This window comes from Papaver somniferum, chromosome 5, assembly GCF_003573695.1.
Source record: "Papaver somniferum cultivar HN1 chromosome 5, ASM357369v1, whole genome shotgun sequence".
Classification (NCBI taxonomy): Eukaryota; Viridiplantae; Streptophyta; class Magnoliopsida; order Ranunculales; family Papaveraceae; genus Papaver; species Papaver somniferum.
This window is the reverse complement of record NC_039362.1, coordinates 88,968,103-89,040,191: the sequence shown is the minus strand read 5'-3', so window position 1 is coordinate 89,040,191 and position 72,089 is coordinate 88,968,103. Positions and strand designations below refer to the sequence as shown.

The window sequence follows — 72,089 nt, the reverse complement described above, 5'->3', positions numbered from 1 at the left end:
TTTATTTATTTCTTCGATCAAAATTAAATTCGATCTTAATTTAGTTAGTTGGTGAAGATGAAGGGGTTTGGGAAAAGTGATTTACTAATAATTATAAAATAAGATGTGTTAGAGCATTGCTCGGTCGAACTCGCATGCGTTGTTATCTCAAGCATGTTTGTCAATGTTAGTGATCAAAACTATAAGTCTTGATTTCTAGCCTATATAGCTAAAGGTCTCGGACTAGGATAAAAAGTGTAGTTGAGCTCATAACTCCATGGCAATCATCATACATGACGAAGGACTACTCAAGGAACTGGTGGATCTTCATCGACTAAAAGGTATGTGGAGACTTGAACTTATCTGTCACTCAAAAGTCTATCTACTCTATCTCTTATTCTTGAGACAAAATTCGTTTTGATATATAGACTTTCATTATACATATTTGCTATTTCGAGCCGAGTGTAACTCGCCTATCTATTTCTCGAAATATGTGTTGGTAAGATTTCGCTTTAGCCAAATTCATCTTTACCTAGTGACGAATGTCATGTTATGTTTCAATCTCTTTGGAAATTGCTCTGACGAAAAATGGTATGTGAATAACGGCTATATAACGTCCTCTAAGAATGTTTCAATTATTGAAATGAGAGTTTAGATTACATAACCATTGGTAGGATATAAGCATTGTTGTGGAAACACATATATGTATAAGTCCTTATTCCTTGAACCAAAGTTTGCGAACTTTGTTGATCAAGAGAAACGGAATGTGGCGTGATCCAAGTCCGCGAACTGGCGGAATTTCTCGACCCGAGAATTTCTGTTGGAGTTTGTGAACTCCTTCCGTGAGCTTAAGTACGCGAACCCACTCCACGAACTTGAGCAGGTTATATCTAATATCAGTTGTTCTTGATCTCTTGTTTATATAAACTAAGGAATGCTATTGCAAACCGTGGCTATAAAGTTCATGAACCGATTCGAGTGAATCAAACCATTTTTGCTTCGATTGTGTCTTGTGTAGTTACATAAGATCTAAGAAATTGAACAACTCTCTAACTAGTTCATTTGAGTCATTTGAACTAGTTTTGGTGAAGAAGAATATGGTGGATATGAAAGTAATCATATGGCTAACCATTTGGTTAACTATTGTTGAACCAACAAATGTTAATGTTTGGGAACGGCTACATAAACCCAAAATTGGACATTTCATTTGTGTGTAACAAGCTAAGTTTTCGATCCAACGGTTGAGAAATATTAGCTTGAATCTAATCAGGTTTTTATCTAACGGTGAATATTGAATGCTTTGTTACCAAGCTGACATTGATTGCAAACCCTGATTTGAAAGACTATATAAAGGAGAACTCTAGCAACTGGTATACCTAATACCCACACTTTACGTGTGATACTAGTTGCATAGCTAGAGTCGATTGTCCTTTAACCTTTGGTTTCTTATTCTAAAACCCGGTTAACAACTTAAAGAATTCATTGGGATTGTGAAGCCAGACCGTTACTACTTTTCTTGTAGTTGTGTGATCTGACTTGCATCTTCTATCGCTACGAGTACAATTGTAATAATTGGCTCGAGATTTATATCTCCGATAGGAAAGATAGAAAAGTAATCACAAACACTTCGTCTCATCGTTTGTGATTCCACAATATCTTTTTTCGCTGCGTCGATTAGGATTATTGTGAGGTGATTGATAATACTAGGATGTTCTTCGGGAATATAAGTCCGGTTTATCAATTGGTTCCTGTTCACCTTGATTTATCAAAATACGGAACAAAACTCGTAGGTATATTCGTGGGAGACGGATTTATCTATTACCGTAGACTTTTCTGTGTGATACATATTTGTTTATTAAAGTCTTCGAATTTGGGTCGTAGCAACTCTTAGTTGTGGGTGAGATCAGCTAAGGGAATCAAGTATGTAGCATCCTGCTGGGATCAGAGACGTAGGAGCATAACTGTACCTTGGATCAGTGTGAGATTGATTGGGGTTCAACTACAGTCCAGACCGAAGTTAGTTTGGAGTAGGATAGTGTCTGTAGCGGCTTAATACTGTGTGTGTTTAATCTGGACTAGGTCCCGGGGTTTTTCTGCATTTGCGGTTTCCTCGTTAACAAAATTTTGGTGTCTGTGTTATTTCTTTTTCGCATTATATTTTGTTATGTAATTGAAATATCACAAGTTGTGCGTTGTTCAATCAATTAGAATATCTGACCTTTTGGTTATTGATTTAAATTGATTGACACTTGGATATTGATCTTTGGTACCATCCAAGTTATCTCTCTAGTATTTGATAAAGACTCGCAAATTTCTATTTGCTTGAGTATATATCAAATCGAGAGATTGAGATATAAACTCTTTGATATACTTTTTATCTAGATTGAGTCTGACTGTCTAGTTGATTCTCTAGAAAGTATATTGGAGTTTGTCCATACAGATTTCTAAGCGAAATATTGGGTGTGATTGTTGTACCCCCACTTTTTCAATTGGCATCAGAGAAGGAAAATACGTTTAAGACCTTACAAGTCTGTGTTTGTAGCGATCTGACTCTACGGACAAAGGTGTTATCACAATTAACGTACCACCAGTCTTCGATGGCTCTAATTACTTATGGTGGAAAATTGTTATGCGAGCTTTTCTTCAAGCACGTAATTTTCAATTATGGGTATATGTTGTTAATGGCTATAATGCTCCTGTCGTGGAAGTTGGAGATGTAAACGTTCCCAAGCCTATTGGTAAATACACCCCTGCCCAGATAAATGTTGCAAAGAAAAATTCCGACGGTTTGAATGCCATTACCCCAAATCTTCAGTACCATGTTTCTACTTGCACTAAGTCAAAAGATGTCTGGGATATCTTAGAAACTACATTTGACAATAGATATGTTTCTAAGAAGTATGCCGTCGATGGAGGAAATAACCTCAACGCCCTCTCCAAAAATACCTCTCTTGGAAAGGTAAAAATTCTTGATCCAAGTTCTGTTCGAACCCTTGCATTCAATGTTTTTTCCAACACAAGTGAGTTCTCTAACTTGTCTTGGGCTGATGAATGTTGTTCAAATGGAGATTGGTTTGATAAAACATTGATAACAGAAAGGATCAAGGATTTTGTAAAAAGAAGCATTAGATGTGACAAACATATTATGTCAGATCTTGCTGCTAATGATTCTGTGAAAAGAAAATCTTTAAGTGTCAACGTTTTGAATACGTCTGATGGATGTGATGAACCCGCAGTTCTTACATCAGAAACATCCACATACTCAAGGTCTAATTCAGAAATTGAGTCTGACACATAGATTTTTGATTTCTTGAATACAGAGGTTCTTCAAGAAAATCTTCAATTAAAAGCTTCATTGAAGAAACTAGAATCATTAATCCAGGTGAAAGATCTTGAGATAGACTGTCTTAATGATAAACTCACCAGAACTATTGCTTTAAAGGAAAAAGAGACTAATACTCTCAAGGATGATCTACAAAGATTATCTGGAAGTTCTGACAAAATCTCAACAATGTTATTTGGTCAGAAATCCTTTGGAAACACAAATGGTTTAGGATTTAAAAGCAAGACTGCAAGTATTGTCAACCCCATTGTTTCTATTCATGAAAAAAAATAAAGGTTGATGGTTGTGATAAACAAAAGGCATTTCAACAAGACAAAGGATCCTTGATTTGTTCGTTTTGTGGAAATGCGAATCATGTTCAAAGCACGTGTTGGAGGTTCAAGAGGAACAACAAAAGAATTTCCAGACTGCAAAAGAACATGCAAAAGATGAATCTGGATAATCAACATGGGTCTCATAAAACCAATGCTTCCAGAATCAGAAGAGGTGGGAAACCTGTTTATACAACAAACCTTGGTAACAAGGGGAGCGTCTGGCTCACAACGTCTCTGTCTAATTCCAGAGACGTTCGCATCCTCATCTTTAACTTGAGAAAATGGGGTTTTGCGTCTTTGTGACTCAAGTAGTGTATTTATTTTTGTTAAAAAAAATTTCTCCTAACAATATAGATATTGAATCTTTAAACTGTGGAAGACTTATTCCTCTAGGGTTTAGACATTTCACAAGTCTATTTAATACTTTTGTAGACTTCTTTCTTTTCCTAAAAAGATACAGTTTCATGGCTCCTGTAACTAGAGGCGCCACAAGAAGAGATGCAGTTGAAGCAATTAATGTGTATCTGTGTAAAGGAATCTCTTCCTCAAGGGTAAAGAAAGTGAAGACTACAAAGGGTGGAGAAGGTTCTTCCTCTAACTGCCTCGTATCTTTTTATCAGCTTGATAATAACTTCAGAGGATTGGTGAAATATTTCATCAACAAAAGAAACAATTTAAAATCTCAAATTGTTTCGTCTTTAGAAGAGATAGCTCACTATGAACAAATGTTGTCTCTTTCAAAGAACACCTTACGTGAACTAAAAAGAGAACTGAATGAGTTAACTGATATTTCTGAAGATTTGGAGGAATTGAACGATCGCATAATCAATGGGTTTTTCAATAATGAGAAGGAATTCTCAGTAGAGGCTCTGAGAAAGATCTACAACGACTAGTAATTCTTCGGATGGGAATTCTATTTTCTTGTTTTTATTAGAAGAATAACTAGAGTTTGGAATACCCATTATTGTGGTTACACATAGCTATGTCCAACGTTTTCATCTTCATGTTTTTAGATTTATTAATTTAAATTATAAATTTGTTTGGAAGATGATTTTTGCAGTATTAATCTTTATGGTTTTATATATTGCAATATTGTTATGGGATATGTGTGTTTGCCTCCGTGAACTATGACTATCCCATACCTTGTCAAAAGTAAAGTCTTTCGTATTTCGATATGCATGTATTGATAAAAGAATGAAAAGACTTTTGACAAATACAAAAGTTAAGCCTATTATTTCAATTATTGATGGAAGATAGGTTAAAATCTTTTGTTTTCCAGGATTATGTCTATTGAATATCGTTATGCGAATAATGATGGAAAATAGAATGAATCCTTGTGTTTTACACAGTAATTGATCTTCCCTAATCCATATTTTATGTATTACTGCGAGGCTCCGTAAAGTGTCTTATGTTGAGCATTGAACGACCAAGTTGATTATTTTCATGATTAGCTATGTTTTTGTTCCGTAAGGTACTTTATGTCGAGCATATTCAACTAAATTAATCATCTTGTTTGGTTATTTAGTTGTTGCTCCGTAAGTTTTCTTATGTCGAGCACGACCAATTAAATTGATTACTTTTGTGATTAGTTTGATTGTGTATTTCGATTAGATTAATTATGGATTTTCTTGTGATTAATCTAATTGTATATTTTGAGTCTCCATAAGTTCACTTATGTTGAGCATTTGTTGATTAAATTAATCATGGGTTCTCTTGTGGTTAGTTTAATTGAATATTTTGGATTCAAATTCATACTTGTATGTGATTTGTTATGTCCAAATAAATCCTTCTTTTCCTTCGAAATTAAGGTCACTCTTGTTGTTCTCTCGGGAATGACATTTATGGGGGAGAGTTCTTTTGAACTTGCGCTTAATTGCCAAATCTTTGTGGGGAGTGTTGTTGTGGAATATTATAGGGGTTATCTTGTATCTTTACAAACTCCTTGATGAATGCATTTAGCTTCGGCTTTATGATTGCATCTAAATAAGATGATATATTGTTGCTTTCTTTTGGTAAAGAAATGTCTATTTCGGAAATTTCATTAGGATCCCGTTCTTGTACCTTTGCCAATTTTATTAACAAAAAAGGGGAGAATTAATATGTAGTTCACACTACAAATACATATGGTTTTCGGATCATTATGTAAGGGGGAGTGGTTTCCATGTGAGATGGAGTATTGACTAAGGGGGAGTATTGTTGTTGAAGTTGTGATACAATTGGACTTTGACGTTGTGTAATGATACTATGACACTGTATAACAATGATTGAGAACTATTGTTTTCTTGTTGTTATAGCTACGGATTTTCAACAACGATGATACTAAACTTATAACCTTTAGGATCATTGGAGTACTTGGAAGTGGCGAAGATTTCGAGTATTGTTGAAGATTAGGCATGTGGAATAGGAGCTACAAAAGTTAATTTATTTATTTTTTGTATTCCATATGTATTAATAGTTTTGTCACTAAATCAACAAAGGGGGAGATTTCGAACTCACATGCGTTGTTATCTCAAGCATGTTTGTCAATGTTAGTGATCAAAACTATAAGTCTTGATTTCTAGACTAGGATAGAAAGTGTAGCTAAAGGTCTCGGACTAGGATAGAAAGTGTAGTTGAGCTCAAGACTCCATGGAAATCATCATACAAGACGAAGGACTACTCAAGGAACTGGTGGATCTTCATCGATTAAAAGGTATGTGGAGACCTGAACTTATCTGTCACTCAAAACTCTATCTACTCTATCTCCTATTCTTGAGACAAAAGTTATTTTGATATATAGACTTTCATTATACACATTTGCTATTTCGAGTCGAGTGTAACTCTCCTATCTATTTCTCGAAATATGTGTTGGTAAGCTTTCGCTTTAGCCAAATTCATCTTTACCTAGTGACGAATGTCATGTTATGTTTCAATCACTTTGGAAATTTCTCTGGCGAAAAATGGTATGTGAATAACGGCTATATAACGTCCTCTAAGAATGTTTCAATGATTTAAATGAGAGTTTAGATTACATAACCATTGGTAGGATAGAAGCATTGTTGTGGAAACACATATAAGTATAAGTTCTTATTCCTTGAACCAAATTTTTCGAACTTTGTTGATCAAGAGAAACGGAATGTGGCGTGAGCCAAGTCCGCGAACTGGCAGAAGTTCTCGACCCGAGAATTTCTACTGGAGTTTGTGAACTCCTTCCGTGAGCTTAAGTCCGGGAACCCAGTCCGCGAACTTGAGCAGGTTATATCTAAAATCGGTTGTTCTTGAACTCATGTTTATATAAACTAAGGAATGCTTTTGCAAACCGTGACTATAAAGTTCATGAATCGATTCGAGTGAATCAAACCATTTTTGCTTCGATTGTGTCTTGTGTAGTTACATAAGACCTAAGCAATTGAACAACTCTCTAACTAGTTCATTTGAGTCATTTGAACTAGTTATGATGAAGAAGAATATGGTGGATATCAAAGTAATCATATGGCTAACCATTTGGTTAACTATTGCTGAAACAAAAAATGTTAATGTTTGGGAACGGCTACATAAACCCAAAATTGGAAATTCATTTGTGTGTAACAAGCTAAGTTTTCAATTCAACAGCTGAGAAATATTAGCTTGAATCTAATCAGGTTTTCATCCAACGGTGAATATTAAATGCTTTGTTACCAAGCTAACATTGATTGCAAACCCTGATTTCAAAGACTATATAAAGGAGAACTCTAGCAACTGGGAAACCTAATACCCACACCTTATGTGTGATACTAGTTGCATAGGTAGAGTCGATTCTCCTTTAACCTTTGGTTTCTTCTTCTAAAACCAGGTTAACGACTTAAAGACTTCATTGGAATTGTGAAGCCAGACCGATACTACTTTTCTTGTAGTTGTGTGATCTGATCTTGCATCTTCTATCGTTATGAGTACAATTGTAATAATTGGCTCGAGATTTTTATCTCCGATAGGCAAGATAGAAAAGTAATCACAAACACTTCGTCTCATCGTTTATGATTCCACAATATCTTTTTTCGCTGCGTCGATTAGGATTCTTGTGAGGTGATTGATAATACTAGGTTGTTCTTCGGGAATATAAGTCTGGTTTATCAATTGGTTCTTGTTCACCTTGATTTATTAAAAGGCGGAACAAAACTCGTGGGAGACTGATTTATCTATTACCGTAAACTTTTCTGTGTGATACAGATTTGTTTGTTAAAGTCTTCTACTTTGGGTCGTAGCAACTCTTAGTTGTGGGTGAGATCATCTAAGGGAATCAAATACGTAGCATCCTGTTGGGATCAGAGACGTAGGAGCATAATTATACCTTGGATCAGTGTGAGATTGATTGGGGTTCAACTACAGTCCAGATCAAAGTTAGTTTGGAGTAGGCTAATATCTGTAGCGGCTTAATACAGTGTGTGTTCTATCTGGACTAGGTCCCCGAGTTTTTCTTCATTTGTTGTTTCCTCGTTAACAAAATTCTGGTGTCTGTGTTATTTCTTTTCCGCATTATATTTTGTTATATAATTGAAATATCACAAGTTGTGCGTTTTTCAATCAACTAGAATATCCGACCTTTTGGTTGTTGATTCAAATTTATTGACACTTGGATATTGGTTTTTGGTACCATCCAAGTTATCTCTCTAGTATTTGATAAAGACTCGCAGATTTCTATTTGCTTGAGTATATATCAAATCGATAGATTGAGATATAAACTCTTTGATATACTTTTTATCTAGATTGAGTCTGACTGTCTAGTTGATTCTCTAGAAAGTATATTGGAGTTTGTCCATTCAGATTGCTAAGCGAACTATTGGGTGTGGTTGTTGTACCCCCACTTTTTCAAGATGGAGGGCTTATCAGAAATTATTTCCCATTTAATAGCTGGCACCACTTGTCACTTGTTAAAGAAAAAGCAATAAAACATATCTTGCACGTCCATTTTGCATCCAACGGCTGGCTATTTGCTGGCTTATATATCCTTCCCTCACTGTCGTGCGGGATAACACCACCCTAACTATAGTCAATGAAAAGGTTTATTGTATAAATCTTTGTCTTGTTTAATGATAAGTATCAACTTTTATGGAATAAAAATTTAAAATGAAAAGAACAACTATTATGAAACTGGGTGGAGTATCTATTTCATTATTTTTGGTTGCCTTAGTTGCAACCTCTCCTGGCCTGCTCATGGAGATCTTCAATCTTTATGTTTTAAGTTTTTTTAGTCTTTAAATCTCAACAAAAGTTATGAGTTTATTGTTCTTTGTATTGTTTATTTTTTATCGGTAAAGAATCTAGTGCCAGCGAGTTTCGAACTCAGGTCACTGGTATCATCACCCGATGACTTTACCATTGTATTACAGTGACACCTGCTTGTTATTTGTATTGTTAATTAGTAGTGCTACCTTCTTCTCTACTTCATTTAGTTTTTAGTCTCCTTTCTACTTCATACACTTGATTAATCAATGTTAACATAAGTTGGATTGTGAAAGTTCACATGTCAGGAAACATTAAACACGTTTTTTTACTGTAAAAATACTTTATTATTCATATTTATTCCTTTGATACTCATGGCTAGGTCCTGATTAATATTTTAAGAATTATTTTCTTTACTATACTTAGTATGGAAATTTGATGTACTTTCTTTTCTTAGAAGATTGCATGTAACTAGTTAATTTATTTAGTAAATTAAGTGCAATGACTTGCAACTAGATAGATATGGTTGTCATACTAATAGGGTATCTCAATATTATTGTGAAATATATTTTTTGAAACAATATATTTTTGTTTATTACAAACGAGTTATACATGTTATTAATATAATCATATAACATCAAAATATGAGCTAAATTCGGAAATGACATTTAGAAAAAAAATATTTAGTTTTCGGATTTGGAATATCTTGTTCAGAAACAAGCCTTGGACAATACGAGTGAAAAAGAGTGAGGTTGTCAGTATCAAGATCTGATTCAATTTGGAAAAACGTACGATTAACTAGCTTAAAGACTTCTGCAGAATCGAAAAGCACTAGTAGTACCATTGTTGCGAAACCAAGTTTGTTATTTGGTTTTCATTGTTTATTACATGTTATGAGCTAACACCTATTTGTCTTCTAAATAAGTTCTTGCTTACCCCATAGTTAGTCTCTTTTGATATAAGTCCACTCGAGAATCCTTAAGATTCGGGCTATAACAAAATCAGGTGATTCAGAATCTTTTGATAAAACTATTGATTTGTCAATATTAACAGATTCTGTTATGCGCGAGAAATCATATAGTAATACCAAGTGCAAGTTGTTACCTTTGAAGATTAAGAAGATCGAAGACTTTGAAGATTTGAAGATTTTGATATTTTGATCAGGGTGTGGTTATCTGCTTGCATTGATTGCCTGGAAAAAAAATAAGTAGTTTATCTTTGATAAATAAAAGCTTGTGGATCTAAAATTTGTTTGTTTAGACAAACAAAAACCTTGTAATCGAGTGGAATATTTCGGTAATTGTAAACATTATTGATCTTATCAAGAATTTTTAGATCAGTGATGATCTTGATGATTCAAGTATTTCATATATAAACGGAAGATCCTTCATTTTGAACCTAATCATTTAATCTTTGATTGTGATTGATAATGAGTGAGCTACCAAACAGGTTTTCCTTTACTATTTAGAAGACGTCCTAAAGGAGTTAGGTTGCAGTAGTATTCACGATGGATTCTGCAGAGAGTTATGTCACCTCTTCTGAGAACTAGTCTTTCTGAAGCATTTAAGGAAGATCGGACTGAACTCAAGTGGTTTGAATCTCCATGCGTAAGAAGAAAAGAATCCAAAAAAAAAGGTATTAATAAGTTTTTCAGAAAGGATTCCATCCAAAGTAGCTTTTCGTCATCAAATTCTTACTCTAGTGTAAAGAAAGGATTCCATCCAAAGTAGCTTTTCGTCATCAAATTCTTACTCTAGTGTAATCAAGCATTTGTCGTCCATGAAAAGTTCTGATAAATTGAATAACAGTTGGGTTCACGATGGATTCTGCAGAGAGTTATGTCACCTCTTCTGAGAACTAGTCTTTCTGATGCATTTAAGGAAGATCGGACTGAACTCAAGTGGTTTGAATCTCCATGCGTAAGAAGAAAAGAATCCAAAAAGAAAGGTATTAATAAGTTTTTCAGAAAGGATTCCATCCAAAGTAGCTTTTCGTCATCAAATTCTTACTCTAGTGTAATCAAGCATTTGTCGTCCATGAAAAGTTCTGATAAATTGAATAACAGTTGGAAGGAATCGACATGGAAAAAGTAATTCGATCGTGGTGTGGGAAAGATTATAGATGTTGATACTAGTGATGAATGGACAATTGATCTTTCAAAGTTATATGTTAGCCTTAGACTTGATTCACGTGCGATGGCCGGATCGGTTGTAGACGTGGGGATATTGCAAAAATTACATCGTCTCAATTAGTTCTACAAAATTAAAAAGTTGAGTAACTAAGAGGAGTTTATTCGATCTCAACTACACGAGGTTGCGGGTAGACATTTGTGCAGAGGCTTAATTTTGGGAGTATTCAATACTGGACTAGGTCATGTAAGTGTTATTCTAAATAATTTTCGTTGTAAACAAAATCTTATGTTGTGTTATTTACTTTATATTCCACATTATAATTATCATAGTTATTATTAAAGTAACTACACTTGTACGTTAATCATCTTTTTGGTAGATCTTGTAATATGTTCTTAACTTGTACTTAGACTGTTTACAGGATCACCTTGATGGTTTAATATTTATAAGATTTAAAAGATTATATATAATGTTTCCATCTATATTAAAAAAAAATATGGTGTACTTGGTACCCCTTGTCTTTTAAATATTAGAGACGTATTTTGAATAATTAGAATAACTTAGCCTTTTTAGTATACCTAGGATACCTCGTATCTTGATCAAATAGATGAGTCTAAAATTTGTATACCCTAATTAATTGAGATACACCACAATTTAGTGAGGTTGTTTTTCTTTTCTTCGAAAAATATATTATGAAGTATATGTGGATGTAATAACTGAGGCCTCGACGAACAAGTTTACGTTCAACTTTTTTGTCGTCATATCTTTCTTCCCCAATGCTTCATTTGACAATGATTGATTTTTTTTCTTTCAAAAACGGCAATATAGTACAAAGGTTATTATACTAAGTTTTGGGCCATGATCAATATTAATTGCTTCTCCCTTCATCTATTACAACCTAATAGATAAAAAAAATACTTAGACCGAGTGGTGAGAGCAAAAACATTTTCATTTAATTCGTTTTAAAACCTAACTACTTACTAAAAGGTAGAAATTATTAACCAGAGGTACAGAAATTCGTTAAAATATAAAAACGTTTAATTATAATTAATTAGAAGCATGTGTGTGTAAATTTAACCAATACATGTTGTACGATTTGTTACGTTAGTTGTACTCCATATGTTGTTGGTTTATCTAGTCATAAGTATGATATTTCAGAGATTAACTAGTATAATTCGGAAATAAATAATTAAAATACAATATAAAAAATTGTTCTCCACTATTTTTCTAAGCGAGTTTTTCACTCGTATCTCTAGGTTATTCAACTCTTGGTATGATAACCTGTCCAGAGCCTTTCCCTTGAGTCGTTTCATTTTCGTTTCGAGTTTATCAAGCTTCTTCTTATTTTTTATAATTTTGGTCAAGAGATGCGAACCTTATTAATATTATACTAATTTTTTTATAGAGCAAAGCTCAGGGATATTAGTTATTCCCAATAAATATACATATATAGTTGAAATCGTCCAAAAACATTAACCATTAATTCTCATTTCTTACCAATATACCCTTCCTAGTCGAGTTAGGTACAGTTCTCTGGGGTTAGGTTGAACAAATGTGTATAAAATCTTGCATGAAGAAGTTTTCTAGATACTTATGTGCATGAAGTTGTTGTGGAAGTTGATGGTTGTTGGTGTTACATTAGAGAAATTATTTTCTTGTTGTTCAGCTCTTAATTATGCTTGGAATAATCAAGATCAAGATATTATACTATCTTATTACGATAGTAATTAAACAATGTTGAAGGAAGTTACATAATTGTTAACGCGTGAAAATCTCAGGTACAAAATTTTAAGAGTTGAAGAACAACAAGAAAATAATTTCTCTAATCTAACAACAACAACCATCAACTGCAACAACAACTTCATGCACTCAAGTCTCTACAAAACTTCTTCATACAAGATTTCATACAAGTTTGCTCAACCTAACCCCAAAGAACTGTACCTAACTCGACTAGGAAGGGTATATTGGTAAGAAACGGGAATTGATAACTCGGCGGGTCAGACTGAGTCCAACACGCACATGGTTGATGCTTTTAACGATTTCAACTATATTTGTACCTTTATTGGGAATAACTAATATCCATGAGCTTTGCTCTTTTTTATAACTATTTAACACACTTATATTTTGAGAAAATAAAATAATAAAGCAAAGATGATAACTGATTTGATTTTGTAACCTGGTTATCATGCTCTTGTATGAGCATTCCAAAATCTCCTGGTAACGTTTAAATAATTTGTCGCATATTGTTGACATACGATGAACTAGTTTATTTTGTAAATTAGAAGTCACTGAATATTGAGATAATTTTATAGATCAATAATTTATTAATAAAGAAATCACAGGTCCAATATATATTTTATTGGGCAAAGCCAAGATGAAAAACATGGAGAAATATATAGACGACGTACATGATAATCAAAATTGAGAAAGGGTAGGAAATTATGTACACATAGACGAAGGGTAGTTAATGTAATGATCCGACCCTCCACTGATATTATCTCTACTTAGCCACTGCGGTTATCCATCAATATGGGGTTGTTAACATGCATCACTACGGTAATCTAGTAGCAACTTCCGTGGAGGTCACCCAGTCTTGGATTACTCCCACCCCAGAACGCTTAACTGCAGAGTTTTCTGCCAACTGTGCTGAAAAGACCTCGGTGTTAGGAAAGGACAAGTCATTACTTATATTCCATTCATCGAACCATACTTTCCGAATTGGGGTATTACAGTTATACTTAGGGAAATGCCTTGGGAAGAGAATGAGCCCAATTCGGGCGTTACAAAGAACAACAAATTCTTGAGCTATTTTCAACAATGTCTTTATTCTACTTAAAAACATATATTGATCGTTTAATGTATTGTCAATTAACTTAATCTCCATATTTCTTTTGTTTAATCCCATTCTTATGTTTGATATGGTGGTGATTACTTATTTGTTCTTCTTCTTTTTTAAGGTATTAATTATAAATTGTTCCTTTTTTGAAATAAGACTTTTCAAAAGAAAAATTAAGAACTGAAGACTAGATTTGATTAGTCACATAACTACTTGAAGCGATAATTAAGAACAAGGATGATTCTCGTTTCATGCATGAAATAAGTAGAAATAAGAATTATTTTTGATGCATGCTTAATAACTAACAGTTAGAAAAAATTATCATCATCAATTGATAAATTTGTTAAATCTTATTGTTTTAAATTTTTGATTCAAAACCAATTAGTTTTACTGAGGGCCATATAACCAATGGTACCCGACAAAGGACCAACAACTTAGTTATGTACTCAATATTTCAAATATTTATGGACGGTACCTGCACACATCAAGTCAAACGGTTTGTTAGAGCATTGCTCTGTTGAACCCACCAAGCGTTGGTATATCAAGTTTGTTAACAAATTTGTTGTTTGTGATTGAAACTAAAAAAATCTAGTTGTTTAACTTTTTGATTCAAAACCAATTAGCTTTGATGAGGGCCATATAACAGATGGTACCCGTCAAAGGACCAACGTCTTATTTTGGTACTCAAAACTTTTTGCTTTCATGCTCAAAGACATCGTCCTTCCTTTCTTATTTAATATCTACAGACTTGACTTGTTCCATTTGTATCTTTTGTTCTTTCAAGTTAATATTCGTTGAAAAAGTAATACACGAAGTGAAGTTTGTTTGCAATGACTTTAATGTGATTTGTTTACTACACTATATGGCCAAAGTATTATTAAGGAATGATATACTAGTTGTTTCTAAAACTTGAGTATATGGAGTTACAAGGTATATCTAATCAATGGACTTCGTGTTATCGATATTACACTAATTGGTTATTCGTTATTATTTTGTTTTGAACTCCCAGATGAATCCATAGCTTAGAATTATATTTGAAAGCAATTTCAGTTACTTATTTTTGTTGTTGAAAAGGTGATTCATGATAAACTCTACGACCGATCCCAGGTAAGGATTTAACCCAGGACCGATCCCTAATCAGGATCTAATCTAGGACTATTATCTTCGGGTTTCTGCAGACATCGAGGTGTACATGGGTAAGACGGGGAATGTTCATAAGTATCGAGATAATAATTTTTTTCTAAACTATAATATCTTAATGTTCAAATATATTCCTTTGATACTCAAGGAAAGATCCTAAAACTGAATCTTTTTAGGTATGAATTTATATGCTTACCATATCCCCGAGGTTTGCATATCTCTAGTTACTATATTAGTAAAGTACATTGATGTGTGCTATCTAGGAGCTTCTCAAATGGTCATTGTATGTGTTTACTATGTGTCAACACTAATCAAAAGGTCCATCCCCAACGGGGTTGTATTTGACATCTTCTTTTGATTAGTATATATTTTATTTTCAATAACTTAAGATTTTATTTGATTTTATTGGAGCTAAATAAAATAGTTACTTAATATATTAAAGTCAATTTAATTAAGTAAAATATGACTAGGATGGGTTGACAGTCTCAAGGCGAATGTCTAGTTTTACACATTCACCTTGAGGATGTCAACCCAAAATTATGACATATCATCTATACATTGGTAAAAAAAAGTCAGGGTTGGAGAAGGATTTTAGAGAAAATGGATGTATATCCTACGTGGATTTACTATTTAGGCATTTATCCTCATAGACATTCCATTGGAGAAGCTCTAATATTAGTTTTCATCTATGAGAGACATCAGTTAATGGTTAAAATATAATTAATATTTATTAATATCGGAAATAAACATTCATTGCATGTCTTATGAATTTTTGAAATTGGTAACATCTTATCTTCCAATCAAGCATTGTTCATAACACTATAAACAGTAGTGGAGCTTGTATTTTTATAAACTTATCCCTTGATACACATCTTGATTAACATGTTGTAACTCAACTTGTTAAGATATTTCTAATCATGTGAGTGTTTCCTTCATTTAAAGTCTTCTAGAAGCTTTTAGTAGTACCGTCAGTGGGAACTAAGTCGTATTTTTATTTTAGTTTTTGATTGATTAAGAGCTAACGGTATAGTTATCCTTGATAGATCAAACTTGTTTATTTTATTGTCATTCTCTTATAATTTAAGGTCATTCAAGTTTGTTTGAGGATTTGACTATTTTAGATCTCGTAATTTAAAATCTCAGATATAACTTCTTAGAGCACTGCTCGGTTGAACCCACCAAGCGTTGGTATGTCAAGTATGGTTGTAATATCATGTTTTAAAACTTAAAGTCGCTTGCAACTTTGTTAGGTTAGACTAGGAACATAAACATGTTGATACTTGCTCTTGTTACCCACGAAGAACCTGAAGTCATATCGGCAACAACGAAGACATCATCCTTCGGTTCGAGGTTACTAACAAAATACTTGACTTGTTTTATTTTTATCATTTGTCCTTTCATGTCAGTGTTTATTGAAAACATAGAATACAGAGGAAAGTTTGATTACAATGACTTCAATATTGGTGACTTGGTCATTATACTATGATTAAAGTATCAAGGAATGATATACTAGTTGTTTCTACAACTTAAGTATATGGAGTTATGAAGTGTAGTTTATTTATGGACTTCTTATTATCGAAATTACACTAATTGGTGATTTATTACTATTTAGTGTGTTGGAATTCCGGATGAATACCTTGTAATTGTATCCATTTACATACTTTAAGGAGTAGATTTGGAAAACTTATTTCGTAGTTGAAAAGGTGATTCAAGGATCAATTATATAACTGGACCCAAACACGATCTATTCTAGTACCGATATTCCTAATTAGGATCTAATCCAGGACTGATCCTAATTGTCTAACCGGACTTTGAATTTTCGATAAGTCTATTATATTAGAGTTTTTGCAGACATCGAGATGTGCATGGGTTAGATTGGAATGTTTACATACTATCAACATAATGATTTAAACATGTGCTAAACTCGAGTACATTAGTGTTCAAGTATTTTCCTATGATAGTCATGGCAAGATCCTGAAACCGATTTTTCAATATATTTTAAATATCAAAGATATATGCTTAATTGCTAAATCCATAGGTTTGCATATCTCTAGTTACTATATTAGTAAAGTACATGAATGTGTGCTAGCTAATATTAGTTGTCAACTATGAGTGATTTTGGTTTATCGGTTGGAATACAGTTTGGTATTTTTAAAATTCAGACTCAAACATTCATTGCATATCTTTAGGATTTTCGGATTTGGAAATACTAGTGGAGCTTGTATTCTTATAAACTCATCCCTTAACACATAGATTAAGTGATTGTGTGTGAAGCCAACTTGTTAACATATATAAATAGTCTAATTAGGTGAATTCGCTTAAAGTTTTATCGTTGGCGGGAAACTAAATCATATTATGATTTTAGTTTTTTAACTAATTTATTTGATTAAGAACTGACGATATAGTTATCCTTAATTGATAAAACTTATTTATTTTATGGCCATTCTCTTCTGATATAAGGTCACTCGATTTTGTTTGAGGATATATTACAAATCTAGTGGTTCAATATCTGTATATACAACTGTTAGTTATTCAATGTTAATAGACTCCGTTCTGTGTATGCTGATCAATAGTGAAATTAGGTTGTTTGTGCTGTTATTACTTTGAAGATTGTAGACTTTTCTTTTTCGAGTTTTTGATCTTTATGATTATTCTTGCACACTTGATTCACTGGGATCCAAACAAGTTGTTTATCTCGATAGACTTAAGACTTGTGTAAAGAGCAAACAAACTGTTTAGTTGCTTCTTTTTGCTAAGTTGCTTGGATAGAGCTCGTTCCCTGAGATTGATTATTTTGATAATCTTTGTCTTGGTTTAATCTTTGACCAAATGAGTTTTTTTACTGATTAAATGAAAGATCATTTCCTCTACTTTGTCTCTGATCGAAATATTGATTTGGGAAATTGACAAGTGAGTTGGTTACTGAAACAAATATAGTTCTTTGTTATTTCGGGGTTACGATCCAAAGGAGTTGAGTTGCTTCACGACAGGTGAAACAACTCAAGATAGTAGACTATGTCTTGGGATTCACATGTGTAAACTAGATTGGTTGTAGGCGCAGGGATACCGAAAAAACCGAGTAATGAAGGAGTGTTTACTTGATCTCAACTATACAAAGTTGAGGTAGTCAATTAGTATAACGACTTGATTCTGAGAGTATCTAAAACTAATCTAGATCCCGAGATTTTTCTGTCAGGCGGTTTAATTTTCTTGTTAACAAAATCTTGTGTGTTGTATGATTTACTTTACTTTCGCATTATATCTTTTTTTATAGCACTACTAGGTCGAACTCGCATGCGTTGCTATCCCAAGCATGTCAGTCAACGTTAGTGATCAAAACTATAATTCTTGATTTCTAGTCTATTTATCGCTAAGTCTCGGACTAGGATAGAAAGTGTAGTTGAGCTCAAGACTCCATGGAGATCATCATACAAAGACAAAGAACTACTCAAGGAACTGGTGAAGCTTCATCGACTAAAAGGTATGTGGAGACTTGAACTTATCTATCACTCAAAAGTATATTTACTCTATCTCCTATCTTGAGACAAAACTAGTTTTGCTATATAGACTTTGATTATACACATTTGATATTTCGAGCCGAGTTTATCTCGCTTATCTATTTCTCGAATATGTGTTGGTAAGCTTTCGCTTTGGCCAAGTTCATCTTTACTAGTGACGAAAGTAATGATACGTTTCAATTACTTGAAAATGGCTTTAACGAAAAATGGTTTGTGAATAACAATCATATAACGTCCTCTAAGAATGTTTCAATAATTGAAATGAGAGTTTAGATTATATAACCGTGGTTGGATATAAACATTGTGAGGTAACTCATACATGTATAAGTCCTTATTCCTTGAACCAAACTATGTGTACTTTGCTGCTCAGGAAAACCGGAACAAGAGTCCGCGTACCAAGTCCGCGTACTGTCGGAAGTTCTCATACCGGAAATTTCTGCCGGAGTTTGTGATTTGAAAACAAACTTATTCCGGGTACTTAAGTTCGCGTACCAGTACGCGTACTTAAGTTGGTTATTTTCTAAAAGCGGTCATTCGTGAACTTAAACTTATATAAACTAAGGAATGCATATTTGCAAACCGTGACTATAAAGTTCATTAATTTATTCGAGTGAATCAAATCGTTTTTGCTTCGATTGTGTCGTGTATACTTATATAAGATCTAAGCAATTGAACAACTCTCTAACTAGTTTATTTGAGTCATTTGAACTAATTATGGTAAAGAAGAATATGGTTGATATGAAAGTGCTCATATGGCTAACCATTTGGTTAACTACTGTTGAACCAACTAGATGTACATGTTTGGGTACGGCTACACAAACCTAAAAATGTGCATTTCATTTGTGTGTAACAAGCTAAGTTTCGATCTAACGGTTGAAAGATATTAGCTTGAATCTAATCAGGTTTTCATCTAACGGTGAATATTGAATGCTTTGTTACTAAGCTAACATTGATTGCAAACCCTGATTTGAAAGACTACATAAGGGAGAACTCTAACAATTGGGAAACCTAATCCCCACACCTCCTGTGTGATACTAGTTGTCTTAGCTAGAGTCGATTCTCCTTTAACCTTAGGTTTCTTCTCGAGACCCTGTAGGTTAACGACTAGAAGACTTCATTGGGATTGTGAAGCCATACCAATACTACTTTCTTGTAGTTGTGTGATCTGATCTTGCTGTTTCTATCCTATTTGAGTACAATTGTAAGATTTTCTTGAGATTGATATCTCCGATAGTCAAGATATAAAAGTAGTCAAAAAAACCTCCGTCTCATCGTTTGTGATTCCACAATATCTTCTTTCGCTAGTCGATTAAGATTATTGTGAGGTGATTGATAATTCTAGGATGTTCTTCGGGAATATAAGTCCGGGTTATCAATTGGTTCCAGTTCACCTTGATTTATCAAAAGACGGAACAAAAACTCGTAGGTATTTCTATGGGAGACAGATTTGTCTATTACCATAGACTTTTCTGTGTGATACAGATTTGTTTATTAAAGTGTTCGACTTTGGGTCGTAGCAACTCTTAGTTGTGGGTGAGATCAGCTAAGGGAATCAAGTGCGTAGTATCCTGTTGGGATCAGAGGTAAGGAGCGCAACTGTACCTAGGATCAGTGTGAGATCACGCGGGAATGGCATCTTCTGCTCCTCTAAAGAATCAGGCGGGGCAGGAATAGGAAGAGCAACTTTGGGTAGGGTAGGTGACGCAGCTCCCCGCTCGACTCCTGGAGAGGGGTTGGTGAAAGACGGGCCTCAGAGCCCGCCAAGGGCAGAGAAAGAAGCGAAGGCAACTTGATTGGGTTCAACTATAGTCCAGACCGAAGTTAGTTTCTAGTATGCTAGTGTCTGTAACGACTTAATACAGTGTATGTTAAATCTGGACTAGGTCCCGGGGTTTTTCTGCATTTTCGGTTTCCTCGTTAACAAAACTTCTGGTGTCTGTGTTATTTCTTTTCCGCATCATATTTTGTTGTATAATTGAAATATCACAGGTTGTGCGTTGTATCGATCAATTGTGAAATCCAACCTTTGGTTGTTGATTGGAAATTGATTGATCCTTGGATATTGCTCTTTGGTACCATCCAAGTATATATCTCTTATATTCAATCAGGATCGCAAATTTCTATTTGCTGATTGCAGATTGAATTAGAGATTGAGATATTTAACTCTTTGACATATCTTTCTTAAGATTGAGTCTAACTATCTAGTTGATTCTCTTGAAAGTATATTGGAGTTAGTCCATACAGATTGCTAATCAAAATATTGGGTGTGGTTGTTAGACTCCCGCTTTTTCAATTGGTATCAGAGCAAGTGATAGACATATTTTTGTGTCTGAATTGTCCTTGATGTCTGTATTGCTAGAACTCGATTTTTGTACTAAGATTGTGTTTTTATGTATTTTTAGGTATTTTTGAAAATAAATATTTTCGGAAAAATTGGCTTGAAAAAGTGTTAAAGGCACCCCAGAGGACATTTGCTAAACGGACCCCATTTTGGATAAGGGGCAGCGAAATTACTAAGGGGCACCCAACTGATATTCGCAGCTGTTGGATAAGGGCTGACCTTCTTCTTCATTTCAAATTCTTAAATTTGGCAGGAAACTGGAAGTTAAAACTGCAAAATTAGGGTTGGGATTTTGGAGGAGTTTTAGGGAGACTAAAGGGCCGGATTTCATTGGGAAGGCATGTTTCAATGAAACAAGAATGTTATATGCTTTAGAATTGGGTATATTTGGCTGGATATTCCGTTCGAAGTGAAACACAGAGAGTTAACCAAGTCACCTGCGATTTCTTCTGGCATTGATTCGGACGAGATTCCATTGGATTTTTCTCTTAATTTATATGTATACCATCCTGTTACATCACAACAGGAATGGTAAGTGTTGTGAATTCGATCAGAGGGGAAGATTTCATGTAATCTCGACTAAAAAGGCACATTCTCGGGAAACTTCTGAGATATTTTGAGAAGCTCTGTGTGTGTTTTCAGCGTGCTAAAAATCTTATGGAGTGTGTATGATGTTGTTGGGAGTGTACAAAGTACATGAAGACGCGTGTAGGAGCTGCAAAAGGAAATTATTCCCGTGACAGGAAGAAGAGAATAAACGGAGTTAATGAAGATTATATGGAGTTATTACGACGATTTTTAGGCCCTATAGAGTATATAAAGAGTGTTCGGTGGTCATAGAATGGATATAGAGAGTTTTGGGGATACGACAGAGGGCCAGAGGCCAGAGAAAGGAAAGTTGTAGAAGTCATTGCTGCACTTTCCGGTGAAGAAGAAGAAGAAGAATATATCACAATTTGAATAAGCCTGTCATCTTTTCTTTGTAACAGTTACTCAATTGTGACAGTAGGTTCTGTAATGGCCATAAAGCGTTACGAATCTGTGTTCTATTACAATTCTTCAATAAAAACACCAATTTGAGCAATAAATTATCTTTGTGAGTGTGTTTTCACCATGAGAAGCTATAACCCAACACTGGGACGACGGAGGAAGACAAATTTCATACATGGGTAAAATTATTTAATTCCTTTTAAGACTTCTGCATTAATTTTAATTAAAATATGATTTGAATTAATTGGTTGTCATTTAATTTGATGAGGTACGCTTAGCTTAAATGTTTTGATACATCATGCTTAGGATTTACAAATAATCTTTTGAGAATCTATCTTGGGAAAATCAGAGTCCATGTTAATTTTATTGAGCTTTAATTGTTGAGAATAAATAAATTAAACTCTATGTTATGAATTTGACGAAATCCTGGTCCCAGTAACTCTCCTCATCCTGTGATAATATTTTCTATATATTTTTCTTTTATTTTAGTTTATTAATTCTTAAAATCAATCTCATCAAGTCCAAGTGAACGAAAACCTTATTTACCACTATAAAAAATTCGATCAATTTTTGGCGCCGCCGACGTGGACTTGTGTATAGATTTGTTTTTAGGTTTTATTTTTATTATTTTTGTTCTTTTTACGCGTTTTGGTATTTCTTGTTTGCTTTCAGATTTGGAGCTGAGCTAAAGAAAAAGAGAGAAAGTGCTGAAAAGAAAAGCGAAGCCAAAGAAGGAAAGAAAAGAGGAATCCAAAAGGAGTGAAGAAGAAATTTTTTTGTATATAGTTATTTTTTTTATTATTATTTCTAGAAACTGTAAATAGGTTTTACTTTTTGTAATTTTTTTATTTTTGGACACTTTTCGAACTTTATTTTTTTTGGGACATTGGACAATTTTTTTAAAACCCTAAGGAAGGGTTAATTTAAATAAAACTGCTGCAGGGAAGGACAACAGTTGCGATACTGTCTCGGCCTCTCAGGTTCGTACACTGACATAGGAGTTGGTGGCCTGAGTCGACTTCAACGGTTCATCGTCCGTATGGTACGGGAGGTAAGACTCTATCCACCCACGAATCCTCTATCAGTGGGTTTTATTTTGTATTGAGAATGTCAAACTGGTATTACAATAGCCAATACATCGGTTATCCAACTGAATAATATGGACAACACTCTTTTTATGACCATAATGTGAATAGTGGTTGGGAACGCCAAAATTTTGAAGGTTATGGTCCATACCATGATGCGCCCAATTACTATTCACATGCATACTGGTCATACGAGCAAAATTCTTATACTTCTCCTCTAGATGAGGCATGTAAGATACTTGAGTCAACACGTAAGTGATGCGTTTTCAAAGTTGTTGTAGATAGTGATAATAGGATTCGTTTCAGACTTGTGAAGGAAATGAAATTTTTAGATTTAATAAAAATATATATACAAAAATATTAACAATGGGCGAGAGGTACTGGGACTAAGGATTTGGCCGAATTCACTACACAGGGTTCATTCATATATTCTTTGACAATTTAAAACTCAATAAAATTAACATGGACTCTGATTTTGCCAAGATAGATTCTCAAAACATTGATTGTAAGTCCTAAGCATGATGTATCAAAACACCTAAGCTAAGCATACATCATCAAATTAAATAACAACCAATTAATTCAAATCATATTTCAATTTTAGATTAATGCAAAAGTCATAAAAAAGAATAAAATAAATTACCCCAAGGATGAAATTCAGCCTCCTCCGTCGTCCCAGTGTTGGGTTTAGCTCATCATGATAAAAACACGCTCAAAATATTTATTTATTGCTCAAATGGTGTTTACAATGAAAAGAAGAAGAGAAAATAGTGTGAAACTGTAATCTGCGACGCACAAAAAGCGTCACAGAATGAACGATAAAACACAAGTGCTGCTGCTGTTTAGACTGCACTGCGACCCACGGTTGTGCGTCTTAGACACTGTTGATAAACGACTGTGCTTGCGAGTCTGTTCTTCGTGTTCTTGGTGTTCTTCATCATCAGTAGCAGCAGAAACAGAGTTTCATCAACTCTTGATTTCTGCTTCTCTGGACCTCCTCTCGACCCCAAACTCTCGACACCCATTCTCTGTGATACCAGAAATCTATTTATACTCCTCAGCCTCATTTAATCACGCCATAACTCAAGATAATTCTCTCTTTACTCGGCTTAAAGAGAAAATATTTTTTGGATATTTTCTTCCTTTAATTAGCTCTCCACGCGCTGAAATGATGTATAAACACTCCAAACATGATCTTACACGCTGTAGAATTGATTCAACACTCTCCAAACACATGAGTACACGTCTAAATTTGATGTGATCGTGTGATATTCATTTCTTGAACGTGCTTCCTGATTTCTTGATTACGATGATTCCAGCCAATTATGATCGATCCTAACACCCAAAATGTCTTCCTCTATCCATATCACAAATACCCATTGAAAATCAGAGGTTTAATCGAACTCTAACCCCTCCAAAAATCGATCGACCCAACTGCCAGTGAGAAGAAATATTTTCCCGCCTTTTTCCAAAATTTGAATTATGAGAAGAAAAGTGTCCTCCCCCTAATCCTGTACGGGTGTCCCTTTAGCAATTGGGGTGGAAATAGTAATTTTGGGGTGGAAATAGTAATTTTCTGGGTTCCTCCGGTACATTTCTGGGACGCTTCCGGTGCATTTCTGAGGTGCCTCCGGTACATTATCCTGGGGTGTAAAACACTACTTTTCGAGCTCATTTCGCCGCAAAGGCTTATTTCTCTAAAACATCTACAAAAACACAAAATAACACACTAAGTACTTAATCGAGTCTAACAATACAGAATATTGAGAACAAAATAGACACATAAATACGTCTATAAGTAAGTTACTTGAGTCGACACATAAGTTAGCGGACACGACTTAGTTATGGACGAAAGAACTGTAACAATGAGTGAACCTTGTTTAGAAGATAACCTCATGAAGTTAGCTGAGTCAACATGTAAGTTAACTGAGTCCACACGTGAGTTTTCTGAGTCAACACGTAGGTTTGAATTAGAGACGGAAGAAAGAATTGCTCGAATTACTCTTGATTGCCAATACATTCTATCACCCATGAAAATGAGGACAAATTTTATCAGGATGACGAGGTTAGAATTGGTAACACTACTTGTTTAGATGAGGTTCGATCATTTTCATGTTATTATAATGATGATTGTGATGAAGATAATATTGATGAAGAATCTGAAATATGTAGGCATAGTGATCATGAATTTGTTACTCCGATTGAGCTTTACAATGATAATTCTAGTTCAAATCCAAATAATTTTAATAATTATTCACCTATTCAAAAGGACGAGGATTTGACTAGAAGTATCCTCGTTTTAGACGATGTAGTATTTCCTTTTTATGAAGCCAGTGATGGTTTAGAGGAACGGGTTTATTTTGAGTCTAGCGACTTAGAAACAATAGTCTTAGACAAAGAAAGTGAACTCGAAGAGATGAGTGAGGATGAACCTGACTTAAAAGAATCAATTGACCATTTCCAGTAATCTGATGACCTAAAAATTAGGGAAGTTTTGACTAGTCTTTCTAGAGACACTGAAAACTCTAAGTTTGGGGGTGATTATTATTCTCCATGTGCTTTAACTCTTAGAAAGGTCCCTCACGTGGGACTTGACATATATGCCTCAACCATTTTACAAGATTATCTTCATACACGTTTTCCTGAACCTAATTGTGTCCATAAAGAAGTTCAGTTGCTAGAAACCCATCCTCTGGTTGATGTGGTTCACCCAGGCTACCACACCACGATTGACTTTGTTTTCCCACCAAAATTTTTTCTTCCAATTGTGGGAACATATGAATTTCAGATGTGTCGGTTATTGAGTTTCGAGACTAAACCTAATTACTTTAGGAGATTAGGGTCGACACATTTGTTTAAGGAAGACCACCACTCTCATTGTGGTCAGTTGTGTAAGTAAAATTTGTTTGACTTTAAGGATCCGCAATTATTTAGGTTATTATTATGTGCTTCCAAATTTATACTTGAGTTTTTCCAGACTCTGATACCTGAATCGGATCTTAGTTACGAGGAAATGCAGTCTATGAAAATATTTTATCTAGACCCAATTATAGAACCTGAACCTGAAACACATCTAGATGTAGTTGTCTTAAATAGGAAACTAGGCAAGGGTGTGCTTTATTTGTTAATTTTCTTGGCATGTTGCAGATTCTTTTTACTTGTGATAGCCCTATTTGGTTTTGGTGATCCGCAGTTATTCCCGCTATTACTTTATGATTCTATAAGGTGACTAATTCTTTCTTAGTCTGGCTGAAGACTTTAAAGTTAGCACTTCTTGGGAGGTAATCCATGCTCATGCAACACGGTAATATTTTTCCTTAACTATTTTCTTCAAGTGGTAACAGTTTCTCCTTGTTCATGCTTTTAATTTCATCTTTAGAACATTGAGGACAATGCTAGATTTAAGTTCGGGGGAATGGGAGAAAATTTTTAGTTGCAGTATAAATAAATAAACTCCAGAGCCTAGAAATTTATGACTATTAAGGATAGCACTAACCAATCTAAGTGGATGGAAGCATATTGGTTGTGGGAGTTGAGGAACCAATCTGATTAGATGGAAACATCTAAAGAGTCTATTCATAAAAGCACAAAGCTCAGGTGTTAGGAAAAAAAAAACATGGTAGTTTCACCATATCTCGTTGAATTCTTTTCACATTTTGTTTTTATTTTCTTTTCTTTTAAATATTTTTCTAAGTGATTTGGTGGGGCACCCGAATCAAGTTGTTACCATTGTTAGGTTGAAATAGAGTGACTGAGTTATCTCAAAAAAAAAAAAAAATTGAGACCAGACCATCAGACCTACCGGAATAAATTCAATAAAGTCGACCACTGGTGCCCTTGTATATGCCAGTTGTGTTGACCTAGATTTAGGATTATCACCGCTGGTCCCCTTCTATATGCCAGTTATGTTGATATTAGTCAGACCGGTATCTCAGTCCATTATGATATGTTCATCCTAGTAGTGGCCTTCAGACAGATAAGGGAAACACCGTTCACCTTAGTCAACATCAAAACCATCTACGTATTTCTCTACATACATCTTCTTAATCTATCCATGTGATTGGTTGACTCCGGTTATGATATCCAGAAATTATCTGAGTAGAGCTCTGTTACTTATATATGAATTTTAGTATGCTTGAGTGCAAACTCGTGTACAACAATTGAAATTTCGCATCAGGGTACTTCCTCCTGTAGTCAATGAGAGTATGCCAACCAAAGAGGCTCCTTAGTGCTATTCCAATGTTCTGGTAGATAGCTAGGGTCTGGAGTAAAGATTTTGTGGGTACACCTCTGGTAAACCCTCCCGAGACTACAACTCGGCCACTAGGGCCACCAATGGGTTCAAAGGCTTGTTGCACATGCTAAGTGCAATCGCGATGCCTGCGACAGGGAGTTAGGATTTTATTTTCTGTTTTAGATTTACTCGAGGACTAGCAAATAATAAGTTTGAGGGTATTTGATAGACATATTTTTGTGTCTAAATTTTCCTCGATATCTGTATTGCTAGAACTCGATTTTTGTACTAATATTGTGTTTTTTATGTATTTTTGGAAATAAACGTTTTCGGAAAAATTGGCTCGAAAAAGTGTTAAAGGCACCCCGGAGGACATTTGCTAAACGGACCCCCACTTTGGATAAGGGACAGCAAAATTACTAAGGGGCACCCAACTGATATTCGCACCCGAGGCTGTTGGATAAGGGCTGACCTTCTTCTTCATTTCCAATTGTGAAATTTGGCGGGAAACTGGAAGTTAAAACTGCAGAATTAAGGTTGGGATTTTGGAGGAGTTTTAGGGAGACTAAAGGGTTGGATTTCATTGGGAAGGCCTGTTTCGATGAAACAAGAATGCTATGGGCTTTAGAATTGGGTAAATTTGGCTGGATATTCCGTTCGAAGTGAAATAGGGAGAGTTAACCAAGTCACCTGCGTTTTCTTCTGGCATTGATTTGGACGAGATTCCATTGGATTTTTCTCTTAATTTAGATGTATACGAGCCTGTTACATCACAACAGGATTGGTAAGTGCTTTGAATTCGATCAGAGGGGAAGAACTCATGTAATTTTGACTAAACAGGGCAAGCACACTCTCGGGAAACTTCTGAGATATTTTCAGAAGGTCTGTGTGTGTTTTCAGCGTGCTAAAACTCTTATGGAGTGTGTATGATGTTGTTGGGAGTGTACAGAGTACATGAAGACGCGTGTAGGAGCTGCAAAAGGAAATTATTCCCGTGACGGGAAGAAGAGAATAAACGGAGTTAATGAAGATCATATGCAGTTATTACATCGATTTTTAGTCCCTGTGGAGTATATAAAGAGTGTTCGGTGGTCATAGAATGGATATAGAGAGTTTTGGGGATACGGCAGAGGACCAGAGGTCGGAGAAAGGAAAGTTGCAGAAGTCATTGCTGCACTTTCCGGTGAAGAAGAAGAAGAAGAATATATCACAATTTGAATAGCCCTGTCATCTTTTCTTTGTAATAGTTACTCAATTGTGACAATAGGTTCTGTAACGGCCATAAAGCATTAAGAATCTCTGTTCTATTATAATTCTTCAATAAAAACACCATTTTGAGCAATGAATTATCTTTTTGAGTGTGTTTTCACGATGAGAAGCTAGAACCCAACACTGGGACGACGGAGGAAGACGAATTTCATACATGGGTAAAATTATTTAATTCTTTTTAAGACTTTTGCATTAATTTTAATTGAAATATGATTTGAATTAATTGGTTGTCATTTAGTTTGATGAGGTATGCTTGGCTTAACTGTTTTGATACATCATGCTTAGGATTTACAACTAATCTTTTGAGAACCTACCTTGGCAAAATCAGAGTCCATGTTAATTTTATTGAGCTTTAATTGTTGAGAATAAATAAATTGAACCCTATGTTATGAATTTGACGAAATCCTGGTCCCAGTAACTCTCCTCATCCTGTGATAATATTTTGTATATATTTTTCTTTTCTTTTATTTTATTAATTCTTAAAATCAATCTCATCAAGTCCGAGTGAACGACAACCTTATTTACCACTATAAAAAATTTGATCAGCAGGAAAACACGTTTAAAGACCTTATCAATCTGTGTTTGTAGCGATCTGACTCTATGGACAGGAATTCTATCTCCATAAACGTACCACTAGTCTTCGATGGCTCAAACTACTTATGGTGGAAAATTGCTATGCGTGCTTTTCTTCATGCTCGTGATTTTCAAACATGGGTACGTGTTGTTAATGGCTATGATCCTCCGGTTAATACAGAAGGCGATGAATCTATACCTAAGGATATTGGTAGATATAGTCCAGAAGAAATCCTTGCTGCAATGCAAAATTTTGACGGCTTAAATGCTATCATACATGCCATTACCCCAGATATCTAGCACCATGTGACTATGTGAACTAAGTCTAAACAAGCATGTGATATCCTAGAAACCGTATTTGAAGGAAATACCAGTGAGAAAGAGGCTAGCCTTCAAAACCTAAATTCTGAGTGGGAAAACCTTCGTATGGCAGATGAAGAAACATTTGATGAGTTTAATCACAAAGTGTCTAAAATTGTTAATGCATCTTTTGCATTGGGTAAGACCATTCCTGAAAAGGACATTGTGATGAAAATTCTCAGATCGTTGCCATCTAGATACGATTCTAAGAAGCATGCCATCGTTGAAGGAAATAATCTCGCAACGCTGTCCAGAAATACTCTGGTTGGGAAGCTGAAGATCTTTGATCATGAGCATACGTCCAAGTCCAGTAAGGATGTTGCTTTCAAAGCAATAAAGAACACTAAATTACTTGACAAAAGTAAAAGTGTTGACATCTCTGAAGATGATCTTTCTGAGGCTGATTCATCAGATGGAGATCCTGACAATTCAGTCTCATTGATCACAAGACAGTTTAGGGATCTTCTTTTGAAGAGAAGTAAACGGTTCTCCAGAGATAAATCCAAGTCATCAGTTTAACCACATAACCGTGTTCCTCATAAAACAAGGATAATGATGAAATTGATGACGAGGATATGCCTCAGTGCTTTAAGTGTAAAGGCTTTGGTCATTTTGCTAATGAGTGTCCAAATCGAAAGAAATACACTGGGAACAAAGGTCTTGCTATAACTCTTGATGAAATGACTGACAACTATGATTCTAATGAAGACGAAAAATCAAGCGTTGCACTTCTTTGTGAAAAAATTGATTTTGATAATTGTAGCAATACATACATCAATCTTGATATTATTTCAGAAGAAAACTCAACCAATCTGGAAGATGAAACTGACCTTTCTATTGGAAACTTTGTGAATAATGTTTCAGGATCAACTATGTGTCTAGCAGCTTGGACATCTCAGATGTCTGAGTTATATTCGAGGTTGACATGCTCGTATTGTTCACTCAAAGGTCATGAACTATCAAAGTGTTACAAGTACAAACACAAATTGAGACATGTCAACAAACTTCAACGAAGAGCAAATCGATTAGCCAGCAAGCTTAAACTTGCTCAAAAGACCGCAGAGGTATGTAAGATTTTATCTTCGTCTAAGAAGTTAGTTTCCAAGGATAAAACAAGACCATTAGAGAAGAAGGTATGGTCCAATCGTTTTTATAGACAGAAGTCTATGGATTCTTCTCAAGAGGAACATGGTGGACAGATTGTTGTTCACCGCAACACAACTTAAATGTGTAGTTTTGTAGATCTTGTCTCATGTGCCTGATCAAAAGAGACAAGGTTTTGCACCTCTCAGGCTTTAGGAAAAGTTTGTTTTTATCTTTTCTTAGTTTTTTTTTTGGATTCCCTGTCTATCAATAAAGGAGGATTATTCTTGACAATCCTACTCTCTCTAGGGTTCAGAATTGCGTGGACGAACCTGTTAAAGGTTGCGTAACCCTACATTCCTTTTTTCTTCCCTGAAACTTCTTTTATCTTAAGACTACTTGTTGAGTTGAATTGTGATTTCCTCTCACAAACCCATACAATTATGGATACTCCAAGCATCATGTCTTCTGATGGAAAAGATGTTAATATGATTGTCAAGCCATCAATCATGAAGGAAAAAGAGAAATCTCCGTTGCCTCCAACTTTGAAAAGGAAAAGAAGGAATGTGAGGAAGCCAAGAGCCGTTCCTTCAAATTCTCAGAAGTTTTCTGATGTTCTTGAAGTGTTAAAGGAGGCACGAAAAGAGATTCAACAAATAAAGGCTTTTGTGCTTAAGACTCACCAGATTCAAAAAGCCCTGGTTCGACATCTGTCAAGAAGGTTTATTGATATTAACTCCTATCTTCATGAACCTTATGTCCCAATGGCTGTTGACGACAAGGAGTTCGGGGACGATAAAGAATTCTTCAAAGTTCTTAACATCTAGTAAATCTTCCGATGAGAATTTTATTCTTGTATTTTTAAGAAGAATAACTAGAGTTTGGAATAACAATTATTGTGATTACACATAGCTATGTCCAATGTTTTCATCTTTATGTTTTTAGGTTTATTTGATTAAATTCTAAAATTGTTTGGAAGATGATTTTTGCAGTATTAATCTTTATGGTTTTATATATTGGAAATTTATTATGGGATATGCGTGTTTGCGTCCGTGAACTATGATTGTCCCATATCTTGTCAAAAGTTAAGTCTTTCATATGTCGATATGCGAGTATTGATAAACGAATGAATGAACTTTTGACATGACAAAAGTTTTAAGCCTATTACATGTCATTATGCAAATATTGATGGAAGATAGGATGAACTTTTTTTTACAAGGATTATGTCTATTGTATGTCATTGTGCAAATAGTGATGGAAAATAGAGTGAATCCTTGTCTATTCCGCAGTATAGATCCTCCCTGATCCATATTTTTTATGTGTATACTGTGTGGATCCATAAGTTCTCTCGTGTTGAACATTTCTGATTAAATTAATCATGGGTTTTCTTGTGGTTAATTTAATTGAGTATTTTTGGATTCAAATTCATATTCGTATGTGATTTGTTATGTCCAAAGAAATCCTTCTTTTGTTGCGAAAGTAAGGCTGCTCTTGTTGTTCTTTCGGGAATGACATTTTATGGGGTAGAGTTCATAATTGAACTTGTGCTTAATTGCCAAATATTTGTGGGGAGTGCGGCTGTGGAATATTATAGGAGTTATCTTGTATCTTTATAAACTCCTTGATAAAGGCATTTAGCTTCGGCTATATGATTGCATCTAAAAAGTTGATATGTGATTTCTTTTGGTCATGAAATGTCTCTATGGAAATTTCATTAGGATCCCACTAGTTTTCGTACCTTTGCCAATTTTATTGACAAAAAGGGGAAAAATTAATGTGTAGTTCACACTACAAATATGTTAGAGCATAGCTCGGTCGAACTCGCATGCGTTGCTATCTCAAGCATATTTGTCAATGTTAGTGATCAAAACTATAAGTCTTGATTTCTAGCCTATATAGCTAAAGGTCTCGGACTAGGATAGAAAGTGTAGTTGAGCTCAAGACTCCACGACAATCATTATACAAGACGAAGGACTACTCAAGGAACTGGTGGATCTTCATCGACTAAAAGGTATGTGGAGACTTGAACTTATCTGTCACTCAAAAGTCTATCTACTCTATCTCCTACTCTTGAGAAAAAAGTCATTTTGATATATAGACTTTTATTATACACATTTGCTATTTCGAGCCGAGTGTAACTCGCCTATCTATTTCTCGAAATATGTGTTGGTAAGCTTTCGCTTTTGACAAATTCATCTTTACCTAGTGACGAATGTCATGTTATGTTTCAATCACTTTGGAAATTGCTCTGACGAAAAATGGTCCATGAATAACGGCTATATAACGTCCTCTGAGAATGTTTCAATGATTGAAATGAGAGTTTAGATTACATAACCATTGGTAGGATATAAACATTATTGTGGAAACACATATATGTATAAGTCCTTATTCCTTGAACCAAAGTTTGCGAACTTTGTTGATCAAGAGAAACGGAATGTAGCGTGAGCCAAGTCCGCGAACTCAGTCCGCGAACTGGCGGAAGTTCTCGACCTGAGAATTTTTGCTGGAGTTTGTGAACTCCTTCCGTGATCTTAATTCCGCTAAACCAGTCCGCGAACTTGAGCAGGTTATATCTAAAATCGGTTGTTCTTAAACTCATGTTTATATAAACTAAGGAATGCTTTTGCAAACAGTGGCTATAAAGTTCATGAACCGATTCGAGTGAATCAAACCATTTTTGCTTCGATTGTGTCTTGTGTAGTTACATAAGATCTAAGCAATTGAACAACTCTCTAACTAGTTCATTTGAGTCATTTGAACTATTTATGGTGAAGAAGAATATGGTGGATATGAAAGTGATCATATGGCTGACCATTTGGTTAACTATTGTTGAACCAACAAATGTTAATGTTTGGGAACGACTACATAAATCCAAAATTGGACATTTCATTTGTGTGTAACAAGCCAAGTTTTCGATCCAACGGTTGAGAAATATTAGCTTGAATCTAATCAGGTTTTCATCTAACGTTGAATGTTGAATGATTTGTTACCAAGCTAACATTGATTGCAAACCCTGATTTGAAAGACTATATAAAGGAGAACTCTAGCAACTGGGAAACCTAATCCCCACACCTTATGTATGATACTAGTTGCATAGCTAGAGTCGATTCTCCTTTTAACCTTTGGTTTCTTCTTCTAAAACCATTAACGACTTAAAGACTTCGTTGGGATTGTGAAGCCAGACCGATACTACTTTTCTTTTAGTTGTGTGATCTGATCTTGCATCTTCTATCGTGACGAGTACAATTGTAATAATTGGCTCAAGATTTATATCTCCGATAGACAAGATAGAAAAGTAATCACAAACACTTCGTCTCATCGTTTGTGATTCCATAATATCTTTTTTCGCTGCGTCGGAGGTGATTGATAATACTAAGCTGTTCTTCGGGAATATAAGTCCGGTTTATCAATTGGTTCATGTTCACCTTGATTTATCAAAAGACGGAGCAAATCTCGTAGGTATATTCGTGAGAGACAAATTTATCTATTATCGTAGACTTTTCTGTGTGATACAGATTTGTTTATTAAAGTCTTCGACTTTGGGTCGTAGAAACTCTTAGTTGTGGGTGAGATCAGCTAAGGGAATCAAGTAAGTAGCATCCTGCTGGGATCAGAGACATAGGAGCATAACTGTACCTTGGATCAGTGTGAGATTGATTGGGGTTCAACTACAGTCCATACCGAAGTTAGTTTGGAGTAGGCTAGTGTCTGTAGCGGCTTAATATACAGTGTGTGTTCAATCTGGACTAGGTCCTGGGGTTTTTCTGCATTTGTGGTTTCCTCGTTAACAAAATTCTGGTGTCTATGTTATTTCTTTTCTGCATTATATTTTGTTATATAATTGAAATATCACAGGTTGTGTGTTGTTCAATCAATTAGAATATCCGACCTTTTGGTTGTTGATTTAAATTGTTTTACACTTGGATATTGGTCTTTGGTACCATCCAAGTTATCTATCTAGTATTTCATAATGACTCACTGATTTCTATTTGCTTGAGTATATATCAAATCGAGAGATTGAGATATAAACTCTTTGATATACTTTTTTATCTAGATTGAGTCTGACTGTCTAGTTGATTCTCTAGAAAGTATATTGGAGTTTTTCCATACAGATTGCTAAGAAAAATATTGGGTGTGGTTGTTGTACCCCCACTTTTTAAATTGGTATCAGAGCAGGCAAACACGTTTAAGACCTTACAAGTCTGTGTTTGTGGCAATCTGACTCTACGGACAAGAGTATTTTCTCGGATAATGCAACATCAGTCCGGAGACTCTCAGGTGAGCTTCAAAGTCCTAAAACTTCTGAGAAAAACTCTATCTTTTGTTCTTTGACTGAATCTGCATTCGACTGGGAAAAATCTCTTGATGATAAGTTGGATGAACTGTCAGATGACAGTGATTCAGAAGAAGGACAAAGTATCGATAAGGAAGTCTCTCAATATATCAAGCTGTTTGACCATGCTTTGAAAGAAAAGAACTCAACATCTTGCTTGAGTAAGTACATGACTCCTCTTTGTCAAGAAAACAGAAAATTAAGAAAACTCTTTAAAGGATATGATGGAGGATATAATCTCCTAAAATCTATCGTTAAATATCGTGACGAAGATGTACGCACAAAAAGGTCTGGATGTGATAATCTTCTCCGAAATCTCTTTATGTTGAAAGAAAGACTTGCAGAAGCTGAAGCAAGTTATGACCCTCAACAAAAATGTTTTGATGACAAAGAACTCAGTTATCTTGCCAAAGAAAAATCCTTGGAGACTGACCTTGCAGCTGCTCTTGATAAAGTAAAATCACTAGAAAAGAGTCCGAGAAGATTCAATTCCAGCTCTACAAAATTGTCTTCTATGATTGGAGTATGTAAAGAACATCGTGATACATGTGGTCTGGGATATAAAGGTATAGACGCTCCAAAGACTAGTAAGATCAATTTTGTTAAAGCTGTTGATAATTCTTCATGTGAAAAAACTTTCGCAGCTGGTGATATGGCTAAAAATAAGGATTCTACTTCTTCCAAATCTACTCACACGAGAACGGTTAAGAATAATTCCTTTAACTGCTATTACTGTGGGAATAAAGGACATTCTGAGTGAAGATGTCGTTTTCGTTTGAGGAATGAAAAACTTCACAACATGCTTGCATGGATGTCTAAAGAAGTCATCAAACCTGTTTCTCACATTGTTGTAGTAAAAGGCACTTTCGACAATCAAGAAAACTACTATGATAAGTCTTTTCTTAATCATGCCTTTGAAAAGAAAAGTGGTAAAAGAAAGAACGTCAAAAGAGTAACTGACTTCTTAAATTAATCTGAAAAGAGGAAAATACATAGGAGAAAGAAAGAAAAGCAGTGTTTCTTGTCACTCCCTAAAGAAGGCCACAAATACAAGGGTTCAGCTCCAGATTGCTTACATATCAATAATCGAGTCTCAGAACTTAAGTTAAGCATAAACAGACTCAAACGGGGCATCAAAAAAACATGGAAAACAATTGACTTAGGTACTCCTAGTTCCTCTCTTAATAAAACTCATTCAACTTTGTCATGTGATTTGTCTCTAAATCCTTCTGAAGGAGAAAAAGAAGAAGTCAAAATTGATGAGCAAAATGCTCATCTTAATACACCATGACTGCTCACTACAACATCCCTCTTTTAATTTAAGAAGGATGCTCATGGTTCTCAAGAAGTGTCTTGAGAAGTGCTGTCAAGGTTGTGTGTACTCTTTTTTTTTTCCTGTTAATCTTTAAAATTTGTTGAGCTTCGCTCCAGTTCTTTCTCTTGTAGATAATCATGATTCTTCATCCTTGATAAATTTTCCTAATTGCGTGTACTTCCTTTAAAGTTGGTTCTCAACTATTAGTCTTGACTTTTGAACTTCATTCTCCTTCCCTTTGGTCACATCTTAAGGCCGTGACCACCAGTGCACGAACTCCTGGCCCACACGAACGTGTACAATCACCTAGGGTTTTTCCATGTAACTTATATATATACTTGGGTATCTTCCCTTGTTACACTGTTCTGAAAGGTCAAAAGTTTCTACCAATCTTTGGTGTGCACAATGAATGGAGGAAACGAAGATGATGAATCCAAGAAGGGGAAAACTGTCGAGTTTCATGAGAATCTTGTTTTCATAACATGCCTTCATGCCATTGATCATGAAAACAAACTACCAGTTCAGATTTCATCACAACTGGTAGGAAATCTACTTCAATATTTTGAAGTCGTTCGTGAACAACTCGGAATCGCAACAAGGAATCTTGAGTTTTTGAAAAAAGAACTGAAGAAAGCAACTGATGAGCTCGTCCATGTTCAATCTCTGGTGGTTAACCGGGTCTAGTGTTTTTCAGATCATGTTCTCTATAGGAGTTTATTAGTCTAGTAAATCTTCTATTTTCTTGTTCTTATTAGAAGAATAAATAGAGTTTGGAATAGCCTTTATTGTGATTACACATAGCTATACCCGACGTGTTCATCTTCATGTTTTTAGATTTATTGGTTTAAATTCTAAATTTGTTTGGAAGATGATATTTGCAGTATTAATCTTTGTGGTTTTATATATTGCAAATTTGTTACGGGATACATGTGTTTGCGTCCGTGAACTATGACTATCCTATACCTTGTCAAAAGTAAAGACTTTCGTATGTCGATATGCATGTATTGATAAAAGAATGAATAGACTTTTGACAAATACAAAAGTTAAGCCTATTATGTAAATTATTGATGGAAGATAGGTTAAAATCTTTTGTTTGTAAGGATTATGTCTATTAAATATCGTTATGCAAATAGTGATAGAAAATAGAATGAATCCTTGTGTATTCCGCAGTAATTAATCTTCCCAGATCCATATTTTATGTATTAATGTGAGGCTCTGTAAAGTGTATTATGTTGAGCGTTGAACGACCAAGTTGATTATTTTCATGATTAGCTATGTTGTTGTTCCGTAAGGTACTTTATGTCGAGCATATTCAACTAAATTAATCATCTTGTTTGATTATTTAGTTGTTGCTCCGTAAGTTTTCTTATGTCGAGCACGACCAATTAAATTGATTACTTTTGTGATTAGTTTGGTTGTGTATTTAGATTAGATTAATTATGGGTTCTCTTTTAATTAATCTAATTATATATTTTGAGTCTCCATAAGTTCACTTATGTTGAGAATTTTTCGATTAAATTAATCATGGGTTCTCTTGTGGTTTGTTTAATTGAATATTTTGGATTCAAAAAAATTCTTCTTTTCCTTCGAAATTAAGGTCGCTCTTGTTGTTCTTTCGGGAATGACATTTTATGGGGGAGAGTTCTTTTGAACTTGTGCTTAATTGCCAAATCTTTGTGGGAAGTGCGGCTGTGGAATATTATAGGATTTATCTTGTATCTTTACAAACTCCTTGATGAATGCATTTAGCTTCGGCTTTATGATTGCATCTAAATTAGATGATATACTTTTGCTTTCTTTTGGTCAAGAAATGCCTCTTTCGGAAATTTCATTGGATCCCGTTCTTGTACCTTTTCCAATTTTGTTGACAAAAAGGGGGAGAATTAATATGTAGTTCACACTACAAATACATATGGGTTTCATATCATTATGTAAGGGGGAGTGATACATATCACCATAGTATTGTTGTTGAAGTTGTGATACAATTGGACTTTGACGCTGTGTAATGATACTATGACACTGTATAACAGTGATTGAGGACTATTGTTTTCTTGTTGTTATAGCTACTGATTTTCAACAACGATGATACTAAACTTACAACCTTTGGGATCATTGGAGTACTTGGAAGTGACGAAGATTTCGAGTAATGTTGAAGATTAGGCATGTGGAATAGGAGATACAAAAGTTAATTTATTTATTTTTTGTATTCCATATGTATTAATAGTTTTGTCACTAAAATTGACAAAGGGGGAGATTTTTAAAGCATTGCTCGGTCGAACTCGCATGTGTTGCTATCTCAAGCATGTTTGTCAATGTTAGTGATCAAAACTATAAGTCTTGATTTCTAGCTTATATAGCTAAAGGTCTCAGACTAGGATAGAAAGTGTAGTTGAGCTCAAGACTCCATGGAAATCATCATACAAGACAAAGGACTACTCAAGGAACTGGTGGATCTTCATCGACTAAAAGGTATGTGGAGACTTGAACTTATCTGTCACTCAAAAGTCTATCTACTCTATCTCCTACTCTTGAGACAAAAGTCGTTTTGATATATAGACTTTTATTATACACATTTGCTATTTCGAGCCGAGTGTAACTCTCCTATCTATTTCTCGAAATATGTGTTGGTAAGCTTTCGCTTTAGCCAAATTCATCTTTACCTAGTGACGAATGTCATGTTATGTTTCAATCACTTTGGAAATTGCTCTGACGAAAAATGGTCTGTGAATAACGGATATATAACTTCCTCTGAGAATGTTTCAATGATTGAAATGAGAGTTTAGATTACATAACCATTGGTAGGATATAAGCATTATTGTGGAAACACACATATATATATAAGTCCTTATTCCTTGAACAAAGGTTTGCGAACTTTGTTGATCAAGAGAAACGGAATGTGGTGTGAGCCAAGTCCGCGAACTGGCGGAAGTTCTCGACCCGAGAATTTCTGCTGGAGTTTGTGAACTCCTTCCGTGAGCTTAAGTCCGCGAACCCAGTCCGCGAACTTGAGAAGGTTATATCTAAAATCGGTTGTTCTTGAACTCATGTTTATGTAAACTAAGGAATGCTTTTGAAAACCGTGGCTATAAAGTTCATGAACCGATTCGAGTGAATCAAACCGTTCTTTCTTCGATTGTGTCTTGTGTAGGTACATAATATCTAAGCAATTGAACAACTCTCTAACTAGTTCATTTGAGTCATTTGAACTAGTTATGGTGAATATGAAAGTGATCATATGACTAACCATTTGGTTAACTATTATTGAACCAACAAATTGTTAATGTTTGGGAACGACCACATAAACACAAAATTGGACATTCCATTTGTGTGTAACAAGCTAAGTTTTCGATCCAACGGTTGAGAAATATTATCTTGAATCTAATCAGGTTTTCATCTAACGATGAATATTGAATGCTTAATTTGTTACCAAGCTAACATTGATTGCAAACCCTGATTTGAAAGACTATATAAAGGAGAACTCTAGCAACTGGGAAACCTAATCCCCACACCTTATGTCTGATACTAGTTGCATAGCTAGAGTCGATTCTCCTTTGACCTTTGGTTTCTTCTTCTAAAACCAGGTTAACGACATAAAAACTTCATTGGGATTGTGAAGCAGGACCGATACTACTTTTCTTGTAGTTGTGTGATCTGATCTTGCATCTTCTATCGTTACGAGTATAATTGTAATCATTGGATCGAGATTTTTATTTCTGATAGGCAAGATAGAAAAGTAATCACAAACACTTCGTCTCATCGTTTGTTATTCCACAATATCTTTATTCACTGCGTCGATTAAGATTATTGTGAGGTGATTGATAATACTAGGATGTTCTTCGGGAATATAAGTCTGGTTTATCAATTGGTTCTTGTTCACCTTGATTTATCAAAAGACGGAACAAAACTCGTAGGTATATTCGTGGGGGACGGATTTATCTATTACCGTAGACTTTTCTGTGTGATACAATTTTTTTTATTAAAGTCTTCGACTTTGGGTCGTAGCAACTCTTAGTTGTGGGTGAGATCAGCTAAGGGAATCAAGTACGTAGCATCTTACTGGGATCAGAGACGTATGAGCATAACTGTACCTTGGATCAGTGTGAGATTGATTGGGTTTCAACTACAGTCCAGATCGAAGTTAGTTTGGAGTAGGCTAGTGTCTGTAGCGGCTTAATACAGTGTGTGTTCAATCTGGACTAGGTCCCGGGGTTTTTCTGCATTTGCGGTTTCCTCGTTAACAAAATTATGGTGTCTATGTTAATTCTTTTCCGCTTTATATTTTGTTATATAATTGAGATATCACAGGTTGTGCGTTGTTCAATCAATTAGAATATCCGACCTTTTGGTTGTTGATTTAAATTGATTGACACTTGGATATCGGTCTTTGGTACCATCCAAGTTATCTCTCTAGTATTTGATAAAGACTCACAGATTTCTATTTGCTTGAGTATATATCAAATCGAGAGATTGAGATATAAACTCTTTGATATACTTTTTATCTAGATTGAGTCTGACTATCTAGTTGATTCTCTAGAAAGTATATTAGAGTTTGTCCATACATATTGCTAAGGAAAATATTAGGTGTGGTTGTTGTACCCCCACTTTTTCAAAATACATATGGTTTACGGATCATTATGTAAGGGGGAGTGGTTTCCATGTGAGATGGAGTATTGACTAAGGGGGAGCAATACATATCACCATAGTATTGTTGTCAAAGTTGTGATACAATTGAACTTTGATGTTGTATAATAATACTATGACACTGGTAAGAATGATCGATAATTATTTTTTTCTCATTGTTATAGCTACGGATTTTCAACAACGATGATACTAAACTTACAACCTTTGGAATCATTGGAGCACTTGGAAGTGACGAAGATTTCGAGTAATGTTGAAGAACCAAGAAGATCAGGCATGTGGAAGAGAAGCTACAAAGTTTATTTATTTATTTTGTATTCCATATGTATTGATAGTCTTGTCACTAAAATTGACAAAGAGGGAGATTGTTAGAGCACTGCTCGGTCGAACTCGCATGCGTTTCTATCTCAAGCATGTTTGTCAATGTTAGTGATCAAAACTATAAGTCTTGATTTCTAGTCTACTTATAGCTAAGTCTCGGACTAGGATATAAAGTGTAGTTGATCTCAAGACTCCATGGTGATCATCATACAAAGACGAAGAACTACTCAAGGAACTGGTGGAACTTCATCGACTAAAACGTATGTGGAGACTTGAACTTATCTATCACTCAAAAGTCTATCTAATCTATCTCCTATCTTGAGACAAAAGTCGTTTTGCTATATAGACTTTGATTATACACATTTGCTATTTTGAGCCGCGTTTATCTCGCTTATCTATTTCTCGAAATATGTGTTGGTAAGCTTTCACTTTGGCCAAGTTCATCTTTACTAGTGACGAAAGTCATGATACGTTTCAATTACTTGAAAATGGCTTTGACAAAAAATGGTTTGTGAATAACAATCATATAACGTCCTCTAAGAATGTATCAATTATTGAAATGATAGTTTAGATTATATAACCATGGTTGGATATAAACATTGTGAGGTAACTCATACATGTATAAGTCCTTATTCCTTGAACCAAAGTATGCGTACTTTGCTGCTCAGGAAAACCGGAACAAGAGTCCGCGTACTGTCCGAAGTTTCCATACCGAGAATTTTTGCCGGAGTTTGTGATTTGAAAACAAACTTATTCCGGGTACTTAAGTTCGCGTACCAGTCCGCGTACTTAAGTTGGTTATTTCTAAAAACGGTTATTCGTGAACTTAAACTTATATTAACTAAGGAATTCATATTTCCAAACCGTGGCTATAAAGTTCATTAATTGATTCGAGCGAATCAAATCGTTTTTGCTTCGATTGTGTCTTGTATATTTCTATAAGATCTAAGCAATTGAACAACTCTCTAACTAGTTTATTTGAGTCATTTGAACTAGTTATGGTAAAGAAGAATATGGTTGATATGAAAATGCTCATATGGCTAACCATTTGGTTAACTACTGTTGAACCAACTAGATATACATGTTTGGGTATGGTTACACAAACCTAAAAACGTGCATTTCATTTGTGTGTAACAAGCTAAGTTTCGATCTAACGGTTGAAAGATATTAGCTTGAATCTAATCAGATTTTCATCTAACGGTGAATATTGAATGCTTTGTTACTAAGCTAACATTGATTGCAAACCCTGATTTAAAAGACTATATAAGGGAGAACTCTAGCAACTGGGAAACCTAATCCCCACACCTCCTGTGTGATACTAGTTGTATTAGTTAGAGTCGATTCTCCTTTAACCTTAGGTTTCTTCTCGAGACCCTGTAGGTTAACGACTTGAAGACTTCATTGGGATTGTGAAGCCAGACCGATACTACTTTCTTGTAGTTGTGTGATATGATCTTGCTGTTTCTATCGTATTTGAGTACAATCGTAAGATTGGCTTGAGATTGATATCTCCGATAGGCAATATATAAAAGTAGTCACAAACACCTTCGTCTCATCGTTTCTGATTCCACAATATCTTTTTTAGCTAGTCGATTAAGATTATTGTGAGGTGATTGATAATTCTAGATTGTTTTTCGGGAATATAAGCCGAGTTATCAATTGGTTCCTGTTCACCTTGATTTATCAAAATACGGAACAAAAACTCGTAGGTATTTCTGTGGGAGACATATTTATCTATTACCGTATACTTTCTGTGTGATACATATTTGTTTATTATAGTCTTCGACTTTGGGTCGTAGCAACTCTTAGTTGTGGGTGAGATCAGCTAAGGGAATCAAGTATGTAGTATCCTGCTGGGATTAGAGACGTAAGGAGCACAACTGTACCTTGGATCAGTGTGAGATCGATTGGGATTCAACTATAGTCCAGACCGAAGTTAGTTTGTCGTAGGCTAGTATCTGTAGCGGCTTAATATAATGTTGTTCAATCTGGACTAGGTCCCGGAGTTTTTCTGCATTTGCGGTTTCCTCGTTAACAAAACTTCTGGTGTCTGTGTTATTTCTTTTCCGCATTATATGTTGTTATATAATTGAAATATCACAGGTTGTGCGTTGTATCGATCAATTGTGAAATCCAACCTTTGGTTGTTGATTGGAAATTGATTGATCCCTGAATATTGGTCTTTGGTACCATCCAAGTTTATATCTCTTATATTCAATCGGGCACGCAAATTTCTATTTGCTGATTGCAGATTGTATTAGAGATTGAGATATTTAACTCTTTGATATATCTTTCTTAAGATTGAGTCTAACTGTCTAGTTGATTCTCTTGAAAGTATATTGGAGTTAGTCCATACAGATTGCTAATCGAAATATTGGGTGTGGTTGTTAGACCCACGCTTTTTCAGTATTAACGATAATAACTTTCCCGACTTTTCAATCGATGCCCAATCAACTAACAATGTGCCGTAGATTTTTTCTGACAGGTCGAACATACCATCCCTTGGATCGAAGAACTCAACATCATAGAATGGATCATAATGAGATGCATCTGCTATAATGCAGATGATCTTCTCGTTCAACACCGTCTTCATGCACTGATGGTAGGTTGAAGGGATGAATTTGTTGTCATGAAGCCATGGTCGTCCCAATATTATGTGGTACTCAGGCCCTTTCCCGATCACATGAAATTTCACTTTTTACACAAAGGCTCTTCCTTCAGATCTGATTGGACACACCAGTAAGTCTTAGTTCGAATACCTTCGAAATCCTTTATCCCGATGCGATGGTACACAATCTTGTCTTGCGCGTCTTAAGATCGAGAATGTTGACAACAACAGCCGTGTCAACAAGAGATCTCTTATGACACCAACGAATTCTAGATGCTAGTCAGAATCCCCTAACGCCACTATCAACTTTTGCCTTAAAAAAGGAAAAAGAATTTAGAGCAACAAAAGGGCGCCGCTTTTCAATACGGGTTTGGAAATAACATTCTCTGAGTTTCCCGGTTCCCTGTTTAATCATATTTGCAACAGAACCGGTTTTAGGGCACCAACATAATCCCACACTCGCAGCAGCTAATTTTCATTGAAGTTTTGTAGGAAATGGGGTCAGAACTAGAAACCCTAACTCAAATTGACGGAACTTAGGAAAGGTTTTGGTGAATATCTTTCACAAAATACTTGTGGAGATTTGATTCTTATTTATATTAGGAAAACATTGGATTTGTTACATATTTTGAATATATCCTAACAAACAAAGAAGAGTTCAAAACCTCTTTAAAGTCCTAGTTTGTAGCCTATGGACTAGAGTTTTTGAGAGTCTTTGGGAAGACTTAAAGTGTTAATTAATAGGAAATATATCACGTACTAACACCTCCCTCAAGTTGTACTGGAGTTGACGGATATGCAACTTGGACCGTAGAATCTGAAATCTTGGTGACGAGAGACCCTTTGTAAAGATATCCGCCAACTGATCACGAGAACTAATGAAACGAACACATAACTTCTTGCATGCCACACGTTCGCGAACAAAATGATAATCGATTTCAATATGTTTAGTACGTGCATGAAAAATCGGATTTGCTGTCAAATAAGTGGCTCCCAAATTATCACACCATAAAATCGGTGCCGAAACCGAAATTCCTAACTCTTTCAATAACGATTGAATCCAAACCAATTCCGACGTCGCTATCGCTACACCCCTATATTCTGCCTCTGTGCTTGATCTGGAAACGGTTTTTTGTTTTCTGGCACTCCAAGAAACTAGATTACCACCAAAAAAATACACAATAACCACTAGTAGATCGTCGATCATCTAAGCTACCAGCCCAGTCAGCATCTGAATACGCCTGAAAAGAAAAATCCCTTGATGGTCGAAGATGTAAACCATAGTCTATAGTGCTCTTCAGATAGCGTAGAATACGTTTGACACTCTCCCAATGTTCAACATAAGGATTATGCATATATTGACACACTTTATTCACAGCAACAGAGATATCAGGCCGAGTAAGATGAAAATATTATAAAGCACCAACAACACTTCGATATAAAGTAGGATCAGACATTTTTTCCGTACCTTGTTGCCTTAATCTAGCAGTAGATGATAATGGGGTAGCAACCGGTTTAACGCCATCCATCTTCGTTCGCTTTAGCAAATCCAAGACATATTTCCTCTGCGTGAGAGCTATCTCACCATTTGTTCTCATCACTTCTATTCCCAGAAAAAAGTGCAAATCCCCCATATCTTTAATAGCGAATTCATTACCCAGATCCTGTATAAGTTGATGAATGGACTGTGGGTCGGATCCTGTGACTATAATGTCATCAACGTAAACAAGCAAATAAGTTATTGAAGATGATGTGCATAAAACAAACAGTGATGTATCTGCCACAGAACCTTTGAAGCCCAATGCAATTAAATATGTGCTCAACCTCGAGAACCAAGCCCGGGGAGCTTGTTTAAGGCCGTACAAGGACTTGTGAAATTTACACACATGAGTAGGACGATTTGGATCAACAAAACCAGGGGGTTTCTTCATATAGACGTCTTCCTCCAAACGACCATGCAGAAATGCATTTTCAACATCTAGTTGCTTCAAAAGCCAATTATTCATTACGGCAATAGATAAAACCAGTCGAATAGTGCAAGGTTTTACAACCGGGCTGAAAGTCTCACTGTAATCAACACCCTCCTGCTGATTAAATCCCTTTGCAACAAGCCGAGCTTTATAACGTTCAATGCTGCCATCGGAGTGTTGTTTTACGCGGAAAACCCACTTGGAGCCCACTACATTCATGCCTGGCACATACTGGACAAGAGAGTACGTACCATTTTTGATGAGAGCATTAATTTGATCACCCATTGCGGCTCGCCACTGAGGTAGTTTACTAGCCTCTGTATAACAAGATGGCTCCATGAACACAGATTCCAACAACGGATGTTTGGTAGTCACTAGGCATAACTTTCGTGCAGGCTTTACGATCCCTGATTTTGATCTTGTATGCATTGAATGTGTAGGTACAGCTACACTGGAATTGACGCCTGTTGTTGGGTCCGACGCAGTAAGCTCCTGAATAGCTGATGACGACGCAGAAGCAGCAGCAATCCGTGTGGCAGCTACAGAATCATGAACTGGAGCACTCACAGTACCTCCTAGTTGGTCACTAGCAGCAGCGTCAACACTTGACGTCTCAGGAGAACTGGAGCGTGAGTCATCAGCAGCAGTGGGGACAGCACGTGAAATTAAGTGAGCACTAGTAGCAGCGTCAACAGTTGAAGTCACAGGAGAAGTGATTCGTGAGTTTTCATCAACAGTGGGGACAACACATGGGGCGTCCTCAGTAGAAACGGGAGCAGCAGTCACAGGCAATTGTGCCTGTTCATCTCCAATGGACACATTATGAAAAGGAGGCTGAAGAAAGACACTGGTGTCAGAGGGTGACATACCTTGGGATGACGGAGTTCCTTGCTGCTGCTTGGCCTGGAAGGGGAATGTCTGTTCAACAAACCGAACATGACGAGAAACATATATTCTTCCTGATTCCCGGTGGAGACAAAGATATCCCTTATGTGCATTATTATACCCTATAAACACACATGGCAAAGAGCGAGGTTCTAATTTATTGGAATTGTAAGGGCGCAAACAAGGATATGCTAGACAGCCAAAGACCCTAAGAAAAGAGTAATCAGGTTTCTTTTTGAACAACAATTCTAAAGGAGTTGTAGAGACACTTTTTGATTTTGGTAGACGATTTATTAGGAAGCAAGCAGTTGAAAAAGCATCCGACCAATAGGAGTAGGGCATTGATGCTTGGAAAAGAAGTGCTAAGCCAGACTCAGTGACATGACGAATACGCCTCTCCGCAATACCATTTTGCACAGAAGTATGCGGACAAGTGAATCTGTGCTGAATGCCGGACTCATTCAAATAAGCAGTGGATTTTTTGTATTCTAAAGCATTGTCAGACTGAAAAATTTTGATCCTATGATTTGTCAGATTTTCAATTTGCTTTCGAAAGAGAATAAATGTAGATAAAGCTGAAGAACGTTGAACCAAAGGAAATATCCAAGTGAAATGGGAATAGACATCCATAATTAACATGTAATATTTAAAACCAGTTCTAGACAATTTTGGTGAAGTCCAAATGTCAGAAACAACTAAACTCAATGGAGTATCATAAGAAGTACTACTAAGAGAAAAGGGTAATCTCTTACTCTTGCTTACATGACACGAATTGCAGTAATCAAAAGATTTATTCGAAACAGGTAAAGAAAATCGACGACAAATGTTTGAGACAGTTCTTATCATTGGGTGACCCAGACGTTGATGCCACACTGGCAGAGATGAAGCAACATGTACTTGAGGTTTGATGATATGATCAAACTTTTCCAAGTCATCTAAGATGTAAAGACCATTCCTATTCAGGCCGCGCAGCAACAACTCCCCCGTCAAATTGTCCTTCACAAAGAAGTGAGATGTGTGAAACTCAAAAAACACATTATTGTCTTTACAAAACTGAGAAACAGACAACAAGTCTCTTTTGATACAGGGAACATGAAAGATATTATTCAAAAAATATTGCCTGGAATGTAGATTGAATGTTGCATTACCAACATGAGAAATAGAAACAGTATTACCATTACCAACTTGGACTTGTTCTGTCCCCTCATACTCATGAGGGATAGACAAATTTCTGAAATCCGAAGTCATATGATGTGTAGCGCCGGTGTCAGTCACCCAGTTAGCATGTTGATCTGAACTTGGAAGCGCAATATAAGCAGACGGATTCCTCGTTTTGGTTGTGGAGGATTTGTCGTACCTAAACCAGCAACGTGGTGCCTGGTGGCCATCTTTTTTACATATTTGACAGGGCTCATCAGATGTTTTTGCTGATTGTTGACCACGGTTTGGCTGGTTAAGACGTCGTTGTGTATTTGGGAACTGGTTGCGCACAGAATTGAAACTTTGTTGAGGCTGTGAACCACGACCTTGCTGGTTCATGCTGGGAGGTGACCTGTATGATGATCGGGAGGCTGCAACATTGACAGCGGGTTGCTGGATGGAAGACAGTTGCTGCTCAATGCGCATATCAAACGTCAGGAGATGAGAGTAAAAGGACTCCATATCCATGTCATCTTTCGTACTCAGTGCCGTGACAATTGGATCATAGGATTGATTCAGACCATTGCTAATGGACTGCATCTTTTCATCATTGGATACATCATATCCAGTAGCTGCAAGTTGTTCAAACAGATTCTTAGCATCATTCAAAAACGTTTTGAGAGACTTGTTACCTTTGTTCAAAGAGTGGAGTTGTTTCTTAAGGCTCATCATGTGAGCTCTTATTTTAGGAGCAAAGTAGCTTTCAAGTTTATCCCAGACTCCTTTGGCAGTGCTAATTCCACGGACATGACACAGAACTTCTGGTGTTAGTGTCGAATTGAGCCAACCAACAAGTAGAGAATCCTGTATTTCATATTCAGCAAAGAGAGGATTTATTTCATCTGAATCTGGCAGAGTTCTAGGTGGTATTTCTTTGGTTCCATCTATGAAACTAGTGAGACCGTAGCCTTTTAAGATGGGTTGGAACTGGGTTTTCCAAAGAGAGTGATTTGTTTCTGTAAGTTTTAAGGTAACAAGGTGATGAATCTGGATATTGCGCATGCTATTTGTGTTAGCTGCCATTGTTTTTTTTGTTGATGGTTGTTGCTGCGTTGCTTGTGTTGAAGGAAGAGTTTTGGGTGATTGATAAATGCGGAAACGATGTTGGATCGAAGGCTGATACCAACTTAGGAAAGGTTTTGGTGAATATCTTCCACAAAATACTTGTGGAGATTTGATTCTTATTTATATTAAGAAAACATTGGATTTGTTACATATTTTGAATATATCCTAACAAACAAAGAAGAGTTCAAAACCTCTTTAAAGTCCTAGTTTATAGCCTATAGACTAGAGTTTTTGAGAGTCTTTTGGGAAGACTTAAAGTGTTAATTAATAGGAAATATATCACGTACTAACAACGGAGAAACAAATCAGCTTCAGAAAAGACAGAAAATTGAAACAAATCCTGAATCCCTAGTATCACATAATGAATACCAGTCTCAGAATCTACCAATACAAAATTCAGACCACGTTTATTCCCAGAGTTCTAGGTGTGTAGGATTTCATGATGCGAACGCCATTGAAATTGCTGCTCAGGATGCTGTTCTTCGTGAACAGGTAAGTTTCTTGCTGTTTCATTGTAGTTCAAAGTTTGTATCCTTTTACTAAGATTTATTTGTTTCTGTATAATCTTCAGGAATTGGCTACACAACAAATTATACATACTCAAAGGTAAGTTTTAGGGTTTATATTCAGTAGTTTTTTCTTCTATACGAAATGAGTTTACGGAGTTTGAAGTTTAATTTTAATTTTTATTATTATATGTTTGAGCTCAGAGAAGCAAGAGGTGGTGGAGATGATGCCGTAGAAGCTGACAGAGATATTCTTTCAGGAAGATATGACTCAACTGCTATAAAGGTTTAAAAATGTTTTTCAATAATTCTTTTCATCGAATTTAGAATCTTTATTACATGTATTTATGTTGTTTGGTTATTTTGTTCTTAGGGGCATCTGTTGAGAATGACTACCGATCATCGTGCAGAAATTGCTTCTAAACATGGAAATTCTGGGTTGCATGAAAAAGGTAGGTTTTGGAGTTTGCTGTTTTTCAACATGGATGTTTCAATTGGGGAATTCCACATCTTGTACTAAGAGAATCTTAGGCAGTATGCACATATTGCACCGCAAATTGGACCTCTTTTTAAGATCTCTGTCTCTATCTGTAATCTTTTTGGCGAGCCATTTGAGGCTTTTCCTTTGTTCACCATTTAAATTTCCAACATATCCCATTATGCTTATGAACACACTCTTATTGCACTTTTCTTACGCTGACAGCCTGCTGATGTCTTTTTTCCCTCCTAATTACAAAGATAATGTATTTGTCGTGTAGATAAAGGTCAAATTGTCAAACCTTTGCTTATCATTATGCTAGTCATAAACCCTAGTAATCTATGCAATGTGCATGCACGTAGTAGTCTAGTGCACGATAACCATTTGTTGCTTATTATTTTGTGTATGATATAAAAACTTAGCCATCGACTTCTTAGAGGCGAATGCTCATTCTATTTTTTAATTGATCATTCTGCTGATTCTTTTTCTTTTTCCCTTTCCCTATGTTAGGCAACAATGAAATTGGAAATGGGTATGGTACTCCAGGTGGAAGTGCTTACTATGGTGCCTCAAGGCCTTCTACTACCACGTCCAGTATGCTCCAAATATCTGTTTCCTTAGTTCATGAATTGTGATTTGTAGTAGGTTAGTGCTCCTATCTTTAATGCTTCACCAAATTCTGGAGGTGAATCGTGAAATTGGCCAAAACCTTCCAGATCAGGAGAAAGACTTGGAGTCAAAGGATTCAACAAAGGAGTTGCCTGAATATTTGAAGCAAAGGCTGAAGGCCAGGGGAATTCTTAAAGCGGACACAGGGAAAGGGAGTTTTGTAGCTTCTCCAAATGTAAGCTATTTCAACCTTTTGGTAACGTAATTGTCTTTTTCTTTGGATAACCTAAAGATTCCAGAACCTGTCTGCGTAGCTAAGTCAGCGTTTACATTATTTTGAAAAAAACTCTTGAGATTTTGTAGTTGTTGTAAACCTGGTTAATAGTTCCAGTGCCCAATGAGATATTGCTAAAGAAACATTTAAAGATGAACCGTTAACCTTACTGTTTATTGACACTTGCCTAACCCATGGGGGGTATAGTCTATGTCACTCCAGTGAGGCGTTGTCACGGGTGACACCTAGGCAACATAACATACATGTATAAAACCTGCCACACCTGTGTTAACTTTATACATTTTCAGGCAGTGATCCTCCGCATCAGTCGCTTAGCGTCACCAGGAAAAATTAGGTTGTTGCTTAAACAAATTAGTGTTTTGAAAAAAAGTTAAATATGTCATGCAAGAAACACTATTGTCTGCTGCTGAAGTTTAAGATGTGGAATGTATCTGGACGTCATCTAAGAGGTGCCTAGTGCCAAGACATAACATATCTTTAATCCCCAGCTAGTTACTTCCTTATCAAGTTGTTGAAAGCTGTATGACTCTCAACTATTCTTGTTGGAAATCTATTAATTATTTAAGTCTAGTCTTCTTTATCTCTTTGATTATTTGATGAACTTACTAATAATTTCTTAAAACAATCAACTTTCAGAAGTTGGACATACAGCCAAATCAAGCCACTGCTGTGACAAGGTTGCCACCTGGATGGGTCAGTCTTCTTTGTATTATTACTGTTGATGTTCACCATATCCTTGCTATGTGTTTGCTACAGCCACTTCTTAAGCTTTTGCTTCAAATTTTGATGTTCTTTTCAGTTTGTAAGGCAGTCTCAGTCTTTGCATTACTCTCTTAGGTTTCCATCTTCTTATTTCTCTATGAAAATTAGGAGACCTCTTTCCAACATATATGAATGTTTCTTGTTCTTGCATGTGTAGGTTGAGGCGAAGGACCCAGCATCCGGTTCGTCGTATTACTATCACGAAAGTACTGGGAAAACCCAATGGGAGATTCCTTCTGAGAATTTTGGCAGTGCACAACCTCCATATTTACCTCCACAACAAGATTGGATTGAAACATTGGATGAAACATCAGGTGGGTGGTAGATTGGTTCTCTTTATCATTTGGTTTAAATGAGTTTGTAGTTGGAAAAATACTTGAGAGTTCTTTTCTTCCAACAGGTTGCAAATACTATTTCAATACAAAAACACATGTATCACAACGGGAAGTCCCAGAATCACTAAAGAAGGTTCCCTTGCAGCACAATAACGAGATGGCTTCTAGGAATACAGTCAACAATAATGGGCCAAGCTCATCCTTCATGGAAATTAAATGCATGGGATATGGTGGATGGGGATTGGGTCTTGTCCAAGCTTGGGGGTACTGCAATCATTGCACCAGGTATAGCTGAAATGGTGCTTTGCATCTCTCCCTCTCTTTCTCTCTCCTCTTTTATATTATATGTTTACAAGGACGTGGCCTGTGAGTTTTGCTTTCTCAATTCAGTATGGTGTAACTAACTCAACTAACAATGCTCCATTCTGAATTTAGTATAACGTCACCCAAGTGTTGCACACAATTCGACAAGTCTTTAGGAGGTATAGAACCATGCATAACTGACCCACACCTATAGCAGCCAACGAGACCACAAAAAGCTAAACACACAGCTCCAATGTTTTTCTGTATCTTTTTGATTCTTCGTTCTTTTATGATTTTTTGTTAATGAAAATCAGATTGACAAGAACAGAGTGTACTGCTCCTGAATAACTTGCAGTTTTGAACTGTTCATGAACATAAATACCAGACTAAGAGCATTTGGATACCAAAGGGGAAAAAAAGAGTAGAGAATAACATTTGCTGCCAATCTCAAAATTGCTCGAGATTCGAGTAGGACTGTTTATTATTACATCACTTGGAATGCAAACTATTTCTCCACGATATCTGCAGTTAACCTGGCACCATAAAACCAGATCTGGCCATTCAATATTTCTTCACGCAAAGACCTTATGGATGAGTCATGTAGAGTAACCAAGTGGTATGAGAATATCTCGATAATTTTATATCTTAGTGCGTATTGAGTGCGTTCTTGACTTATTACTATTGATGCTTGTTCTTCCTCACAAGGAATTCTGTAATCCTACAGATATCAACCTGTGTAGTGTTCCTCATTACTCTTGTTTTCACTCAGATACAAGCTTGATAGGGTGGCTACTAATTACAAATCTGAAATCTGGAATTTTTAATGTTTTTATTGCAGGGTTCTCAATCTTCCTTATCAGCAGCACTTCCCCAATTATAATAGTCAACATCCATTCAGCAATACTGCAAATAACAGAGAAGACTTGAACAAGATAATATCAAATAACAGGTAAAGCTGGATTCCATTTAACCATTAATGGGCGTCGGGTTTATGGCTGTGCAACCAGCGCATGCTCTTTTTTAGAAACCACAGAAGAAATATGTGTTGACTGAACTTAATGATCTCATTTTCTGTTTTCTAGGCCCAGTTCAAAACCCCCTGTGGGCAAGGGTATTAAAAGTTTCAACAAGAAGCGAACACAAACTGAGGATGATGAGTTGGATCCTATGGATCCAAGCGCTTATTCTGACGCACCACGTGGTGGCTGGTACGTTATGTGTACTATTCAAAGTTCACATCATTGATCAATGATTTCTCACGTGTTCTTATCTTTGTCAAGTATGTGCTGCCACAACAATGTGTCAAAAAATAACCACATCGTCTTTTACATCTTCAATATTCAGGGTTGTCGGTCTGAAGGGAGTACAACCACGAGCTGCAGATACCACTGCAACGGTATGTACCAAAGGATCCATTTTTTTCTTTTTTGTATATGCAAAGATATATCCTTTCATGCATTAGAATTAGATTCAAATCCCCGATTCTTTAAGGACATGTTAATTTACCACCCTGTCGAGATTGTCACGAAAGAAATAATTTCAACGCCACATGTGTGAACGTCGGTACCCTAGGGTAACCACTATGATGGTAAATATATCACTTTATGGGGAAAGATAAACTTCACTGGAATATAAATAGCTATGGAATGTAAATCCTAGAGCAAAGAAGCTGTTGTGAAGCGCACAATTTTTACAAAATGGTCTCAGTGTTGGGCAATCGATGAGCTTTTCTGGTAGCTCTGACTGACTAAGTGAAAGAAATACTAAAACAATCGAATTGATTTTGTTAGTGATGATGAGGTGTTTTTTTTATGCTGGGTATGCAAATTTGCAGGGTCCTTTGTTTCAACAACGACCATATCCATCTCCTGGTGCTGTTCTGCGTAAGAATGCTGAAGTTACTGCACAAACAAAGAAACCTGGCTCTCAATTTGCTCCCATATCCAAGAGGGGCAATGGAAGTGACGGACTTGGTGATGCAGACTAAAGCCAGTGGCAGAGCCCCATAGGATGTACCCATTTTAATAATATTTTGCTACATGGTGTGGATGTTTATAATCATGTCCCTTCTTTCTATGTTATGGTTGACACACCTTAAGGAAAGCAACGCCGAAAGAAAAATATCAAAAGTGGTGTTCTAGAACTACAAAATCTATTTAAATATTTTTCCTGCATATACTTAGCGTCGTTTAGATTAACTTTAGTTATACTCCAAAGCAATTATCTTGTGTTTCCTATTCTTATTTCGATTTCCATGTTCTATTGTTCTTTAAGTTGAAAATATGCAGATTTAAGTTCTGGAAGGGTTAGCTTTGGTACCTGTCTATTTATTTCTTAAATTTTGACCGGCTTTATCCTTTTTCATTTTCTTTTGAGGCTATCTGTCTTTGCTCGGAAGAGCAAGAAATGTTGTCAGAAACTTGGGTTACGGTTGAAAATGAAAGTTTAACTTGCGTTGCTACATTATTCTCTGTTGCAGCTGTCAAAATAAAAAAAAAAAAAAAAAATCTCTGCTGCAGCTGTGAGCCTGTGATGCCTCTATATTTCATTTTTTGTTCTTAAATAGTTTTTGTTAAAGAACCCCAAATTTCAAGGGGGGATAAACTCTTTCTAGTCATTGAAATCCATGTAAACGCTCTTCCGAGATTATGCACAAAACCAGACTCAAGCTCCAATTTTGTGCACTCTTCCAAAAGTTGTTAACTTGACACTGGAAATTGATCGGTTAGTTTTAGTCAAGTAGTTTTATGGACTAGTATTCCACACTTTCTACCTGCATAAGAATACCTTCTCTCCTTCATTTCACAATTCCAAAATTAAATTAAATTCTCAGTTTGAGGAGACCACTAAATCCCTTGTACGAGTATTAGTACTTTTTAAGATTTCTGGTCGGTCCGGGGAGCAGCCTATCAAAGAACGCCACATTACCTTTTAGGATTTCTGGTCGGTCCAGTGCAGCACCAAATGCCAGATTACTTTTTTTAGGATTTCTAGTCGGTCAGGTTGATCAACCTGTCAAACAATGCCACATGTACGCCACATAGTTAGCACAACCGGAACTTTTTCTCCTTCCAGATATAATCACGTCTTCAAATCTTGAAATGCAATATCCAAATTTTATTTGCAGGTTCTATAGATGTGTAATCCCGTGACATCCACAAACATGTGTGTACATATATGTCAGTTGGTACGAGCATACTAACTACATGGAACAAATCTTTGATAGATACTGCAACTACGGATATTAGCTCACTACTAACAATCCAACGGAACCATTATGCTTAAGTGAAGAATGCACAACTGTTCAATTAAGCACGGTCTGTGAGTATGAAACCCTGCAACCCATATACTCGTGGTCTATGATCTGTCTACTCGAATCATGCATTATCAGAATTAATGGTTGATTAATCGAGTTATTAACATAGTTGGCGTCTCACTGACATCTCTCAAAGTCAAATAACCTAATCTAATCTAAGGCGCATCACTCACTCTGTGGGCAAATTTATGATGAATGGGTCCAAACATTTTCACAACCAACCATGGTTGCTCATTCTAATATAAATGGGTGTTCTTGTTGGTTGGTGCACTTATGTACATCCCCTTTGCGCATTAATGCCAAGTGGCAAAGTGAGTCACCACTCACCAGTGGTACACTGAAAAAGTCAGCAGGATTAGTACCACACTTCACATTTATGAAGGAGTAGTTTACAGTTGAGATTGGGACTGATGTGATCGATCGCGAGTTGGATTGTGTTGCAGTAGTTTAATCCTACTTGCAACATGAGTCACCAGAAGACCCATCATGTAAATGAATGATCTCATTTGAATCCCACGTACTTAGCTCATATGCACAAAACTAGTTATGACATGCGGACCTTAGGGACCCGATCCTATCAGAAACTTTCTGATCTGGAAAATTTTGAATGTGCCGACCGGAGTTACTCCTAGTTCATATGTAGGTCCGAGAGATAAGCCATCCACTTCATAGCTTTGTCACTTTACAGTATTGAAGCGCTTTGACTCTTTTTCTTATTCTTGTTGGAATTGCATGCAATTAATTCTAGAATTATATACTTCCATTTTTAATAAGGGTTGCGTTTGTGAATTGTCGATACTCAAATCTTTTGTACTCATCTTTGGATTTTCTTCACATATATATAGACAAGCAGATCTAGCATTGCTTTCTTACCTATATAGCCAGCTACCATCATCACTCACTCACTAACTTCTTGGTCGACTCCATCTCTCAAAACACTCACATTCCGCTTACTAAATTTGCTTACATTGAAGAAAATCTCTCCATCTCTTTAGCTTTGAGAAAAAGAAATGGGTTTCAGTTTCTCTCCCCAAAACTTCGTTCATCCTCAACTCAAGCCTATAGTAGCAAACATGTCTTTCTTTGATGCTTTCTTATTCTATGTAATATATACAGCGCCTTTAAATTATTGTTGCCTTATTCTTTACCTTTCACTAATTTGATGAGCTAAATATGTTTGGTCATTTTGTCTTTGTTTTGTTAGATTATACATTGGATGGACAAATATGAGGTTTGGCATAGACTGCCAGTTATACTTGGAGTAGCTTACCTTGGTATCAGAAGGCATTTGCATCAACGTTATAATCTTTTGCACGTAGGAGACATCAAGGGTCGCAAATATGACACCGATGAATACTGTTATCGTACAGCTGATGGGAAATGTAATCATCCAGCAGATGATCGGATTGGTAGTCAGGGTACATTTTTCGGTCGTAATATGCCTCCGTCAAACTTACCCTACGAGGTAAAAAAAATGAACCGGCTAGCTTGGTGATATATCAGACTTATCAGTGACTAAGTTTTCCTTTTTCATTATTTGACTAATATACATGAATAACAGCTGCTTGAGCCACACCCATCAGTCGTTGCAGCAAAGTTATTGGCGAGGAAAGAGTTCATAGACAACGGGAAACAATTCAATTTGATTGCATGTTCATGGATACAGTTCATGATTCACGACTGGATTGATCATATGGAAGACACTCAGCAGGTTTAGATAATCATCCATATAATGTATGCTTTAGTTTACGGGGTTACCATTAAAACACATCCGTTAATATTACAGACATGTAATAGTGGCCTAGTGGGTATTTATTCTACCCAAGATAAGGTAGGTAGATATGAAACACAACTAATGCTGTGGGTTATGTTTTTTTTTATGCAGGTGGAAATAATGGCTCCTGACAACATTGCCGATGCATGTCCACTGAAATCATTCAAGTTTCTTAAAACCAAACAAGTTCCAACTAATACTACTACTACTTGGCCGTCCAAGGGTAACAACTTCTTGATGAATAAAACTGGCTCTCTTAACACAAGAACTCCTTGGTGGTAAGAATTAAAACTAAAACTAGATCACCTGCTAATTAGTTCGTTCTCAAAGTAATTGTTGTTTTTTAACTAGTTGAGATTTTGAACAGGGATGGGAGTGTAATATATGGGAATAACAAAGAAGGCATGGAAAGAATCAGATCATTCAAAGATGGCAAGCTTAAAATGTCAGACAAAGATGGATTACTTGAACACGACGAGAAAGGGATACCAATATCCGGGGATGTTCGAAATTGTTGGGCTGGTTTTTCACTCTTGCAAGCTTTATTCGTCAAAGAACATAATACTGTCTGCGACATGCTCATGGTGCATTATCCTGAATTTGACGACGAAAAGCTCTACCAACATGCAAGACTAGTGACTTCCGCGGTCATTGCAAAAATTCATACCATCGATTGGACAGTAGAACTTCTAAAGACTGATACTCTTGTAGCAGGGATGAGAATCAACTGGTATGGATTTCTGGGAAAGAGAATTAAGGATATGTTTGGACATTTCTGTGGACCAATATTTAGTGGATTAGTTGGCCTTAAAGCACCAAGAGACCATGGCATTCCATATTCACTGACTGAAGAGTTTGTTAGTGTTTATAGAATGCATTCACTTCTTCCTGATAAACTTCAGCTAAGGGACATCAACTCGTCTTCCATGGACGAATGCCCTCCTATCACTCGAGAGTACGTAATACTAAATACTACTCCGCCACCGCTCTTTATCTCTCGATTCCTCTCGCTAACCGGAGACTTTGTTTGTGTAATAGGATGGCTATGAGAGAAATGATAGGCAAAGAAGGTGAGAAGAGACTTTCTGAAATCGGAATGGAGAAGATGATGGTGTCAATGGGTCATCAAGCAAGTGGGGCACTAACGTTATGGAATTATCCTTCATGGATGAGAAATCTTGTAGCTCATGATATCGATGGCGAAGATAGACCTGATCCAGTTGACATGGCTGCCTTGGAAAGTAATTCTCTTCTTATTCTGTCAGCTACTTCTATACGTTGTATGAAACTTAACATGACGAGTTATATTTAAATGTCTACTAGTTTATAGAGATCGAGAAAGGGGAGTGGCTCGATATAACGAGTTCCGAAGGAATTTGTTGATGATTCCTATAAGCAAATGGGAAGACTTGACGGACGATGGAGAAGTTATTGAAGCTCTTCGCGAGGTGTACGAGGACGATATTGAGAAACTTGATCTGCTTGTTGGTCTTCATGCAGAGAAGAAGATAAAGGGGTTCGCAATAAGCGAAACTGCTTTCTTCATCTTTCTATTAATTGCATCAAGGTAATGTACATGATTATATTTGATTCATCATTGGACTACAGCCGAAATGATTATGAGTAGCTAATGTATACTTACTGATAACTGTAGGAGGTTGGAAGCTGATCGTTTCTTTACAACAAATTTCAATTCTCCAACTTACACCGAGAAAGGACTAGAATGGGTTAACAAAACTGAGAGTTTGAGAGATGTGATCAGCCGACATTACCCTGAAATGACTAGGAAATGGATGAAAAGTTCAAGTGCATTTTCTGTATGGGATTCATCACCTACGCCAACAAATTTTATACCTTTATATCTTCGTCCGGCACCCTAATTAGCTTGCATTGTTCCGAATATACAGAGATACTGCTTCGATGAGGAGTTTGAGTACAATATTCTAGGGGAGCTAATAGAACTACACGTATAGTTTGTATATATAGTAAGTTTAAATGACCAATGTAAGTTCTTAAAGTACTCGTATCAATTATATTCATTGTATGTCGTAGAGGTTCAAATTTCTCCAAGGAAACGGTAGTTTAGAACCGATCCAGATTATTCATTTCATGTGTTTTGGGCTTACCATGACAAATTCTGGGGTCACGGTGTGCAGTATTTATGTCACTAGGTATTTTGGGTTACAGTCCAAAGTCATGAAACAAATATCGGGATGCAGTTGCAGATTTTCAAATATTCTGCCAAACTTTAGGTCCCAATGCAAAATTTGGATCACCTGCCAGTGTGTGATTGCGTTTAGGGAAAATTAGGGGAGACCCAAAAAAAATTAATATTCTCATTGTCAGGTCCAAAATTAATTTTGGGTACCGTGACACCCATAATTATATGAAATTATTAAAAATGTCTGCATGGCGGATTATGCATCCGCATGACGGGTTATGTATCAGGGGTATAATTGGCAACACAATTTGGATATAACATATCTAAAAATCCGCGCCTTGGAAATTTATAAATTTTATATCGTTGGAAATCTTTTAAAGAGAGCCAACGAGTACACACAACAATATTAAATTTTTGTTTTTCACAAAAAAGTCGGAGGTGATCATCGTTTTAGGGAAAATTTTCGAAAACTGACTGCATATTCATTATGCAGCCTCCAAAAAAGATGCATAACACATTATGCAGATGCATAACGAATTATGCAACCATTTTTTCGACTGCATAACAAGTTATGCATCTATAACAAGTTATGTAACCATTGTTTTGGTTGATTTTAGTTCGTACAGAAAAATTGATGCATAATGTGTTATGCAGCCATATTTAAATGGTGCATATCAGGTTATGCACCCATTTTCTCGATGCAAAAAAGATTATGCAACAATTTTCTCGATGCATAATGCATTATGCAGTCATATTTTCGGATGCATAACAGGTTATGCATACACTTTCATGACTGCATAACATGTTATGTAGATATTATTGTAGGTGCATAACAAGTTATGCAACTTTGTTTTTTGTTGGTTTCAATACTAAGAAAAAAGTATCTGCATAACGTAGATATTATTGCCTTCATCAAACCACTCATCTTTACTCTTTTAATAGTTTGTAAGCATTCATCCTTAAAAGTACGTGGCAACCATTTACAGTCCCTGCAAATTTAACATCAAATTCAACAAACAAGTACTACACTGTAAAAAAAATAATCAGAAAACAACACTTCACATATATAGTGTTGCTTCGAATCGATTACCTTGTATATTTATACTCCTTATAAGATCTAACAACAACCATTCTAAGAACGCCAATGACGCTTTCATTAAATTTACGAACTCGACAAATAGACCGTAAAACATCAACAGTGAAATGATTACAAGCTCTTAAATCATTTTTCACTAATCCTAATATCTCCTGACCTAATGATGGATCTTGTTTCACAGAAAAATTGAAATGCAATAATAAAGTTCCTTCAACTTGTCTAACAATTGAACTCACTTTACTTAATCCTCCAAGAAATCCAATAATTCCATCAATCACTTCTCGTTTGCTAAAATCATTCGAAGTTAAAATCAAAAGTTGGTAAATCAATGAAGGCAATTCCTATAAATCAACTTCTCTCATTCTAATAAAAACTTTATCTAGAAATTCTCTCGACCTAATCTTATCGAGAACTGTAAAATCTGAATCAATTCTCTCGACCTAATTCTCTGGACCCTAATTTTCTTCTTCGATTCTTCCATCAATTCATCACAAAATCTGAATCAAACTTGAGTGATAACCAATACCCACTCTTCTTAATCGACCACAACTCATTGGAAATTCACGGTAGAGCGGAGAGGAAGAAGAAAAGGAATTGAAGATGAAGAAGAAGAAAAAAAAAACGAAATATAATTTTATAAAATATGGGTTTGAGAATATTTTTTTCCTAGAAAATGGGTGCGCGCCTTCAGATTACTGGGCATGGGTTTCACAGTGGGAAAGATCCGAAGAATGGGTCTCCCTGTAGTTTTCACTTGCGTTTAATCTCCTTTGTTAGTGGGCTTTGGACGCTCCAAAGCGCAGGACTCTACTGTCTTTACGATCTAGAGATTTTCGTATTTTCAATATTCCAGAACTGACCTTCCAGCGATTCCGTATATAAACATAGGTTTTTGATTTTTTTTTATCTGAGATTTGGATCCAGAAAATATTGAGAGAGAGAGAGAGAGACCGAGACATAGAGATTTTGGAGGCGAATAATCAGATAGAGAAAGAATTTGGAGGATTAAATCGTTTCTGCAACAGATTTCAATCTTAGGTTAGTTTTACATCTGTAATTGCTTGTTCTCTCTTGGTTAATCGTTTGATTTCTTACTGATTTCGAGTTTTTTTGAGTGCATGATATGAATACGATCTGTTACATGATTTACATCTTATTGAATATGATCTTGTTTTGATTTTGTTATTTCTTAGGTACTGATTTTCATGAACGCTTTTGATTTACTGTTTTTGACTTTGATTTTTGTTTTTTGACGTATGATATGAAATCACCGATGTATGATTGTAGACTTTTGATTTATTTATCCATGTGGTCTAATAAGACTCTGAATCTTATATCTTCGATTGACTGATCGATTATTTGATGTCCATTTATTTTTTGACTACATTTTCAGGTTATTCAAATCTGAAAATGTGATTTGAAGCTTCAAATGTTATTATCTCTCTCATGTATTAAAATGCTATCCAAATCTTTTTGATTTTAAATCTCTTTGTTAGTTGATTCAGATTTTTTTTAAACCTCTTTGTATTGGTGATTTTTAGATCCTTTTATATGTGATTTAGATTTCTTGATGTCCATGTGTTTGTATAATGCTCTATGTGTATGTATAATGCTCTGAATTTTGTTGATGGTGATTAATTGATAGAGTGAGTGATATCTTTTTATAATATGTCTATTTTCTTGTACACTGTACATTTTCAGTTTCTCATATATGGTTTTTGGAATATGCAGGGGTATCACTATGTCTGAGAAGGTAGTTTATGCTATTTTGAATCATGGTGAGCATTCGACGTTTTTTTTGTATAAGTACGCGGAGAACCACAGATGAGTTAAAGCGTTTTGCATGTAAGTAGTAGAGGTATTTGTTTCCTGAGACTATATGTTTTAGCTATATGGAAAATGATCGCTGAGTTTTTGTACTTGGTGATATACAACTGCAAGGCATAGTTGCTCTTACCATTTTTATTAACAATGAAGATTTTTTTTTGAATGTTGACGTGATTCAGAAGACTAGTTCTCGTTCTAATTCTGGTTGTAGTACTAGTTCTGGTTCTAGTACCGCAAATTATTGTGTAATTGAACGTCCTAAGCTTGCAAGGGTGGTAGATCATGATGCATACAAGGGAAAGCCTCTTATTTCTGATGAATGGATTTATATTTTTGACAAGATAGGTAGAGAGTTTATGGGTGATGTTGAAGTTGTTAGAGAATCGCTCGGTCGAACTCACAAGTGTTACTCTCTCAAGCTTGTTGTTAAATTTAGTTGTCAAAACTGTATCTTGATTTCTAGTCTACAATTGTTTAAGTCTCGTTCTAGGATAGAGGTTGTTCAGAAATAAACCAGTCATCATTGCGTTCTACCATTTGAAGGCGAAGATCAACAGAAGCTTTTGGATAACTTCATCAATAAAAGGATGAAGTTATATTCTTTTTTTTTATCCTTGAGATGATGTCGTGTAACTAAATAGACTATTATGCATATACAAGAATTTCGAGTCAAGTTTATCTTGATAATTAATTTTCGAAATATAATGACTAAGCTTAATGAACATTTGTTCATACTTGATGAATTTCAGTTAAGCAAAATTTGTTGTTCGCAATCAAAATCATGATTTAAAGTTTTATCATTTGAAAATAGTCTGGAACAGTGATATGTGTCATTGATGCTATTGGAGAATGTTTCGAATCGATTTAGAAAGAAATATAACTATTGTGGATTCAGAAACAAGACAATTTTATCACTCTTACAAACTGGGAAAACTGTTATAAGTCCGAAGTCGTATTACATGTAATCGACTTGCAGATTTGTGGTACACATATCTTTATGAACATCATGTAAAAATATGTTTAACTCGTGAAACGGATCGGTACGCATACCCATATGAAAATCGAAAAGGAATTGTGGTCACATAACCGGTTTGGTATCCATACCGGTACACGTACCAGAAAAGTTTTATGTTACGGAACTCAGTTTGTGTAACCATACCGGTACGTGTACTAAAATAGTTCTGTGGACTCCGAAACCGGTCATAGTCTTAAGGTATCCATACCGGTACGCATACCTAAACGTGGTGGTGCTTAATAGTGTACAAACCAGTATACGTACTATGAGTGACCTGACTCACGAACGACAATGGTATTTGTACTTTGTACATCTATTAACCATGTCGATTATTTTGAAATTCAATAGAATTATTTCCTACGAGATAATTAGCATTTGATCGAATCTCTAAAAATACAATAGACTTATTTGATCACATGATTGTGACTGGAGGTTAATGTCTTAAGTGTTTATGAAAATGAATGTTAAGCTTATAAGTTCATATCGGCTAGACCACCTTTATCATAGTCTTTATACACGGTTCGGTTACGGTTTCACCTAACCAGAGTGTATATGATGTTTATGTAAATCAGATTCAAAGATTCGGACATTGATTGCTTGGTTCCAAAGCTATCTTAGCTTAAACCTAAAACAACCTATGCTTTGAAAGTCTATAAAATGAGAACTCCAAGCAACTGAGATCTTTGAATCCCGATACTACTTTTTGGTGTGTCCTAGTTGTATCTAGAGTCTTCCTCTTCAGAAACCCATTTAGGATTTAACGAATACAAATACTTCATAGGGATTCGTGAAGCCAGGTCCAGTTATCTTTTATCTTGATAACTCAAGTATCTTGATCTTGTTCGATTGTTGATTTATCACTTGAGCAAGATAGATAGAAATCACAAAGTTCTCTTCGTCTCAAACTTTGTGATTCCACAAGTATTTTACTTGTGAGGTGAATAATAATCTAGGCTGCACTTCGGGTTGCATAAGTCCGGATTTTGAGGTTATCTAGACTCCGTCTATTGCTATGGATTTCCATATCACCTTGATCAAACTTTTTGATCGTAAAGGAAGTCTTATATATGCTTAATCTGTGGGAGGCAGATTGGTTTAAAGTCTTCAATTGATTTGAAGCAACTCTTAGTTGGTGTGACGACAGCTAAGGGAATCAATTACGCGGAGTCCTGCTGGGATTCAAGAGGCGTAAGAAGCGCAATTGTACCTAAATCGGTGTGAGACTGAGTTCGGAGCAAATTTCGAATTCCCTTTCCCTGTAGTACTTGAGTAGAAAATTTTCTCAATCTTTTCTAGACAACATTCACAAATAACATCACCACTTTCTTTTCCATTTTTTACGAAAAGAATGGTATGAAGTTCTTTCGATAGTGGTAAAAATCTGCATGAGGCAATCACATCCGAAATTTCCTTCGTTAGGCCTTCCTCATATTCCTCTTGCGAAGACATTGGGCACAATATCCTTTTGTATACACAAGATTTTTCTTAAAATATACTTGAGTTTGTATGAAGAAGAACATAACCAAAACCATTCATATAAATAACTTTTTCAAGGTGTTAGAGCATAGCTCAGTTGAACCCACCAAGCGTTGGTATGTCAAGTTTGGTTGTCATATTTTAGTGAACCAAACTCATTTAAAGAGTCGCTTGATTATTTACTAGAGTCAACTTCGTATAGGTTAGCTTGAAAGTATTAGGATATGAGACATTACAAGTATTACGTGAAGACTTGAAAAATGTGAAGAAGTAAGGATCTATAACGACGACATCATCCTTCCACTTGAGGTTAGTAATATTTGACTTGAACTTTTTCATTCCGTAACGTATCTCTCAAGTCGTGCATATTGAAAACATAACTACGAAGTTGTGAATGATTATACTCTAGTTAGACGTAGTATTAAGGAATACAATACGAAGTATAATGCTTATCTTTTGAACTTCGTATATAAGACATCGACATAATAGTATGAATGCTATTGTGATTATGTATGGGTATGGGTGAAGATTTCTTCCTATGAAACAATGTTTTAAATTCGTTTAAAGGAAGTACAATTCATAAACTTGTTTTATGAATCGAAAGGGAAATATCTAGGCTTATTGGTATTGTTATTCATTGTAAATCTTTGGATTACCAATATGTGTGTTTAGTATAACCGCTCATAATTTGTTTATGTATCTTGGTAAAACTATTCACAAGGCCTGACTTTTGTATTGGTATGACTTTTATTAGTGAAACTGATCTTAAGTAATCACCTGAGATGGTATGATCAATTTGTTGTAATTGGTATGACCAACTCTAGACATTGGGGAACTGATCCTAGTAAGAGGTTCAACCGATCACAAAAGGGGAATCAATCCTTGTAAGAGGTGCAACAAGTTTTTAGTAATTGGGGAATCGATCCTATGAACATGTGCAACAAATACAAGTTAGATACCATATATATGTGGGAACCGATCCTAGTACCTAGTCAACCAAGTTTTGGTAACTACCGTGACTAATTCTAGTACCCACATGGAGGTAGAACCGAAACTTGTTTTGGTAGAACCGTGAAACCCATGATTGGTGATTTGATAGGATAATCAATCTCATAGTTCTTGGAAGTCAGATGAACTAATTCTAAACTCGTTTGGAAGTGTGGCAAATCGGTTCCAAGATTGTAAATATGAAAAATGATTTACAAAGTAAAGATGTCGACACACTTTGAACATGTGCAGTAACGCTTATATTTTATTGTTCAAAGATATTCCTTAATAGCTAAAGGAAAATCCCGGATCGCAATAAATTGAGAATCTTTTAATTAAGGTTTTTAGTTTTATATGCTCTTAATTTCCAGCAATTAAAATGCATATCTTTAGAAAATAAAAATTGGTAATGTGCATTTACTAATTGGAGATTTTCAACTGAGATTTCGGTCAATATTTGGACAAAGCATTTCCAGGAATTATGAAAAACGAATTTGGAAATATATTGCATATCTTGAGAATATTTTCGGTTTTGGAAATTCCTTGGTGTCCAAACTTCCTTGGTCTATAAATATTGAAGTTTGCATTTCAAGCAAACTAATCCTCAGATCCAGCAAAACTACCTTGTTGTGTTGTTACTGGTGGAGCCGTCTATTCGGAGAGGAAAGTAACCTAATTAGGCGAAATCTCTTACGACTGCTCGTTTTAAAGAATTCTTTGGGATTGGGAAGCTCTACGAGTACCGTTGGTGGGAAACTAGATAAATTGTATTTTATTATTAGTTTTCGATTGATTTGATTGACTAACGGTTGTTGAACTTTGATTGCACCTAGTTTGTTTATGCTTGGGAATCTTCTCTTCTAATATAAGATTTACTCAAACTAGATCGAAGTTCCGACGAGGATCTTTAGACTGTTTATAGATCTAAAGACGTCTTGTGATAGTCCATTGTTAACAGACTCCGTTCTGTGTGTGGTTGATCACAAGAGATTCAAGTTGATTGTGTGCAGGTGTTTACTGAAGAACTAAGAAGATTTGAAGACGGAGAAGATTTCTGATTTGGGTTCATAATCTTTGGTGTGCACAATACTTTTTTCGGCTGGAAAAGGATCCAACTATAATCGGTTTATCTTTGTGATAGATTTGATTGATTAGTTGGGTAGATCTGCATCAATAAAATTCTTTGTGATTAAAAGTATTGATTGGATAATCTTAACATTTACTTTGATAGTTGTTGAAAAGATAGATCTAAGGACCCGACAAAGGAGTTTATTGGGATAAACGGAAGATCCTTTTGTCAAACTCATATCACTTGATTGAAAAGAGTTGTTACCGAACAGATTTTTTGTTCCTTTAATGTTTCGAATACGAACCAAAGGAATTGTTCCAAGTGCATGACTTACTGTAAGTTGGAGGCGCAGGGCTACAGACGGAACTAGGTGAACTATAAATTTAGTTGCTTTGTATCAACTATACGAATTTGGTTTAGATTTTGTATAACGGCTTAATCCTGAGAGTATTCAATTCTGGACAAGGTCCCGGGGTTTTCTGCATTTGTTGTTTCCTCGTTAACAAAATCTTTCTGTGTCTTTTACTTTTCTATTTCCGCAATTATAATTGTTTTATTATAATTAGAAGTAAAATAAACAAACGTTAATTCCTATTTACTTGATAGAAATCCTATTGTGTTTGGTTAAGTCCGAATCTATTATCAAGTAAACATACTTCTTTGTTGTATTATCTCGATCTCGTATCCATAGACGATCACACGAAGTATGAACCGATTAGTTGTATTGTCTCGACTCAGTCCATAGACAGTCACTTTCGAAGAAAGGACTTATAGGTGGAAATTTTTTAGATTGAGGTACATTTGGGTACCCTCGTCTTTTCAATTGGTGCCAGAGAAGGAAAACACGAAAAGATATAACAATCTGTTTTTGGTGCGATCCAACCTATAAGACTGGAATCTAAAAATGGTTTTTATAGAACCTGATAATGATTCAGTTAACGTAAATCAAGGTATCAAGAGTTTTGAATTAACACTTGATGATGGCATCTACAAATCAATATCTGAAAACGATCATGAATTCATCACCAGAGATTCTACTAGACAAGTTAATCTTGGTAATGATGTAAAAACCGATGACAACTGGAAAATTTGTCTAGAAGAAAGGATAGATGAAATTTCCGATGATGATGACTTAGATTTTGAACGAGAAGTAGAAGAGGATATCTCAAAATACTCTAAACTACTGAATCCTTTGAAAAATAAAAAAAATGAGATCTTCATATATTGGTTACCAAATCGACGATTCTCTTCTTAAAGATCGTACAAAGGATCTAAATTCTACGAAATTAGAATGTGAAAATCTTCGAAGAGATCTCTTTTTGTCGAAAAAGATACTTGATGATTCTGAAGCAAGGGTTAATTCTCAACCAAAGAGTTTTGAAGAGAAAGAAGGTGTATATCTCTCACGAGAAAAACATCTTAAGGATGATCTAGCTGGTGCTCTTGATAAAATCAAAACATTGGAAGAAGAAATTTTGGACCTTAAAAAGTTCAATGTCAGCTCAAACAATTTAACCTCAATTTTAGAAGCAAGTAGAAGTCATCGTGATACACGAGGATTGGGCTATAAGGGAATTGATGCTTCAAATATTAACAAAGAGGTAAAAAATTTTAAAGCTACTAATTATTCTCAACCAGAGGCTTCCACCGTTGTCAAAAATGATACTATTTCTTGTAAAGAAGTAAAGCCAGTCAAGCCTAAGAATTGTGTTCAACCAGCAGCAATCGAAGAGAGCATTTCTGCTAATGTCAAGAAAGCAACAACGTTGAACAAGGATAAGAAGAAGAAGAAAACTCGCCAAGCTCCAATACAAGAGGATCCACAAAAAGGTAACACTAAAACTCATACTTCGTATGTTTATACTAAGCATTGTTATTATTGTGGTAATAAAGGGCACTTGCAATGGGGATGCAAAGTTCGTAAGATGCGAGATGCACTTTCATTTGTATCAAACGAATTGGCTAAGATTGCTCCCCAGAGGAACTCGGTTCGATATTATCCAAAGTTTAGGCAAAAGAATTATTATAATGACAGTTCAAATTTTGCCTATCGCTCAACAAGGTCATCTTATAAAAGACCAGGATATAGAAAGAGCTGACTTTGTAAATGCTAAGACAAGATCTGATATCCAAATTGGAGAAAAGTTGTTTCGCAAAATATCCAAAGGGACAATGGTTCTAATGGTATGAAGCTGCGAAACCCAACTCTAAATGGGTCCCAAAGTCCTCCATAGCCAGAAGGGACCAAAAGTTAGTCACAAGAATGACTCTCAGCTGTTAATTGTTGGTAACAATAATTACAAGAGTTTTCTTAAAAGACTAAAGAGAGACATCATGTCTGAAATCTCTTGTACTAGTGAACGTTGTGATAATGACACTCCTCATCACAAGTCAAATAAGAAAACAAGAGATGGACCAAGAGAAAACAAACCAAGCAAGAGGTCAAGAATGATGATTCTGTCTTAGTCACTCGTGACGAACAAGACAAGGCTCAACTCAACACAACCTAGTTGTGTTTGAATGTGCATGCTCACCTTGGTGCTCAATTTTTTGAAAGGTGAGGAAGCACATGATCTCTCGGTTATTATATGACTAATTAACATCTTTAGGGAGATTAATTTTCTTCTATACTCATACCTTATCTATCTATATTTGAGCTTTTTTTTATATAGAAACGGTAATTTTGAGTTTATGATGTTGATATCTACTGATAATAATATGTGTATCGCTTGTTTTTACGGTTAAAACGAGCCAAAAATCATTAAATTCGGACATTGTATGCAAAAGTTATGTCAAATACAGTTTAGTGTTGTGATCCATCACAAGTAACTACTGTAACCGATCCTAGTGAGAGGTGTAAGCGATCCTAGTGATTGGTTCATACTCATATGAAGGAGTATAACTTCTTCGTCCGAACTCGGAATAACCTAATTTTATTTTGCGTTGGTTTCCTAATTCAATATCCTACAAGATTGAGGTAATTTCAATACTTGATTTTCTGTTGAATATTTATGGTGTATTGCATTTGAGTTTATGGGATGTCTGATTTCGGTTTTCATAACCTTAATATTCGATCTCATATTGTGTGAACCCTTATGGTTTGGGTGACTTTTTGGTTTAGCAGGATTAAGTTCTAGACCATGATAGTAGGCTTTATCAAAGGATCATAAGGGGTTCTGATTGAAACTAATATGTGAAAAAGTCACAATATGTTGAATCGTCTTTGGTTTAGCATAAAAGCATATGAGTTTCGGGGTTTCAACTTTTGCATTGCATTAGTTAAAACCGGTTTTCAACCTTTCTCTGGTAAAGGTTGGTCTTTGTTGTTGTTCTTTTATTTTGCGAGAGGATGACAACATTAATGGGGGAGAGTTCTAACTTGAACTGGTGCTTAATGACATATATTAAGAGAAGAAGAGGATGCAGAACTTGAGGTAACGAATTTGTTAGTTAATCGTTTTCCTGTTTAAGAAAAGCCTGATTTTATTGCATATATTTATTGCTTTTGCTTAACAAAATTTCGGTACAATGGATGTTTATTCCATTATTTGTGTATGGAGGTGTGTGATTCAATTGTTTCCGGTTAAGAAAAACTATTGGTATCTTGCTTTATTGTTTGGTATCAATTGTTTAGGCTTACAAATTTTGGTGCAATTGCGGTACTTTAATGTCTATGTTGTTTCAATTGCTTCCGGTTGAGGTATAAATAATTATGCAAGTTGATTTATTTGGTTTGTATGAATTGTTTATGGCTTGACAAAAGAAAATGTTTTCGGGATGAATTGTTTAGTCCAATTCGATTCCGGATAAGAGAAACTAAGTTAAATATGATCTTAGTTAGACTTATCAAAGTGGAGGTTTCGGTTATTCAAGTCTAATCGAATGCCTTAACAAGAAATGCTAGTTAAGTAACCTAGTACTTGTCTTGTTTAAAAGTGAAAGGTCTAAGTTATTATTTGAATAATTAGAACCTGATGAGAAAAATAGAGTTAATTCCGATCTTTGTTTTGCTCTTATCGAACAAGCGATTGTATTTGTGCAATCGGTTTAGCAAAGGAACTAAGGTGCTTAGTCGATTTTTGTTTTGCTAAACTATTAGGGAAAATTTCTTTGGGCAATTGTTTCCTTGCTAACATATCAAAACAAAATTACTTTATAGTTTCGGTTTTGATATTGGTTATAAAAATGGTGTGTGGAACCCTCTTGCTTAACTCTTATAGGTTGCAAGTCTTTTAAGATTTGTAAGATCCTTTCGGTTTGTCTTTATTTGCTCGTACCTTTGTCTTTTTGTGACAAAAAATGGGAGAAACATATGGAGTAAACAAGTCACACTGATATTGATTTGTATTGATTTAGTATCACTAAGGAAAGGACAATGGTGCTTAAACGTTATATCTAACGAAAGAGTAAAGCATAAACTAAGGGGGAGTAGCATATCATATTGATACTTGTAGTTATATGGACTACAAAGGAAATAACAAAGAGTGCGGATTGAAAATCTACCTATCTTATCTTTAGGGGGAGTATTATCTTTGTTATTATAATGTCAACAACGACATTTATGGATTGAATGTATACATGTTATTGTGCTGTTGAATTTGAGAATCAAGCGTACGTGTAATGAATTCTTGTAATTTGTTTATCCATATGATGTGAGAGTTTTGTCACTAAAATTGACAAAGGGGGAGATTGTTAGAGCATAGCTCGGTTGAACCCACCAAGGGTTGGTATGTCAAGTTTGGTTGTCATATTTTAGTAAACCAAAACTCATTTAAAGGGTCGCTTGATTATTTACTAGAGTCAACTTCGTATAGGTTAGCTTGAAAGTATTAGGATATGAGACATTACAAGTATTACGTGAAGACTTGAAGAATGTGAAGAAGTAAGGAGCTACAACGAAGACATCATCCTTCCACTTGAGATTAGTAATATTTGACTTGAACTGTTTCATTCCTTAACATATATTTCAAGTCGTGCATATTGAAAACATAAGTGCGAAGCTGTGAATGATTATACTCTAGTTAGACATAGTATTAAGGAATAACATACGCAGTATAACGCTTATCTTTTGAACTTCGTATGTAAGACATCGACATAATCGTATGAATGCTATTGTGATTATGTATGGGTATGGGTGAATATTTCGTCCTAGGAAACAATGTTTTACATTCGTTTTAAAGGAAGTACAATTCATAAACTTGTTTTATGAATCGAAAGGGAAATCACTAGGCTTATTGGTATTGTTATTCATTGCAAATCTTTGGATTACCAATATGTGTGTTTAGTATAACCGCTCATAACTTGTATATTGGTAAAACTATTCACAAGGCCTGACTTTTGTATTGATATGACTTTTACTAGTGAAACCGATCTTAA

General features: G+C 35.6%; 2 protein-coding genes across 4 annotated transcripts; both read left to right on the top strand.

The window, feature by feature from the left end:
• Positions 1 to 48,883: 48,883 nt before the first annotated feature.
• Positions 48,884 to 54,143, top strand: LOC113277623. Of its 2 annotated transcripts, none has more exons than XM_026526667.1 (13): positions 48,884 to 49,196; positions 49,276 to 49,310; positions 49,420 to 49,496; positions 49,584 to 49,662; positions 50,199 to 50,282; positions 50,405 to 50,532; positions 51,229 to 51,285; positions 51,512 to 51,668; positions 51,755 to 51,974; positions 52,831 to 52,941; positions 53,075 to 53,200; positions 53,337 to 53,388; positions 53,827 to 54,143. In XM_026526667.1, exons 1-13 carry the CDS (start codon positions 49,144 to 49,146, stop codon positions 53,977 to 53,979), a joined length of 1,332 nt encoding a protein of 443 aa, XP_026382452.1. In that variant the 5' UTR covers positions 48,884 to 49,143; the 3' UTR covers positions 53,980 to 54,143. The 2 variants fall into 2 exon arrangements, with proteins under 2 accessions (XP_026382452.1, XP_026382453.1); XM_026526668.1 differs by having other exon boundaries at positions 49,415 to 49,496.
• A 1,734-nt stretch (positions 54,144 to 55,877) lies between these two features.
• Positions 55,878 to 59,174, top strand: LOC113277622 (alpha-dioxygenase 2-like). Of its 2 annotated transcripts, none has more exons than XM_026526666.1 (8): positions 55,878 to 55,947; positions 56,513 to 56,773; positions 56,870 to 57,019; positions 57,194 to 57,360; positions 57,450 to 58,037; positions 58,121 to 58,323; positions 58,406 to 58,649; positions 58,737 to 58,962. In XM_026526666.1, exons 2-8 carry the CDS (start codon positions 56,525 to 56,527, stop codon positions 58,960 to 58,962), a joined length of 1,827 nt encoding a protein of 608 aa, XP_026382451.1. In that variant the 5' UTR covers positions 55,878 to 55,947; positions 56,513 to 56,524. The 2 variants fall into 2 exon arrangements, with proteins under 2 accessions (XP_026382451.1, XP_026382450.1); XM_026526665.1 differs by lacking the exon at positions 55,878 to 55,947 and adding an exon at positions 56,319 to 56,411 and having other exon boundaries at positions 58,737 to 59,174.
• The last annotated feature ends 12,915 nt before the right edge of the window (positions 59,175 to 72,089 follow it).

Excerpts from the sequence above, each read along its gene's own strand:
- LOC113277622 (XM_026526665.1), top strand. The coding sequence starts at position 56,319 with ATGGGTTTCAGTTTCTCTCCCCAAAACTTCGTTCATCCTCAACTCAAG. Across the intron at positions 57,020-57,193 it reads ATATGGAAGACACTCAGCAG|GTGGAAATAATGGCTCCTGA; the intron begins GTTTAGATAATC and ends TTTTTTATGCAG. Across the intron at positions 58,038-58,120 it reads TGCCCTCCTATCACTCGAGA|GATGGCTATGAGAGAAATGA; the intron begins GTACGTAATACT and ends TTTGTGTAATAG.
- LOC113277623 (XM_026526667.1), top strand. The coding sequence starts at position 49,144 with ATGATGCGAACGCCATTGAAATTGCTGCTCAGGATGCTGTTCTTCGTG. Across the intron at positions 49,663-50,198 it reads TTCTGGGTTGCATGAAAAAG|GCAACAATGAAATTGGAAAT; the intron begins GTAGGTTTTGGA and ends TCCCTATGTTAG. Across the intron at positions 50,533-51,228 it reads GTTTTGTAGCTTCTCCAAAT|AAGTTGGACATACAGCCAAA; the intron begins GTAAGCTATTTC and ends ATCAACTTTCAG.